Source organism: Schistocerca gregaria, chromosome 3 (assembly GCF_023897955.1).
Source record: "Schistocerca gregaria isolate iqSchGreg1 chromosome 3, iqSchGreg1.2, whole genome shotgun sequence".
Lineage (NCBI taxonomy): Eukaryota > Metazoa > Arthropoda > Insecta > Orthoptera > Acrididae > Schistocerca > Schistocerca gregaria.
The window spans coordinates 633,734,716-633,806,804 of record NC_064922.1 but is presented as its reverse complement, the minus strand read 5'-3'; positions in this window follow the sequence as shown (position 1 = coordinate 633,806,804).

Below are 72,089 nucleotides of genomic sequence, written 5' to 3'. Positions count from 1 at the left end.
TTTCCAAGTGTTCTTTTTTAAGAATGTGGATCATACAACTATTATTTAATGGATCTGTTGACAGAAAGTGTTCACATCAGCAAAGGTACCGAATTTTATCTTATAAAAGCAATGCTGCAGCGCAGCTAGAAACCAGATATGAAATAAAGAAAGTAAATATGTACAAAGTAAAGCATAAAATCATTATTCAACAGTCTTTTGGCATTTCATAAGTCATAGAGAGAAACGTGTCATAATCAGGTGCGTGAATACAAAAATATTTCTCATTCATTAATAAGCATTTCAGTAAGTAGCACAACGTTCAAACTCCAAAGTTTAATCATATGCTTACAAGCAATTGTGTATGTCGTGTTTGTGGTGTGTTCTGCTAAGAAATGTCACTAGCAAGGTCAACGGCCTCTATTTTCTACAGCTATGTGAGCGAGCTTCAAAGCGGCTTAAGCGCTACCAGTAAAGTAGAAACGAGACATAAGAAAAGGTATAATTCAAGAAGGCTAGTGCACAGCACAGCACAGCACAGCAGAATATTTCATCAAGGTCACATACAATATACATTACTCAAAGCTCTCACAGTCACAATGGTTCCTAAAGTATATGTGAGCAGTTCACATAATGCAGATAAACTAAATTTCATAAATGTGAAGAAACCAAACTGTGTAATTACCTAGGCATATGTCAGAGACGTAGTAACAATGTTTACTGCTTCCTGTTAATGGCCAGATAGCTGTGTAATTCTGTGTTAGGGGAATACGGTACCAAGACTACTGGGTGAAACCAATAAGGGTGAAACTACTGTCTCTTTACTTGGTGACACTACTGAGTGTCAAATTACTGGTATCCTTAAACCAATGAGTATGAAACTAATGAGTGTGAAATTACTGGTCTCCTTAATTATTTTTATCATTTGAACACTGACCTACGGAATGTTACCTGACTAAGACAACTCAATATTAACCTGTTCGTTAATTACCCACAATATACAAGTCCAACGCAATTTGACTGCTATTCAGTGACAACATAGCTTCAAATAATCAACAAAAAATACGGCCCTGAATTGCAAGAAGTTCTAACAACAACCCATACATTTTCATAAGTCACATACCTCTCAGGAAATTTTCATAACACAAACTATAGCAATTACAGGAAGCAGCAACGACATCCAGCTAAACAAAAAGATTCCAGCTGGTATAGACTCTAACTACTAGGAGGCATATGCTTAGAAAGATTTTGTTGAAGAGCAAAGAATGTATTTCGAAAATTTATTTAACATCCAATTCCAAAATTTATACAGTTGTCAATAATTCCACTACTCATACCTTACCAATTACATCCTTCCTGATTTTACAATGCATGTCCTACTAACACTGAGTCTCCACTAAGAAAATCATATTCAAACCCTTCTCTGTCTACTCGCTAACTGCTAGTCCGCCCAACCACAGAATGTCTTGCTAAGGACGCAGAACTCTGTGAGCGATATTCGTACAGTCAACAGCGCTGCCAATATGCATTCACGCTACTTACAATCTACTTACACAACAGTATTGACATTGAACTTCGGACATAGTTTACAGATTTATTAACATGAAAAACAGAAGGTAATTTAAACTTGATTCTTACTAACATTTTAATGTGTTCTTGTTACACTTTCATATCACACCTTCTAATGTGGAATTTCCCCTTACATTGGAATGATTACCTCAAGGGCTACAATGTGCACGACGTTACACTTGATCTTTAATGTTTCGGCGATTATTAAACGTTACGTCCGGTTAGTAACTCAGTATACTTCTTCAACCCAAAATTATCTCTCATCAATAAATTTTCAGTTTTCTTTCAGATCTTCCGCACGTAATTTTTATCAACAGTTTCTTTGTGACATGTTGGACAGATATTCTAATATTAACGTTTAGTATCGTGTGATTAATTTTAGAAACGTAATACCAAGCCCATTGCGCTGTGTTCTTCAGACTAGATTAAATAGTAACTGGTGTGAACTTTTCACTGGCTTCAATATCTTATGAGATACGCTGTCGACTTCTTCTGAGTTCGTTGAACTCGGATATATATTGCATTACCTAATCCTGAAAAAAATACTGGGTTTCACCTTCTTTCATATCAATCTCCGTATTCATGATTCAGCACAGCAGTGGGCTTGAGTCTGACAAATGCTTGGAGAATGCTACCTGCCAACAAGTGCCATGTCAACAGTGAAGTATGGCAGCAGCGGTGGTTCGGTGTGGAGCTTTTGTACGTGGTTAAGGTGTAGCCCCTCATTATGCTTTAGAAAACACTAAATGCAGAAGAATAGGGAGACATTTTACAGTATTGTGTACTGTAGAGGAACAATTCGTTGTCAGTTACTGTTTTTATCAGCATGACGATTTACCCTGTCATAAAGCAGACACTGTGAGGCAACAGTTGATGGACCATAAAATTCCTAAAATGGAATGGTCTGCCCAGAGTCCCGACGTGAACCAAATTTAACAGCTGTGAGAGGAGTGACAAAGTGAACTTTGCTACAGAACCCAACATCACTACCTCCTCTGCTTTAAGCTCTTGAGGAAGTCACAGACATTCAGGCAACTCGTTGAAAGTGTCCTCAGCGAAGTTCAAGGCATCACAAAGGCGAAAGCTAGACAACCGCGGATTTAAAAGTTCTGCCCCCTATTCACACCATAATATGTGCCCACCCCCCGAAAAAAATTTAAATAATATCTAATACCCGATCACATCACAATTGCCGTTTGGGTGGGATCGCTGTGAGTTGTTCCCGTACTCTGCTATTCGTTGTTCTGAGGGACGCGTCAGCGGTCTAGTCACGATCAATCAGAATGTACTTGGTGTATGGCGGCGAATAAAAACAAACTTAGAACGGCATTGCGCTAACACACCCTTCTGTCAAAAGACGACATTAACGAACACAAGGAAGATAACATACGTTCTTTTCCACGAAACCATTGATAATGAAAATAAAAAAGTTGTTTTATGCTCTAAACCTTGAAGCGAAAGTGTCATAAGTTAGTAATTAATACGTACGTTTACAGAGATGTGTTCAAAATTACAATTAAACGTCGTTTTATGATCTAATAACTTGAATATATAGCAGATAAAAAAACAATCCGTGAATCTATAGGAAAGCGTATGAAATGAAAATGACAGAGATTTCGGTGCAAGAACTCATAACTGAATACGGACGAAGAAACACATATTTTTACAGATTAGTGTGGAAAAATTATTTTTGTTTTATTATCTAAAAGTTAAAGTGTAAAGCATTAGGGTCTGTGTAGCTAGATGCTGCATAATAAGTGTACACAATACCATTAACTCATGTAAGGGTTGAACAGTTTTGTACTGCAGCTACTGCTCTCAGCATTCCTCTTTCTAACAGAATTACTAAGCCCTTTACGTATTTTTAGACAAAACTGAACTACGTTATTTATTAACACCTTTTCATCCGAGCGCACTCTCCGATAACGTATGTTTCCGCGATAACTATACATTTCAGCAGAAGCCAAGAATACCCATCAGTAGTCGTGTATTACAGTATCAGTATGACTTGACTGTACAACGCTGAGCAGCCTGGGTAATTCGGCGTACAAGATGTCGAGTCCTGGGAGACATATTTCGACTCTAAATTTTTCCCTTCCAGTCAGAAAATATTCTTCAGAGTCCGCTTTTTCGTCATCATGAAGTTTGCGTTTTCGTGATCGTTTATAGGTGCATTCATTGTCTATATCATTCACAATCTCCATGGATTTATTTTCATAATAGTCATACATGCCATGAATAGTTGCAATAAATCCTGCAAGTGATTCATATAATTCATGCACCATTTTAGTATCAATATTTGCACTTTGCAATTTCAGATTGACACTATTAAATCTCCGGAGTATGTCCTCCCCAATTGTCATCTTGAATACCGTTTCTAGTCGGCTGAATTCATTCAAAAAAGCTGAAGCCCAATTTCGCACAAGTGGTTTTTCAAACGTATTATTGACGATATGTGTAAGAGCATTGATAACGCCCTCCCAGTTTTTGTATAGACTTACACACGTTTCCTCTCTTGTTCATCAATGTGTTTTTGATAAACTTTTTACCGCTTTCCTTCCTGGTTTCATGAAAGAAAGAAGTTTATCTTATTAGTAGGTAGAGGCAGAGAAAAAGTTATAAAAGTTTTGCATTACACTGAAAAATGAACATGCTTCCTGACAAGAGGTTGCAGCACAAGTGGCCGAATAAATTTAAAACAATGTGCTGCATAAGGAACATAATACGCTTTCAGATTTCGTTCTTTAATGCATGCTTGCAAATCCGTGTAGGTTCCTGACACATTGCGTATGTTGTCATATCACTTGCCTCTATAGTCAGAAATGTCAATGGAATTTGTAGCCAGGACTTTTAGTACGGCCTCAGCTATTTTTTCGGCCTTGTGTCACAGGTTTGGTGAAAATAAAGCAAACGTTTAACAGGTGCTCCATTCTCATGCACATACCTTAATATGAAATATAATCGGATCAATATGTGAAATTGACCGCAGTAGAGTCTACTATTATTGAGAAATGTTTGGCCTGTTTTATTTAACTTATGATAATTCTTTTTATTAGTTCAGAAAGATGTTCTATTATTCCATCACAGATTGTTGAAGAAAGATAACTTGTATGTCCCAGCCCTGGATTTCCATATCGTTTAATGTGCTCATTCGAAAAAAAAAATCAAACTCGGCTATAGGTTCAAGAGACATCATAAATTGACCACTATGCAATGAATTAAATCTTTCAATACGTCCACGCAGGGGAATCCACGACTTGTTAGCTTCTTCACTTCTGCAAACACCCTTTTCAACACACTGTGCCAGTACATTTTTTCTGTCTGAGAATATGACGCGAAATGGTTATCTATTGTTCCAAGTGACTCTTTTCTTGTTAAGAGTTATAGTACAGAATTTATCTCCTGATAAGATAAAATATTAGAAATATTTTTCCAATCTGCTATAGCATTAGTAGCAGTCGTGGCTATACTTCCAAACAATTTACATGGTGCACAAAAAACAGCACCCGTGCTACAGAAGTATACTAGAAAATCACGCAAAGTTGATTCACCATTTAAAAGGTTACGGTAAAATTCAGTTATGTTCAGATATGTGGTTTTATCACCTATTGATGTTCTTGAATTAGAAAAATCACCGTTACAATTTGATTAATCCCACGTTCTAAGAGAATGACGGCTGTTGATTCACCGACACGCCTTTCTGCGCGATCATCACTAACGAGTTTATTTCTTTTAGCAATGTCTGACTCGACACTTCGTTCTTTGTAAAACTCGAAATCAGGAACAATTTGCTTTTCTTCATTTTTAACTTTTGTTTCGTCTGCATTTACTTCTTTTACAACAGCTGCAGTGCCAGAAAAAGTCGAACCAGTAACATTTTTTGCAAAACATTTATCTACTCTGGCAAGCGTTTTTAGAACATTGGTTTCTCGTTCTCGCCTTTCCTTCGCTAATTTCCGAAATGCCTCCTAACATAACTATGCACATTTGTTTGTTTCCCTTTTATTCGCGTTAAGGCATTTACAAAATTGTCAACCAACAGTGAAAACAAAAGAAAAAAAATCGTAAAAGGAAAGAATGAAAGACTGTATCCAGTTCAAATCGTACTACACCGCGAGTGACCACAAAGCGTTTTCCTTTAAACGTGGCACACAAGCACACGTAGCGATGAACTGACCAACTCAGATTTTTCGACGTAACTGTGCTACGGAAGAATAACAATGAAGAACAATTTAATCTCAATGTCACTTGTTTCTTTCTTGTCAGTGAACAGTAGACGTACACCTGGCGGCTGGAAATCGTCTCGTAAAGAAAAGGGGAAGGTCCTTTTTTGGCTCCTGTGTCCCGCGTCGCCGGAATTTTAGCTGGGACGCAAATATGTTCTGAATATTCTTGACACTGTCTTTCTAATTTAAAAAGCACATAGTTTTAGCAACAGCTTTGTGTGTGGTCTGCTGGATCGACTCTTATCACACTTATTCTTATTACATTTTAGTGGTTTCTGTGAGCAGAGAAGACAGACTACAAAGTTTAAGTAATCTTGTTCGCAGTTGATGTGGTGTGTTGTCAGTTGTGTGAACACTGCTGTTATGTATACACGCAAATGCCCCTTTTTTCCAACATGAAATGAAAATGACCTCTCCTCCAAGATATGAAGCTTAGTTAAGACGTTTAATATAAAATTTGCAATTCCAGTTCCTGCTCGATTGCACCGAGTGGAATGTCTGATATCTTGTATAGTGCAGCACATTAAATGAGACAAACGAAAGTTGGTTACTTATTTTTTTTCAAAAAAAGTAACTAAGTAAGTAAATAAACAAAATTTTCAAACAGTTGTGAAGTGTATTTCATACATTATTAGGTATTCTGCTTATATTCTTTTCGTATAAACATGCATTAGAAAATGTAAAACATACCCAGTATCATAACGTTTTCTTAAACGGGTGGCATTAAATCAAAGCGTAGATACTGCAGTCCCCAGAGCTTTCACATTAATTACAGAAATGGAGCACTGACTTCATACTTCCCCGTAATCTCTACAAGGCATTTAACTAGAGTAAGGTTTTACATATTGAGACTCACACATGTTACGGTATTTAAGAAACTGCTGAATAATTCATCACAGCTTTTCAGGGGTCTCGATATTTTCCCCGGGGGAAAATATAGTAGGGTTAAGCAGAAGCCGACAACATTCTTGGAATAATACCATTTCAAACACTGTATTGTAGATGGACGTACTGACAGCTTACTACAAAATATTTTGAACAATCCTAAAGTGGTACCAGACAGAAACCCAAAGTTAAATTTCCATAATATTATCTCGGAACTCTTCCATTTGGTCCCTGTTTGCAAAGAAAAACCGTAATATCACAAACTGAGTCCGCCTTGATGCAAAACACCTTATTATTCCTTTATTTCTGTATTACCCCAAACTAGTTTCGGCGACAAATATCACCATCATCAGTGGGTATTTAGTTGAACTGACAAGTTTCCAATTTGTGTTATTTAGAGTGTATCCGAAATTTAACGGATTTCTATTCGTACTCATGTGCTTCTGATGATTTTACTAACAATTTAAGAGGGCTGATCAGATTGGCTCCTGCATCGTTTAAGTAAATTAAGGAAAGCAGAGGGCCTATAACACTTCCTTGGGGAACTTGTGATATCGCTTCTGTTTGAGTCAAAGATTTTCCTTCGATAACTGCGTACTATGGCCTTTCTGATAGAAAATCACTAACCCAATCACACAACGGAGGAGGTACTCCAAAGACACGCAGTTCGACTGGAACTCTCTTGTGAGGTGTCAAAAGCCTTCTGGAAATCTAGGAATGTGGAATCAATTTGACATCCAGCGTCAATCGCATTCGATACTTCGTACCTACAAAGAACTAGTTGTGTTTCACAAGAACGTTCTTTTCTGAATACGTGTACGTGTCAACAGCAGTTTTCTTCAAGGTAATTCATAATTAACTTAAAACCTTTTATTATTAACAAATGTTTGTTTGTTTGTGTGTGTGTGCCTGTGCGTGTGCGTGTGTGTGTGTGGAGATGCCTCATGCACTGTAATGAATGATCCGTGTGGTATTGCACAGACAGTTAGTGTGAATTCACGTAGCAACAAAGTAATTTTTGCACTCTTTTAGCACACGATGTGGAATGTTCCCAAGTCAGTAGTGCATACTCTGCGGGCAGCAAACCGGGCGATGGCTGCCCTCAGGATGGTGTGGGTTGTGGTAGCGGATATCGTGACACAGCGAAGGAAACCGATTGCCTCCGCGCTGCCTTGCGCTCTGAGGAATGAAAATATTCTTAGGGGCACGTGGGTAAACACACTGGCGCCAGTGCAAACACTGACTTGCGACCCAATCTGCGGCTGCCGAGACGACGCCGGAAAGTGGAACGGGAAGAGCGCTCCTGGATCAGACTGCTGGAAAAACGTGTTACCGCTTTCATGTCAAACCGCCATTTGTCGTACAATGCGACGCTTTAATCTATAACGGCGAATCAGTAAAATCGTCTATCCTTGAACAGCTATAGCTGCCACCTACTCAGCCGTAAACAGCCTTGTTTATTATTATTATGGATCTTCTAATGCCAATTAAATAATATCACAAATTGCAATAGTTCAAAAGGAAAACTGCGTTTTCATGCTGCCCAATGAGTTTTTTTATTTTTCTTGTGCACCCAGAAGCGTTTAACCTTAATTACAAGGCCTATTCAGTGGTTGTCAGATCTGCGTCTAATTCATTATTTCGAAGTCTAACAGCTTTCTTTCTCTGGCAGGAAACTGTTGAAAGTTTTTACTTTTCCTTTTTAGTCACTGTTTCCAAAGTGCACAAATTTAACTGCCATTTTTGTGTTCTGATACACACAAAGATGACAGTTAAATTGTTATACGTTGAAAACAGTTACAAAAAGGAAAAGTACAGACTTTCAACCAGTTTGCGACCAGACAGACTTTGTCTTAGAAATCATGAATTACATGCTGATCTGACATCTGTTACCCACTGTAGATGATTTGTAATTAATTGAAACGCGTCTGAGACCCTGAGAGAAAAAATCCTTAATGTGTAGCAGGAAACAGACGTTTTGCTTTTAATCTGGTGTAATTTATATACAGCTGTTGTGAGAAAGATCAGATCAAACTTGTTAAATAAAGTCAATTCATATTACATATCCAACTTTACTAGGATCTTAGAACACAAAATTGTTGTTAAGGAAAGAAAGTTATGGAAGGTAATCAGTTTTATTAGCTCACACTGCATGTATTCGTGCTACGACAATAACACAAAAAAACAAAGTAAACAAGTTTAATATTCTGATCGTGGCTGTAGTTCAACAACAGTTAGAGATAATGAATGAATGTAAAGCAGCCAACCAGTTGCAACAAAAGGTGATGTTATTCGAACTTTGGCCATGGTATCGACGGATGTAAACCCTGCCTTCTTCCGAAATACTTGAAGATAATGTGTACCCGCAAATCCTGGAATATTTAATTAAAAATTACGCGTCATATAGAAACTAGATCCCCATAATGGGGTAGGAATATCACATATATTATAAATTTTTTTCTTACAGGATTGAGCGTCTTCTAGTGACAAATGTTCCCTGCTCTACAGACAATAGTGTAAAGAAAAAGCTTGTGCACACAATGAGAATCACTACTGATCAGTTTACCAGTTCAGGCGTCTATAAATTGAACTCTAAGGATTCCTCATGCTATTACATCGGTCAGACAGGCAGAGATGTGAAGGCACGTTGCAAAGTGCATCTGTTAGGTCGGTATTACACAATCATATTTCTTTTTAAGAATTTGATGAAAGAGATGATCAAGAATTCGTCAAAGGTTTATGACATAGATATTTGACTTGGTCCTAAAAAGTGGTATTACACTGTCATCATATTTTTCGTCCAAGTTCAAGATAGCTGACAACAACTACCTTTTTGTATGCACAGCAGTTTCATTACCACAATTCCACTGTGTGCGCATTTCGAAGAGAAGCCGGGGGACGGGCTGGGGGATGAAACGTACCTGGGTGAAGCTGCAAGTTGCACGACAAGACGATAAAAGCATTCAACAAAAATGTGTTGTGTGACCTTCTAGTGGAGAACGTCAAGTTTAGGGAAGCAGACTACTCACGCCGTATAAAATTCACAGCAGGCTTTCCATTGTGTGCCAGCCTAGTATGTTGTAACTAGCTCTGACGTCATAAATGTTGCGCAATACTTTAAAAGTCAAGTAAATAACCTGAAACGTTTCTAGCATGTCAGGAGTTATACTAAATCAGTATGTGTTGAATATCAGTTCAATAACTTCAACCATTTTCGAAATTTGGACGTTCTTCTGTAAAAGTCATTGGCGCACAGAAAAGAGCTATAAACTTAAAAACTTATATTTAGATTCCTTTTGCATAATAATTTAGTGGAAACAGTATTCTGGATCTCATAAATAAAAATTTAAGTTGAAATTTATGGTTTTCTGGTTTTTTATTTAAATGAAGGAAGCAAGATAGATTAAGTAGGTGAATAAATAAAGCTAGGATGTTTACGTAGAAGGGAGATTCGCTATAATCATAAAGATGTGAAAAGTTTCAACTGAATAACTATAAAACTATAGCGATAGCGTATCTCCAAAGGGCAAGTTCATAGCTCGTCTATCGCGTGTAGTGTAATTAACTTAATTCTCTCGCCCAAAATATTGGACTTAGCCACGTCAGACTTTTATTATGGTTACTAACCTGTGTGCGGATTGCACATTTAAATTGAGAGCTTCATTGGCCATCCGCAAAGGAAGCAAAGATTTATTTGATATCTTAAAGTGGTGCAGTACTAGCCCAGCGGCTAGTCGGGACAGCGGATTTAATCAGGCGTCCACACTGTGACTTTATATATAAGAACGCTGTGCGAGAAAAAAGGCCCCATTTCTCTCCAGACGCTGATCAGCGCACCATCTGTGCCAGGAGTCGCGTCGCGTCGGTATCATTGCTACAAACAGCCTCGGATGCCGTAATAAGTTACTCGGAATACATGTAACCATGAAATGATTTTCGAGTGAAGTATTAATTCTAGGATGACTTTAATGCTCAATCTTCAGTTTGCGTATGTCGTATTTTCACCTGCCGCTGCGGGACAGACATTCCTCTATTATTTAGCGTGGCGTTTGATGAACATTATCATCAAATTATAGCGAGCATTCACTTGAACAATTAATTTGAACAGTTGTAGTGGTATCAGCCCATTAGACTCTGAACTGCGGTGGTAGTTGGATTACGTGGATTCTTTTTGGTCTGAAACTTTCAGAATATAGTGAATTTTTCAGAGTGAATCGTTTTTGATTATGAATCCCAGACAACCTCCTAATTCGTCAGAGCTATAAGCTGTAGCTATAAGTGTATTTTTCAAATGAAGTGGGCAATAGAAATTCTAATTACAGGCTTCACGATTTGTTAATCACTTTCTGATTGCCAATATTGTAGTTAGAGAGCCAGTGTTGAGAACGGCAACAACATTAAATAAATCATAGGAACATATTAATAACAACAAAATTCCACCCGCCGCCCCACATATGTTGCTAATGGTCCGGGAAATCCATATATTCCACATTTATTATTCAACAACAAAATTTCCACCCGCCGCCCCACATTTGGTGCATCGGCCGGAAAAAAAACGGAAACAGACTGAGTAAAAGTGAAAGTTATTTTTAAATATTCGGGTTCGAGAGTGAAATGCGACACGCAACTGAGTAATAGAACAGTGATAGTGTTACGTGTGCATGTGGACGACGCAACTGAATTAACAACGCATCTGGATTGACGGAGCTGGCACTGAGTCTAGCGGCGCTGCCGGCATCGCGAGAAGCCAGTTTCGCCACACCGCAGCAACCGTAGCCGCGCCTGGAGTTGCGGGCCACGCAAACACACAGCAGCCGTCGAAGTGCCGTCTGCAGTTCAACGCGCCGCGTCGCATCAGTAATCCTGGTACGCCGCGCCGGCAACGCCATACGTCGTGTAGAAGGAACTCATGTAAGTGAAAGGTGTTAAAACTTTTACTAACCTGCACTAAAAGACTGTCGGCGATGGAACTGCCAGAAGAAACCGAGGTAAAAATTAAATCAGAACCTATGAATGTTGAGGGAACTGTAAGTCCAGACAACGTTTCAAGTGTAAATATGCCTGAAAATAGTAATGTTATAGTGAAATATGAAGTATTGTCACCTGAAAGTAGTGTGAAAAGGGGCAATGATTCAATAATAGAGACCCCTGTAGTAAAGCAAAAACAGAAATTGTTATTTTATTGGATGATAGTTTCTCTGATGAATTAAAAATGAAACAGTTATCAGAGGTGGTAGAGTTTCAACAGGAAAAGTTAGATATGACTGATCAATCAGAAGTTTCATTTAGTTTTGATTATTCTGGTGTTGGGGCTACTTTTTCGTCACCTGAGTGTGATAAAAAGCCAGCTGGTGACCAACACAATGCTGAATTAAAGTACGAGATTGTGACCAGCCAAACTAATTTTAATAAACAATTTGAGGCAATGGACAATAAATTAGAATCCAATAAAACTGAATTACAAACTTTCTCAAGGCTGGTTTCAATAAGTTGAATGAGGATCTGGACAGTTTGAATTATAAAATTGATTAAAATCATGAGGATATTAAGAAAAAGGTTGCTCAACAATTTTCTGAAATGTGTAAAACGGTAAAATCCGAAGTTACTGAGGTTCGCAAAGACTTCCAAGTGGAAGATGCGAAGCTGGAGCACAAGTTAACAGTAAAGATCGAGGCGGAGTCTGAACTGTGCTCAGATAGGTTTAAAGATGTTAATGTAAAGTTAAACATATGTCAAGCAGAAGTAGATGCAATCAAAACTGATACTACTTGTATTGTGCAAAGAGTAGATAGTTTTAAATGGGAGTAGAAAATATTAGTACTAACATTGCTAACATTGAGAGTAAAGTAGCTTCAGTAACTTCTGGTAATGTTAGTATACAAGAAGTAGTAGCTGCAAACGCCGCTTTCATCGGGTGTCGGCAGTTCTTGCGGTTCGATCCCGATAAAAATATCCACCCGCTAGATTTTTGGAACGATTTTGAAGATGTGATTCCACAAACTTGGTCAGAACGAGAGAAAATCTCATGTATTAGAAGCTATTTAGCAGGTGACGCCATGCGTTTGTCAGCTGATGTGATGTTGAAGTGTAAAACATTAGCGGAATTTAAAACAGCTTTCATTAGTGAGTATTGGTGCAATAATAAGCAAAATAAAGTGTTGAGAGAATTTTGGACTGGAAATCGCTTCAATGCAGGCAAGGAATCTATTAAAGAGTTTGCCAGGTCATTGATCTCACGTTTGTCACATTTGGCCGAAAAGCTAAAACCTGAACTGATAATACTAGGTCTTTCAGCCAAACTGCCATGGTGTTGGCAAACTAGAATTATATCTGCCCCTAGAGACAATCTAGATCTTTTCATTGAATATTTGGGAAGTGTAGAGCGTGTGGCTGCCAATGAGTAGCAAGCACGTAGTAACAGAAATGGTAATAACACTAGTAGTAATTTTAAGAACGAGCAGAATGGCAATGTAAACATCAGAACAGTAGGTTTTCGCCATCCTAAGAGAGGTAGGAATTGGAGAAATAATTATCAGAACCAACAATATTATTCAAATGATAGTTATTTTGTTCCGAACAAAATTATGCAAGTAAGCAATAGTGCGGAAAGCAATGCTGTGCCAGTTAACTATAATGGAAATAAAGGAAACAGTTGTAGGCCGAGGCAGGAAAACTAGTTCCCGTCTATGAGGACATGGGCGCTCACCAGGCGGTTACTTTTCCTAAGCCAGTAATTACAGTAATTGGTAAGACAGATCAGAATACTCAGACTGAACATGTGGATGAGGGGTCAGTAGCATCTAAGGATACAGCAGAAACATTAGATCACTCACAGTATTTGATAGATACCGCGTTAGAGACCCTTTCTAAGTGAGAAGAGAAAGAGAAGGTGCAGCAGTGTAACGGTAGGGAAGTACTACAAAATATTGAATTTTCATGTGATGAAGCAGAAGAAATTCATGCTTATATTTACGATGAGATGATGTGATCTTATCTAAAGTGCCTGTGCAGGGTGTTGATACTGTGCTAATAGATTGAGGACAGGAGGTAAGTGAGAATGTAGAGGATAGCCTATTGAGGGTCGATGAACCCAGTAGCTGTGACCAGTTGTCACTTGAGAAGGAACCCGACGATAATGGTGAAAGTGGTTTAGCTGCAACTAGGGTTATGCCAGTTCTGGAGACGCAGAATCGCTCATACTACAGCAATTTGGTTCATGTTCAGCAAACTAAAGGTAATGAAGTCGTGCGGTGTTTCGATTTGAAGTTAATAGACCGACTGGAAAAGGCAGCTGAAAATGTAATTCAGGAAACCCCTACACACTTTGATCTAAATGTAATGAAGACAGATGTCGATCACGTTAGTTGGAGAGAGATCCAAAAGGAACTATTGGATGAATTTGAGGAACCACCTGTACAAACTAGAATAAGCCACCCTATAATAATAGTGAATATGTTGGGTATCAATGTACTTTGTCTCTTAGACAGTGGAAGTGAGGTGAGTGCGAAATCTCAGTCCTTCTTTGATGCATTACCTGGTAAAGACAAGCTTACAGTAATGAGGGTAAAAGGACTAAGAATAATTGGTGCTACTGGCAAGGTGTCAAAAACGGTAAAACAAGAGGTTTTGCAGCCCTTTAACATTACTGGTAATTTAATTGATCATCCATGCTTAATTGTAAACAATCTCAGTATTGAGGGTTTTATTTGTCATAGATTTCTTGTAGAAATATCAGAGTGTTGTTGACTTTGAAAGAAGCCAGTTAAAAATGGTCTTACCAATAACCGGAGTAATTACGGTACCTTTTATTGATAAACATGTGGTAACTAATGCTGAAACTTGGGAGCTGCCTATACGAGTTCTGTAAAACAGGAGATATTGGGACGAAGGTGTTAATCTTAGTAAATACCATTTACCTTTCAGGATCATAGGAAAACCACATGACCATGCATATAATGTAGAGTACCCTAAGACTAAAAAGCTATTTGGTCTCAGGAACGTGATAGACCTAAAGAATTTCATAGGTAGTGAATGAATTCTGTTAGGAGGAGGTTGTTCTGTAACGTCTACACAGTGTGGCTGCTGTGCAGTCCCAGCTGTGTCAGATCTTCTTTCCTTTTCAGGTATCACTCACTCTTCACCTTACCTATCAAAAAAAAAATTTTGACCCCTTCTTTCCAATATGAAAATTTTCTGAAACTAATGATTTCTGTAGGTTGAGGTTGTTCTGTAACCTCTACACAATGTGGCAGCTGTGCAGTCCCAGCTGTGTGAGATCTTCTTTCCTTTTCAGGTCTCACTCTTCGTCATCTTTCCTATCTACAAAAATTTTGACCCCTTCTTTCCAACATGAAAATTTTCTGAAGCCAATTAATTCTGTAGGGAGGAGGTTGTTCTGTAACCTCTACATCTTGTGGCAGCTGTGCAGTCCCAGCTGTGTGAGATCTTCTTTCCTTTCAGGTCTCACTCACTCTTCATTTTTCCTATCCACAAAAATTTTGGCTCTTACTCTCAAATACAAAAATTTTCTGTCATGGCTATCAAGCCATGAGTTCTGTAACCATTCTATCCACCGATTAGTGAAGAAAATACCTAATGTGACAAATCTCACAGTGACATAAACATAGAGAAGTATGACGTAATTAAGATACAAATGTATTTGAGTAACACGTATATAAAGAACCCCGGTAATATTGTAAGTACAAAGTGTTGATTTATTGGAAATGGCCCACCAACAGTAATTTAAAAAGATATAAAAATTCGTGTACAAGCAGGATCTGAAGTGCCAGTGAATCCTATTGTATGCTGTAGTGCTAACCAATAAGTAGTAAAAGAGAGCGCTTAGAGATACGAAAAATATGCAGATACGTTGTAAGAATGAACTCGCCTTGTGTAGCAAGGTTTTTTTGTGGTTGAGACGTGAAGGACACATCCCTGAAGTGTTTATAAAGTTGGAGCTGGCCATTATTTTGGTGTAGTGTGTGACAGGACACACCTACACGTATTGAGGTTATGAATTGGAGGCGTGAATGCGACCATAGGTACCCTTATGATAGATGAGACAGAGCAGCTCATGGTGTCCTATAGGTTTAAGGAATTTAGCATTACGCTCGTCCATAATTACTTAATGCACTTTAGTGGTAGGTCGAGAGAGACTACCTGTGGTTTCAGCGTCCAATCGAGTGGAAATGGATTGCCACGTGAGCAAACTGATCAGCTGCAATACACTATAGATATGAAATAAATGTGCTATCCTATGCTTTAAATTTTAATGGAGTGAATATTATTTAAGTTCATACACTATCAAAGAAAGAGGTACATAATTGCTGATGTGGAACTGACACAGCAGCAGAGGATCAATAAGTGGATTTAGTAGTCAACTAAACATAGTGTGTTTTGATCACTCAGAACTGTACTATTAACACAAGTCACTCACATGTACAAAGAAGCTGAAAAGACATCTACTAATCAAATATACTCATACTATCTCTAAGAATAATGTAATCGAAGATGAATCAGCTAAATAAATAAATACAGATTTGTCAGGAATGTACCGAGCATTGGTTCAGTGTTCCGGCCCAGAAATAATAAATTGAGATTAAATAGGATTTATGATTGTATGTCTTCAGTATAAATTTTCTCTAGTACGTGACTAACGGCGTTTTGAGCCATTTGATTACCGATTTAATGACAAATAACGAAGACAGTAAAACTGAAAAAGTTCTGTTAACTCACTTCCAATAACATATTGAAAGATAAAAAGCATATATATACCCATTTCATTCTTACCCACCCTTAGATATTAAGTGAACAGAGTCTCAGGCACTATTTTTGTTTGTTCTACTGGACAAACCAGATAATGGCAGCCTGGTAGCTGCGTGAAAGCATGGAGTGACTTGGACACACCATAGCAACTTCCCCTCCTTTACCCTTGTGAATGGAAGTGTAGAACGCCAGCCAAAGCGGCTACAACCACATGTGTAAAAATGAAATTGTTATGATTTGTGAAATTTTCTTTCAGGTTTAGAAAAGACTGCTAAGAGATAATTATCTGTTTATGTATCATGAATAAAGGTGTTATTTTCTTTGAATTTGTGTATGTAAAAATGTATAAGATTTTCATAGTTTTACATATTTTATGTGTTTTTATGTCTAAGGCAATATGTATGCCAAAGTGTTTCATTGATTTTGCTTAAATTTTGAGTGATCATGTTGCTTAAGATGCAGTGAATATACCAGCACTTTAAATAATTGAAGTAGGTAATAAATTTTCCTTTAATATTTCTACATTTTTAGATTTCAATTTTAATTTTCATAGGGAGTTAAGCTGTACTCTTGCTTTCCTTATTATAATTATTTTTTTCATTTAAATTAAAAAAATTAAGTAGAGAGCGATGTAGGGAAGCAGCCTACTCACGCCGTATAAAATTCACAACAGACTTTCCATTGTGTACCAGCCTAGTCTGCTGTAACTAGCTCTGACGTCATAAAAGTTGCGCAAACTTTAAAAGTCAAGTAAATAACCTGAAACGTTTCTAGCATGTCAGGAGTTATACTAAATCGGTATGAGTTGTATATCAGTTCAATAACTTTAACCATTTTTGAAATTTGGACTTTTTCTGCAAAAATCATTGGCCAAAAGAAAAGAGCTATAAACTTAAAAATTTATATTTAGATTCCTTTTGCATAATAATTTAGTAGTAACAGTATTCTGAATCTTATAAATTAAAATTTTAGTTGAAATTCACAAATTTCTGGTTTTTGTCTTAAAAATTAAGGAAGCAAGATAGATTAAGTAGGTGAATAAATAAAGCTAGGATGTTTAAGTAGAAGGGAGATTCGCTATAATCATAAAGATGTGAGAAGTTTCAACTGAATAACAATAAAACTATAGCGATATCGTATCTCCAAAGGGCAAGTTCAGAGCTCGTCTACTGCGTGTAGTGTAATTAAATTAATTCTCTCGCCCAAAATGTTGGACTTAGCCACGTCAGACTTTTATTATGGTTACTTACCTGTCTGCGGATTGCACATTTAAATTGAGAGCTTCATTGGCCATCAGCAAAGGAAGCAAAGATTTATTTGATAACTTAAAGTGGTGCATTACTAGCCCGGCGGCTAGTCGGGACAGCGGATTTAATCAGGCGTCCCCTTAGCCGTCCACACCGTGGCTTTATATATAACAACACTGTGCGAGGAAAAAAGCCCCAGTTCTCTCCAGATGATGATCAGCGCAGCATCTGTGCTGGGAGTCGCGTCGCGTCGTTATCATTGCTACAAACAGCCTCGGATGCCGTAATAAGTTACTCGGGATACATGTAACCATGAAATGATTTTCGAGTGAAGTATTAATTCTAGGATGACTTTAATGCTCTATCTTCAGTTTGCGTATGTCGTATTTTCACCTGCCGCTGAGGGACAGACATTCCTCTATTATTTAGCGTGGCGTTTGATGAACATTATCATCAAATTATAGCGAGCATTCACTTGAACAATTAATTTTAACAGCTATAGTGGTATCAGCCCATTAGACTCTGAACTGCTCTGGTAGTAGGATTGTGTGGATTCTTTTTGGTCTGAAACTTACAGAATATAATGAATTTTTCAGAGTGAATCGTTTTTGATTATGAATCCCAGACAATCTCCTAATTCCTCATAGCTATAGGCTGTAGCTATAAGAGTATTTTTCAAATGAAGTGGGCAATAGGAATTCTAATTACAGGCTTCACGTTTTGTTAATCACTTTCTGGTTGCCAATATTGTAGTTAGAGAGCCAGTGTTGAGAACGGCAAACAACCGCATTAAATAAATCATAGGAACATATTAATAACAACAAAATTCCACCCGCCGCCCAACATATGTTGCATCAGCCGGGAAATGCGTCTTTTCTACATGACATTCCATCAATTTAATAATAACAAATTTCCATACACCGCCCCACAAAGTCGTACATCAATTACCTAAGAATGGATGAGCATACATTTCATTATTTGCTCAGTGAGGTGTCTCGTCACATCACAAAGCACAATACTCACTTAAAAACTGCTACATCCTGCAGGAGACAGACTCACAGTAACACTATTTCTTGCTACAGGAGAGTGTTACTCTAGCTTACACTACAGCACTCGAATACCTCAGTGCACGTTAATTGGAATAATACTGAAACGCGTTAAACAATGTATAAAGCACCAAAGACCAATATCTGAAAATAAATAAATGTTCAATGCACTTTATGTTCGTTAACAACTATTTTATTGTAAATCGAAGTAATAATTACATTTTGTGTGTTACAAGTGCAAAATTAATAGGAATGTATGAAGCTGATGAGGTGCTCTACAGTGTGATTCATCTTGAGTACAAAAATAGATAAAGAAGACTCGAAAGCTCAGAATATGTATATGCTTTCTCGTGAGAGTAGCTTGAGCGGAGGCCCTTCATTTTGTTTTTAAGTCGTCAGCCGAGTACCTGGACTGTAGCTCACGACTAGGTGCTTGTGATATATTTTTAAAGCTCTCCAGTCCTCTTAATTTATTTTTGTACCCAGGGTTCCTCACTTTTAAAAGCCCTTCTTCAGCTTAATATATTTCTATTAATTTTATAGTGGACTGCACACACGAATTAAACTTCGCAGCTGTGTTTACAAACACACTACTGGCGACAGAACGCTGCAGTGATGCTAGGGCTCCAAGTGGTAACATTTCACATTGCAGTGCACAGACGACAAGCGTCTTTTATGATCAAATCTACACCGAGGACCTAAATTTGATCATGTTGCTTGACGACAGGCGGCATTTTACAAAGTTCTCTATTACATCATCAAATTTTTTCGACATAAATATTTGAGAAATCACGTTTGACAAAGAAATATGATAATGCGATACTGGCCCTAGGAAAGGAAGGAATGAATGTATACAAAATCCTTCAAGCGGTTGCCAGTAGCCTTTGCGAGTTGCTCATTTCCTCAAAACTCCAGTATACATTATTTGTGCATACGTGTTCGTTTCCCCCGTTTCATGTTTTTTTAGACATTGATTTTATCCTTTCTTGTTACTGTATGTTCTTCCCCATACGGTGACCCATGAACTAATATTCATCGTCACGTACTCTTATCACAGGGTGTTCACTTATTAGCTTTATTACTGCTCGAACGATAATGTGCTTATGGCCTTACAAGCGTTTTAATGCGAGTTACCATATTCCAATTTAAAACATCATGCCGCTTATGGTGCCGCAAGTGTCCGTCGATCCCGGCACATGCACCACCTGCCTTGTTTTCCTGGCATTCACGGTCTCTTTTGCCTGGAAATCGGTTTACAGCTCATAGCATAACCTGGCATTATATTTGATTGGTTTCATTTCCTAATTTTGAACTATTCTTACTTGACAAACTCTGATAATAGCGGCCGACTTAATAACTATGCATACAACTATGTGCGCTGACACCGTATTTTCATTACACAAATGTCTGTACGCTACATTATTATTCTTTTTGTTCTTTTTCCCAATGTGAAATTGGTACTAGTTTCTCTTCTTTTGGCTATGTTGTATGATTTATGTGACCTTACCATCGTTTGGAGGCCAACTTGCCTCTGTGCGACGCATATTTCATGACATGCATGTATCCAAGTTTCTAGTTTCTACTGTTGCACTGTCGTTTCACATATACGAGTACTTCTGACGGTGTTCGAAACCATTGTCAAAAGTTGAATGAAGCCACATTTTGTTGCTGCTCGTTGGCTGCAGTGCATTCATTTACTAAATAAGTTTAGCGTGGTATGTGGAAACCCAAGACGCATGTAACTGAAGTATATAATTTCCAAAACCTACATGAAATATTATGGCTGCTGCAACATGGGAGTCAGTCATAACAACTTAACACGAAACATCCAATAACGAGACATGCAATTGTTGAGCATACTAATGAAAGAAATCTTGGAATAAGGAGTGAGAACATTTGGGAAGAACTTTCGATAGATATGTAGAGGAAAATCTAGAAGTGAATGGATAGAAATTGAATGTTGACTTGAACAGAATATATACAGAGTCATATGTATCTACATCTGTACTGAACAAGAGTATATGTTGGGTACGTTAGCTTTATTCACTTTCCTGTACCATTTGAGAATGTCGCGTGGAAAGAACGATTATGGGGAGGCCGCTTTTTGAGTTGAAATCTCTGAGTATTCGTAGTCTTTTCGCAAGAAATGTGTAGAATGAAGATATATATTGTATAGGTGGTATCTATTCTGCAGCACATGCACGAAAGAACAGACACCATATACACTCCTGGAAATTGAAATAAGAACACCGTGAATTCATTGTCCCAGGAAGGGGAAACTTTATTGACACATTCCTGGGGTCAGATACATCAGATGATCACACTGACAGAACCACAGGCACATAGACACAGGCAACAGAGCATGCACAATGTCGGCACTAGCACAGTGTATATCCACCTTTCGCAGCATTGCAGGCTGCTATTCTCCCATGGAGACGATCGTAGAGATGCTGGATGTAGTCCTGTGGAACGGCTTGCCATGCCATTTCCACCTGGCGCCTCAGTTGGTCCAGCGTTCGTGCTGGACGTGCAGACTGCGTGAGACGACACTTCATCCAGTCCCACATGCTCAATGGGGGACAGATCCGGAGATCTTGCTGGCCTGGGTAGTTGACTTACAGCTTCTAGAGCACGTTGGGTGGCACGGGATACATGCGGACGTGCATTGTCCTGTTGGAACAGCAAGTTCCCTCGCCGGTCTAGGAATGGTAGAACGATGGGTTCGATGACGGTTTGGATGTCCCTCCATTCACACCTGTCGCGACACCACTGGAGGCGGGCTGCACGATGTTGGGGCGTGAGCGGAAGACGGCCTAACGGTGTGCGGGACCGTAGCCCAGCTTCATGGAGACGATTGCGAATGGTCCTCGCCGATACCCCAGGAGCAACAGTGTCCCTAATTTGCTGGGAAGTGGCGGTGCGGTCCCCTACGGCACTGCGTAGGATCCTACGGTCTTGGCGTGCATCCGTGCGTCGCTGCGGTCCGGTCCCAGGTCGACGGGCACGTGCACCTTCCGCCGACCACTGGCGACAACATCGATGTACTGTGGACTCCTCACGCCCCACGTGTTGAGCAATTCGGCGGTACGTCCACCCGGCCTCCCGCATGCCCACTATACGCCCTCGCTCAAAGTCCGTCAACTGCACATACGGTTCACGTCCACGCTGTCGCGGCATGCTACCATTGTTAAAGACTGCGATGGAGCTCCGTATGCCACGGCAAACTGGCTGACACTGACGGCGGCGGTGCACAAATGCTGCGCAGCTAGCGCCATTCGACGGCCAACACCGCGGTTCCTGGTGTGTCCGCTGTGCCGTGCGTGTGATCATTGCTTGTACAGCCGTCTCGCAGTGTCCGGAGCAAGTATGATGGGTCTGACACACCGGTGTCAATGTGTTCTTTTTTCCATTTACAGGAGTGTACATAATTAAGGCGTGGATGGCCAATGATTCCTTCAGCACAGGTGCACACTGATTTCGAACTTTCTCGAGAATCGGTGAAATGCCGCTAGTAAGGAAAATGATGAGCATGTAGTTGTATGTCAGTACTGTGTGGATAGCTTGCAAATTTGGGCCTGGCCGGAGGAGCGCTTGGATAGTTCGTGCAGTTGCGATGATCACTTTTTCCGTATAACGGGATGGTTTAGTAATACAGAGACACATCATGGAAAAAGCGGGTTTATTCATTTTTTCAATAAATAAAAGAGTATTCTCATGTGACCATTTAAGCCTTCCATTTATTCCTGTATGGCGACGGAGACATTGTGGCCAGGCATAATAAAACGACCCCCGTTCACTTTGCCTCCTGGGACCATTCTCTCTTCAAAGAGGATCAAAGAAAATGGGAAGCCGAAGACTCGGGTTCGAATCCCGGTACGATTAAAATTTTCAGCTTTCCCCATTAATTCAATGCCCACTGGCAGCTAATCTCTTTCATTCCTTTGTTTTCCCTGTGCTTTGGGAAATGTATTGGTTGACTATGTGGAACTCATGCTGTTCGAATTTTAACAGTAATACATTTCATGACGCAGAAAATTCTCTTATAGCACCCTCCACTGGAGTTCAATAACTGCCTTCGTGACGCTTTTATACTTACCTGTGGCGAAAGGTGCCATTCTTTTCACTTCTGACCATCAATTCTTTCTGGTGAGGGTCCCAGACTGACTAGCAACAATCAGTTATAAGTTCAAGGAGGATTTTAAAGTTATCTCCTCCTTGGGAGGATTACACTGTCTGAGCAGTCTTATAATGAATATGTTAAAGTAGCAGTTCCCCTTAAGATAAGATTTTGAGGGTAGAACCAGAAATAGGTGTTGGCACACCAACGAAATAATGTGGCCGCGTAATGCTGCAGATAGACGATGTAATACGGAAAGTGAGGGAGAAAACGGATGCGTGTTCCAATGTGACATAAAAAAATTAATAAAATTCGATTTACTCAATCGTAATGAACGAGTACTTCCTACAGACCACATAGGGAAATTTATTAACATCCAAAGAAGTAAATAAAGACATTTTGAGCTCTCATTGGTGGTACGCTGAAGATGGTATATCTTCTTCAAAAGTCTTAATTGACCACGACCGCCACGACTTCCACTCCTACGCCAAACTCTTCATGTAACAAGTACAAGAAACAACTTCCCAACGTACTCCGCTTTTTGTTGGATGGATGAGGTCTGCTCAGAAAGTAACGGAACTTAGTCCACAAAGTGTTTCCACATGTACCTTTTACTTATTGTGCGTGATCTCCTTCAAACTATTCTCATCTACAATTAACACACCGACCAAAACGCCGTTTCCTCTTCTGGAAATAGTCTTTGTACGCCTCTTCCTGGATCGTTCGAAGCCCCACCTGCCAGTTTTCTTTTATCTCGTCTATAGTTGCAAATCTTCGTCCTTTCAACAGGGTTTTCAAATTAAGAAATAAAAAATAAGTCTGAAGGGGGCAGGTCTGGAAGGCAAGGAGGATGAGGCAGCGCAGTGATTACGTTTTTTTGTGGGATAGTCACACACCAACGGTAATGAATGTTCGACTCCGTTATCGTGAAGCATTAGCCAGGAATTGTCTCTCCAAACTCAGGCCATTTCCTTCTCACTTTTTCTGGCAGGTGTCGCAACACGTCTCGACAGTACCATTGATTAACAGTTTGTCCCTGTGGCAGGAATTCAGGATGAACTAATCCTTCAAAGAGACTATCAGCCTGGATTTGATATTTGATCTGACTTGACGACCTAGTTTTGGTCTTGGAGAAGCTATCCCGACCGATTGCGAAAATGGAACCTTGGTCTCAACATCATAACCATAGACCCACGTGTCATCACCAATTATTATTGTTTTAATGAATATCTCGTTCTCGTTTGCGAGGTGAAGGTCTATCTGGTCTTGAGTCATAAGACGTGGGATGAACTTAGCGGAAACAAGATGTATTCAAAGATGCTGCGTCAGGATTTTATGGCGTGAGCCAACTGAAATCATACATTTTTCTTCAATCTCTTGGACAGTCTGCCTTCGTTTGGCACCCACAATGTCGTTGACGTTCCTGACAGGAAGACGATGAGCTTCCTGAACGAGGGCCACCATTAACTTCCCTCCGGCCACTTTTAAACCATGTGAACCACGCGTAACGCCGAGAACGGCTTACGCACTCATCGCCATACGCTTCCTGCGTCATTTGATCAATCTCTGTAAAGGTTTTATTGAGATTCACTGAAAATTTATTGCAAACGCGTTGCTCCTCTAACTCTGTCATCCCAGAATTCACAAACTGGGTGACACAACGTTCTGCTCAATACAGCACTGATCAATAACTAACTGTTATGCAACGATGAATCTTCCCAGCAGTTACACATCAAACACAGGCGCGTAAGGGGACGCCAACCGTATTTCAATTCAATGCACTATTAGCGCGAAATTACGAATGCTCGGGAATTTTTGGAACCTCGAATCCCGATCTCTGTCTAGCCCTACAATGCTCCCTAACACCACAAAAGCTATTTCCTCGCCTATTATCACTTGTCCTGTAACCTGCAACCTCCCAAGTCTTACGGCCTCGCGGGTTTAGCCGAGTGGTCAAAGGCGCTGCAGTCATGGACTGGGCTGATGGTTCCGGCGGAGGTTCGAGTCCTCCCACGGGCATGGGTGCGTGTGTTTGTCCTTAGGATAATTTAGGTTAAGTAGTGTGTAAGCTTAGGGACTGATGACTTTAGCAGTCAAGTCCCATAAGATTTCACACACATTTGAACAACCACCTTTACGATCACGGTCGCAATAGATGAACACGTTTTATATAGTCGGTACATTGCAAGTCGGAAAGGGACCTTTTCACCAGGTAAGAAGACAGTTAGCAGTCACAAACGGGTATAGTCATCAGTGATAGCGATCAGTATGTTAAGTCGCAAATATGCTGATCTATTAATAAAAGCCATTTAAAAATAAAAACTGTCACATTCCAAAATTTAACACAACGCACCATCAGTATTGAGGCCTCTGTCATTTGGCTTCTTAACGCAACTGATACACGTAACGAGCTCATAGGTGCACAGACATTTTAGTGGAAAGCAAGCTTGAAAGTCAATGTTGTCTGGGCTAAAGCGTTGCGTATTGTTAGGTCACACTATAAAAACCCATACATATCCTCAAAAAAAAAAAAAGTAACCGATTTGCTGAGAGTAACTAGCTCTAAACCTTTCAGCGGCTACTTCGTTAATAATAGGATGTTATTTCAGACTAAATTCATTTTTTGGGTACTGATGCGCTATCTTTCAGATGACCCATCGCATCTTCGTTCGTCACAATTCGGCCGACATTGTTCATCATATTGTCGACGCTGTTCATTCACATATTGATTATATAAATCCCTACGATTTTCATCTTCCCGTCACATGTAATTATTCTCCTGTTTATATGTATTGTGATTATTATTATTATTATTATTATTATTATTATTGTAGTGCTTGTCGTTGCTACGTAACCGAATTTTGATTGCTTCGATTATTCCTTTTCCTTTCTATTTGACAATGGGCGATGATACTTAATGAGTTCCAGCGATCTAGCTTCTGCCATACTTCTACAAAATGCCGGCGTGTCTTTCACGCAAGCCTATGACAGTCTGTGAATTGTCAGTGGAATTAAACCTCGATCCTTTACCGGATTGTCCACATATACATTTTTATCCCAATGATACTAACAGGAGTTCCTCATTTTGCCTTTACTACGATCATATATCGATAACAAAATGAAATCAGCGCTAATTTTCTGTTGCAAAACTTAAGACCAATATTTAGGAAATAATTGCTTCTCAAATTCTTGAAGACTCTTACATGTTTTGGAGGCTTTTCTTCTCCAAACATGGGCTGCATATTTACAATATTTTACACGTATTCGTGTATTCAATCCCTTGGAATATCGTCTGGAACCGCGCAACCGCTACGGTCGCAGGTTCTAATCTTGCCTCGGGCATGGATGTGTGTGATGTCCTTAGATTGGTTAGGCTGAAGTAGTTCTAAGTTCTAGGGGACTGATGACCTCAGAAGATAAGTTCCATAGTGCTCAAAGCCATTTTGAACCTTGGATTAACTGGTTGGGAAATTATTACGAAATTGTTCCATGAAAGTAACCGGAAATCATCCATCACCAGGTTGGTAATCTTGAAATTTTGCTAATTGAAGCAACTGTTAACTCCTTGCTGTGATGTGGTACTATAAAATGTTTCGCTTTCGGACCCACGGACACTGCTGTCGCAAATGCCGATGGTATCTTTAATTCTGTTAAATTTAGTTTCGAGTGCGATGAATTACGTCTGAACGCCCTCAAACGATTTAAAAATTTCGTCATGTTTTGCTATAAAGCCGCTTATCACTTTAGCAATATCCGTGTTTAGTTGAATAACGAGTCTAGTTGTTTTGTTAGCTGAGTGCTTACAATGTGGCTTTGTGTACAGGTGATTTTTTCCTTACAGTCACTATTTCAATTTATGCAGCTTAGCATCCCTATTCTAATGAAAATTGCAGTTCACAATACACTTAAATAATTCATTTAAGTGGCCTTATACGTAATGTTTCGAAGGCCTTCTTATACTGATTAATATAAAGGAGAAGATTTCTGCGATAACAAAATACATATCGACTTATAAAAATGAGGGCGTGCTGAAAACTAAGTCGTGTGTGTGTGTGTGTCAACATAATAATCCTACCGATGAACTCATTTATCCCAACGAGAGGTCAGTTTTTTGATACCGTCATTGAAGAACAGAGGCGCATCCTCACCTCTGGTTTCACCGTATCATCACAAACAAACCTTAAGTCCTCGAAGGTGTTCTGTAAGTTTTGGAAACAACTGAAAATTCTGATGGGGATAAGTCGAGACTGTATGAAGGATGACTGATGACAGTGAACCCAAGATGTCGGATTACTGAAGATGTCTCAGCCCTCCTATGTGCTCTGGCACTGAAATGCTGAAGGGGAGGGTGTTCGATGTGTTAGCGACACACATAAAATTCGAAACTCGATTACAGATTTCCGTTTCTCGCTCACCGTGACAGATACGTTACACATCGCCATGTCAAATTCTCCAGTTCCGAACCTTTCTAGAGACAGAGGGTTGCAAACCTTTAGACATAAAGGATAAAGATATGAAATAATAATAACGTTCGTTTTGTTGAAAAATCTGTAAGGGTTCTCGCGTAAAAAATGCGGAGGGTCTGCTATTCAACGCTCCCTCGCATTTGTTATTTGTATACTCATCCTAGCGTCCATCTCTTCTGTATATTTTACTTCGATGGACAAGCCTTAACAATACTCTATAACGCCAGTCATTCATTTCCAAATCTTAAACGTTAGTAGTCTGTATGAAGGACATTAGTTAATTTGGTTCAAAATCTGAATCTCCATTGATTTGAGATCTTCAGTTTTTATGACATTTTCTGCTACTGAATCATCAAATTATACTCTTTCTACTGTTTCCATTTTATCGGTGCTAAAAGCTGCCTTAGTTACTTTTATAATTTAAGTCGTTACGCAGTTGAGAGTGCCAACAGTCACTATAAAAATTCATTACCTATATAATTTACACACATATATCCAACGTAGGGATTGTTGAAGTTTTAACCGCTGCTTAGCATTTGCTTGCTCACTCTCCATGTTGTTTTGTTTTGCTGTTGGAGTGAATAGGGTAGATACGAAGACGGCGTGGTGTTCGGTGTCCCATTGTACAAGAGAGCTCCAACACTTTACGAGAGCCTCATTCCATCATCAACGCCGCAGTAGGTAAACACATTTAATTTTGTTAACATATTCAAGGTCGGAAACGGATCTTGTCGTTACATGAGAGAGTGGGTAACAGTCGCAACCGCGTATTTATGTCACTGATAGCAATCTATGTGTGAAGTCGTAAAGCACAAATTGTCACAATCTAATACTGAACAAAATATATAATTAATATAGTAGTCTCTGCCAGTCGACTTTAAACGCATGTGATATATGTGTAGAGCTCATAAGCGTGAATGTCCCACATAGCCACCGCTATGTGAAACTTTAACAGTACTACAAGCAACTCATACTGCGCTGCGTACTTTTACGTCACACCATAACAGACGTTTCACATCTTGTCCCTTCTCGTTGCGTTTCCCACGTATTTCTTTCCACATAGATTCTCACTATGCAATACTGTGCTCCTGACGTATATTATCAGAAACTTCGTCCACAAGCTGAGGTCAGTGTTCAATATTTGTGAACTTCTTTTGACCACGAATGCCCTTTTTGCCTGTTTAGATAGGTTTTATGTCCGCCTTCCCCCTTCCGTCATAATTTATGTTGCGTCGAAGGCCGCAGAATTCCTTCAATTCGTGTACGTCATGGTTATCAATTATGCAGGTTAATGTTGTCATTAATCTCATTTTTACTACTCGTTACTTTCGTCTTTCTTCGGCTAACTCCCAGTCACCCCGTTGGTCAGTGTACCGTTCATTCTGTTTATATGTCCTGTAATTCTTCCTCACCGTCACTGAGAATACCACATACAATGGAACACATTTATATTATATTAAATTTTATAATGTATGCTTCAATGTATTCCTTGACAGTCCTCTGCATAATATATCTGGTGGAACGCCAAAATATGTCTCTGAGAAACTGTAAGTGCAGTGGACCCCAATTAGCTGATTTTGTAAAAACTTGTCAACACTTAAGCAAAAACCTTGGAGTAGTTCCATACAACACAACGTGCAATAAAAATCAAACATTTTCGTCTCTTTTGTGTAGAAGTATGTCTGTTCTCAGTTTTTAGCATAATACGAGCGCTAATGACGATACAGTAGGGGTCTTTGATGTGAAGTGGAAGGAATGATTTCTGGTCGTATAAGTACGGGGTAATATCAACAGCAGCAGAAAACAGTATACAGGGAGGATTCGTTGTGAATAGGAAGGTATGGCAAAGAGTGCGTTATTGTGAACAGTTCAGTGACAGGGATGTTCTTAACAGAATCGACAGAAAACTATCACCGACAACGATAGTTCAGGTATACATGCAGACGTCGCAAGCTGAAGATGAAAAGATAAAATTTATGTGAATACTGAAATAGGAAATACAGTACGTAAAGGGAAATGAAAATCTAATAGTCGTGGGAGACTGGCGTGCAGTTGTAGGGGAAGGAGTAGAAGAAAAGGTAACAGGAGAATATTGGTGTGGGACAAGGAATGAGACAGTAGAAAGACTAATTGAGATCTGTAACAAGTTTCAGGTAGTAATAGCGAATACTCTTTTCAAGAATCACAGGAGGAGGGTATACTTGGAAACGGTCGGGTGATACGGGAAGATTTCAGTTAAAGTACATCATGGGCTGACAGAGATTCCGAAATCTGATAGTGGATTGTAAGGGGTACCCAGGAGCACACAAAGACTCAGATCGTAATATAGTAGTGATGAAGACTAGGCTAAAGTTTAAGACATTAGTCAGGAAGAATCAATACGCAAAGAAGTGGGATCCGGAAGTGTTCAGGAATGACGAGATACGGTTGAAGTCCTATAAAGCTACAGATACAGCAGAAAGGAGTAGCTCAGTAAGCAGAGCAGTTGAAGAGGAATGGACATGTCTAAAATAGGCCATCGCAGAAGTTGGGAAGAAAAACATAGGTACAAAGAAGGTAACTGCGAAGAAACCATGGATAACAGAAAAATTACGTTAATTCCTCGATGAAAGGAGGAAGTACAAAAACTCAGGAATAGAAAAATGCAAGCCACTGAGGAATGAAATACATAGGAAGTGCAGAGAAGCCAAGACAAAATGTCTGCAGGAAAAATGTGAAGACATCGAAGAAGAAATGATTGTCGGAACGACTGATTGAGCATACAGAAAAGTCAAAACCACCTTCGGTGACATTAAAAGCCAGGATGATAACATTAAGAGTGCTACAGAAATTCCACTGTTCAACGAAGAGGAGAGAGCGGATAGACGGAAAGAGTACTTTCAACGCCTCTATGAGGGTGAAGATTTGTCTGATTTGATAGAAGGAGAAACATAAGTCGATTTAGACGCGGTAGGAGATCCAGTATTAGAATAAGAATTTAAAAGAGCTGTAGAGGACTTAAGATCAATGGGATGGATAACAGTCCATCAGAATTTCTAAGATCATTGAAGTTAGTGGTAACAAAACGACTATTCACCTTAGTGTGTAGAGTGTTTGATTCTGGCGACATACCATCTAACTTTAGGAAAAGTATCATACACACAATTCCGAAGACGGAAAGAGCTAACATGGGCGAGAATTATCGCATAATCACCTTAACAGCTCATGCATCCAAGTAGCTTACAAGAATAACATACAGAAGAATGGAAAAGAAAATTGAGGATGCGCTAGATGACGATCAGTTTGGCTTCAGGAAAGGTAAAGGCACGAGAAAGGCAATTCTGGCGAGGAGTTTAATAATGGAAGCAAGACTAAAGAAAAATGAAAACATGTTCATAGGATTTGTCGACCTGGGAAAAGCGTTTGACAATGAAAATGGTGGAAAATTTTTAAAATTCAGAAAAAAGTAGGGGTAAATTATAGAGAGAGACGGGTCATATGCAATATGTGCAACAGTCCAGAGGCAATAATATGAGTGTGCGATGAAGAACGAAATGCTTGTATTAAGAAGGGTGTAAGACACGGATGTAGCCTTTCACCCCTAATGTTCAATCTGTAGATCGAGGAAGCAATGATGGAAATAAAAGAAAAGTTCAGAAGTGTAATTAAAATTCAAGGTGAAAGGATATAAATGATACGATTCGCTGATGACATTGCTATCCTGAGTGAAAGTGAAGAAGAATTAAATGATCTGCTGAACGGATTAAACAGTCTAATAAACACAGAGCATGGATTGAGAGTAAATCGAAGCCGCGCGGGATTGGCCGAACGGTATTAGGCGCTGCAGTCATAGACTGTGCGGCTGGTCCCGGCGGAGGTTCGTGTCCTCCCTCTGGCATGGATGTGTGTGTTTGTCCTTAGGATAATTTAGGTTAAGTAGTGCGTAAGGTTAGGGACTGATGACCTTAGCAGTGAAGTCCAATAATATTTCACACACATTTAAACATTTTTGAGTAAATCGAAGAAAGACGAAGGTAATGAGAAGTAGTAGAAATGAGTACAGCGAGAAATTTAACATAAGGATGAATGGCCACGAAGTAGATGAAGTTGAAGAATTCTGGTACCTAGGCAGTAAAACAAGCAATGACGGACGAAGCAAGGAGGACATAAAAAGCAGGCTAGCTATGGCAAAAAGGGCATTCCTGGCCAAGAGAAGTCTACTAATATCAAATATCGTCCGTGATGTGAGGAAGAAATTTCTGAGAACGTCCGTCTGAAGTACAGCATTGCATGGTAGTGAAACATTGACTGGGAAAACTGGAACAGAAGAGAATCTAAGCATTTGAGATGTGGTGCTACGGACGAATGTTGAAAATTAGGTGAACTGATAAAGTAAGAAATGAAATGGTTCTGCGCAGAATTGGAGAGGAAAGGAATATGTGGAATACACTCATAAGGGGAAGGGACAGGACGATAGGACATGTGTTAAAAAGTGAGGGAATGACTTCCTTTGTACTAGAGGGAGCTGTAGAGGGCAAAAATTGTAGAGGAAGACAAAGATTAGAATACATATAGGAAATAACTGAGGACGTAGTTTGCAAGTGATACTCTGAGGTGAATGGTTTTACAGAGGAGAGGAATTCGTGTCGGGCCACATCATACCACTCAAAAGACATGACCAAAAAGAAGAAAACGAGCACTGTTCCATAAGTAATGCAACACAGTTTTTTCACGGCCAATGCTGTTGAAAAAACGCGGAATTGACAGTGTGACAGGAATATTCCCTCTTCATGCCCTATAGTTCCATTAAGTTGTTATAGGTGGCGGCGCTATACTTAACCTTCAAAATGCCGTTTATGACGAATTTACGTTTCTAGTAGAGAGTTGTCATTTCCTTTTGGCGGAAACCAAGAGATGGTAGATATTCAAACATTCAGGCAGAATGTTTACGAGGGCTAGCAGTGAACCAAAGCACGGTCAGTCGTTGGGCCAGGCGGCTGTCATCATCGTAACAAGGTCGCACAAACCTCCGCCGGCTTGGCCGCCCGTACAGAGCTGTGACACCCGCAACGTTGTAAAGTGCGCACTGTTGTGGGTGGCAGGAGAGCCAACCCGTATAACTAAAGGAGGCCGAAATGCACGCGTTTTATCTCACGCAGTCTGGCGTGAGGTCTGGAACATAACAAGGGAATTAGAATTGAGAAAAACGACCGTAGCTGGTGGAATACGTAACTTTAATCCATTTCATGATAAACGTCGCTCTTGACGGTACATGATTTACAATATCAATAGAACGGATACTGGCGCCTTGTTAGGTCGTATCAAATAACGTAGCTGAAGGCTATGCTAACTATCGTCTCGGTAAATGAGAGCGTAGAAGTCAGTGAACCATCGCTAGCAAAGTCGGCTGTACAACTGGGGCGAGTGCTAGGAAGTCTCTCTAGACCTGCCGTGTGGCGGCGCTCGGTCTGCAATCACTGATAGTGGCGACACGCGGGTCCGACGTATACCACCGGACCGCGGCCGATTTAAAGGCTATCACCTGGCAAGTGTGGTGTCTGGCGGTGACACCACATTCCTCCCCCGCAAATCGGCGGACGGTTGTGGCATAAGGATTTCGCCCGCCGTGGGGAGGACCGCATGTTGACGTATGCGACGAGCTGGGGAGCCTAACAACAGGTGAGGCTGTGCCACCAGCACCCTGCCATTCGGACCGCGGGGAGCTAGGAAACGCCTGAAAACCTGCTCCAGGGTGCACGACAACATGCGGTGTATACGCCCATAGAGAGACAGGAGGGTCCGAAGGGTCGACCTCCATCGGGCCGGGACACCCGACGGGCGAAGACGAGCGGGCAAGATTTCCATGGCGGAGGACAACTATTCACGGGAAGCGATCGGCAGCTCGTCACCCAGGGAGGCGCCCGGCGGCTGCAACGAAGCGTCCACTGCGGGCGTCGTAGACGGGAGAATAGGCGGCGGCGCGTCGCCATGGGGCAAAATGGAAGGCAGCGTCGGTAACACCTGGGGCTGAGGCGAGCCAGTAGATGGGTTCGCAGGGTGCTGACCGGACGGCACCGTCGCTGAAAGCAGACGGCGAGCGGCAGATCCCGTGCGACGACAGAGGCGCAAGTGTTTGAGATGCCGACGCACCTCACCAGAGTATCCAAAAACCATCTCTGAGCTGAGAGCGATACGAGGACAAAAAGAGCAATAATGCGTCCTCCCGAGAATGCAACTCTTTCAACCTCAACATCTGTGACTTGAAAGTCCTGACCAATCGTTCAGCGGCACAGTTTGACTGTGGCGGAAACGGCACGGACGTCAGATGTTGAATACCATTGGCCTTCCAGAATGACTGAAATTCTGCGGACATGAATTGTGGGCCAGTGTCGGGAACAATAGTCTGTGGAAGACCTTCAATGCAAAAGATAGCGGATAACGCTTGGATGGTGGCAGATGGCGTCGTGGAAGACATCCGAACAACAAAAGGAAAATTACTTAATGAATCTACCACTACTAACCATCGAGCATTCCATAATGGACCACCAAAATCGACGTGTAAGCGTTGCCAAGGGGAAGTGACTTTGGCCAGGGAAAGAATTTCCGCGGTGGTGCTGATTGTTGTTCGCTACACACCATGCAAGAAGAGCACCTATTCGTAATCGCGGCATCGATTCCGAACCAAGTACAGTGCTGACGAGCAAGTTCTTTCGTTCTAACTATACCCCAATGTCCTGGGTGGAGAAGCTGTAAGACAGAGGACTGTAACGAACGTGGTACCACGACCCTGGACTGATCATTATCAGAACGCAACAGCAAAACACCATGTCGTACAAAAAGTCTCTCCTTGTGAGCAAAAAATCGGCGAACCAACGGGTCTCCGATCCGTGACTTTGACAAGGGCCATTGCGTAGCAACAAAACGCAGAACGGGAGCAAGGACAGGGTCGGAAGCTGTGGCTGTAGCTACACGACGAAAATCAATCGGAAACGATTCGACCACGTCATCGGTTTCCGCATCAATGAAGAAGGAAGCAAGTTCGGAGGAATCGAATGCCCTCTCCTCAGCAACAGGCAAGCGGGACAACGCATCGGCGTTTCCGTGCTTAGCAGTGGACCGATACAAGATCTCGTAGCGGTACTGCGAGAGGTAAATAGACCAGCGAATGAATTTCTGCCCTGTACGCGGAGGTACAGGCTTGGTCGGATGATAAAGCCTATGGCAAAGGTTTGTGGTCTGTGATTATGGTAAAGTGACGACCATACAAGAAATCATGAAACTTTGTAACACCAAATACGAGAGCCAATGCTTCTTTCTCGATCTGTGAATAATTTCTTTGCGCAGACGAGAGCAATTTGGACGCAAAGGCAATAGGGCAATCGTGCGACCCATCTTTGTGCTCAAGCACAGCACCGATCCCGAAATCAGATGCATCCACCATCAACAAAAGGGGTTTCAGGGGATAGAATGGCGTAAGGCAAGTATTGGAAAGCAACTGGCGAAAGGCGTGTTCGCATTCCGTCGTCCAGACGAACGGAACACCCTTACGGCGTAAGCGATGAAGCGGAGCTGAAATGGCACATAGCGATGGTAATAATTTATTTTTCCCAGCACACTCTGTAGCTGCTTCAAATTCTGCGGCCACGGCAAGTGTTGTATGGCACGGAGGTGCGTAGGAATGGGATGTGTGCCTTGGGCATTGAGTACATGTCCCAAGTATGGCAAGTCCCGAGCAAAAAACACACATTTGTCCTTCCGCAAGGGAAGACCATTTTGTCGCAAGACCTGAAATAATGTTATGAGATTGGCCCAATGTTCTTCTTCCGTCTATCCGGAGATCACAATATCATCCAGATAATTTTCTGCAGTAGGGACCGACGCACAAAAGTTTGTAGATATTGCTGAAACAATGCAGGGGCGGATTCACACCCGAATGGCAGTCGTTTGAATTGATACAACCCAAGATGCGTGTTAACCACCAAAACGCGATGGGATTCTTCGTCCACCGGTATTTGCAAGTACGCATCTGCGAGGTCCAACTTCGAAATATATTTACCCGGGCAAAGTTTGTGAAACAGCTCTTCTGGGCGGGGTAAAGGAAAAGTTGCAATCAGTAGTTGTGGATTCACTGTTGCCTTGAAGTTCACACAAAGTCTCAACTTTCCGAAGGTTTTGGCAAAATTACTAAGGGTGACGCCCAGAGAGAAGCCTGCACACGTTCAATTACACCTTGTGATTCCAAATCTTGTAATGTTTTTGCGACATCATCACGCATTGCGTGGGGAACATTGCGCAATCTGAAAAATTTCGGTTGCGCGTTTACGTTCAGTTCCAAATGTGCTTTATAGTTCTTAGCGCAACCGAGGCCTGGTGCAAAAATGTCTGCAAATTCTTCACATAGATGATTAACACTGTCTAAAGGCACAGTCTGGTTCACTGATAGGACCTGATTTACGATAGACAAGTTAAACAAATGAAATAAATTGAAACCAGACAAGTTCACTGCAGAAGATGAACGAAGGACGTAATATGACACAAGTTCTGTTTGTCCTTTGTATGTTGCAAGAAGGCTGCACTGTCCTAACACAGGGATATCTTGACCGGAATAGCTAGATAATTTAACATTGGCGGCACGCAACGGAGGTGTGCCCAGCAGTTTGTAAGTGTCTTGATTTATCACTGAAACTGCAGCTCCGGTATCGAGCTGGTATGGTATCACTTTGCCGTTAATGTCCAAGTCCACAAAAAGTTTATTGTCCTGCTGACGACAAGAGCGCCTGTCTCGTGCAACGTGAACTGACATTGGTACTTAATCACTTCCGACTTCACGGGAGTTCCGGCGATGTCGACGCACACTATTTTTGGGACGATCACAGTCACTGTTAGAGAGAGTGGCACTGGGCGGAGTGGAATGAACTACATGAATTTCCATGGGAGAAGTTTCGCGAGCCTGAGTATCCTTGGTTCGATTCCCATTCCGGCGCGAAGAAAATGGCCTGGAACGGTTTTGAGCTTCAGATGTGAGCTTTTTCTGGCAAACACTCTGAACATGTCCTTTTTTATTATAATAAAAGCAAACAGATTGGCGTGACGGGCAGTTCTCACGCGAATGTTTAGTAGCACACCGCGGGCATGATTTGATCACTGCATTTGCTTGCCGGTGCGGGTACACGTGGCTGAGAGCCTGGCGGCAGCGGCGCGGCCGGGCGCGAGGGTTGTTTACTGCTCCGTGCAGCTCGCCCGGTGGGCCGGTTAACCTGACACACAGCTGGCGAAGTTTCAAATGATTCCTGAGCAAAGTCAAGTGTGTCCTGCCGATCCAATATGTCCATCACTTGTTGAAGGGAGGGATTGACTACTTTCAAAATCTGTTCCCTTAGACGAACATCAGAAACGTTCTGTGCAATTGCATCACGTACCATAGTATCTGAATAAGGGAGTCCACATTGACACTCAAAAGCACAATCCCTAGTAAGGCCTTGCAAGGTCTCAACCCACTCCCGATTAGTCTGACTTGCCGTACGTTTTGTTCGAAAGAAGGTATACCTTTTCGCAACTACATTGACTGATTCTTTGAAATATGCATCTAATGCAGATAAAATTTCTTCGTTGGACAGAGTTGTTGCGACGCGTCGGAGAAATAATTTGACTACTACACGGTAAGTTGTTACGCCGATCGACGATAGTAAAAAATGCTGCCGCTCGTTACCTTGAATTCTGTAGGTGGCGAGATGGAATCCAAATTGGCGTGACCACTCCGTCCAGATTTCCAGTGCATCATCAAAAGGTCGAAAAGTGGGTGCAATAGCGTGTTGTAACTGCGTTAATGGTGAAGCGGCTGCTGCCGCATCGTTTTGCATCGCACGTTGACCCCGGACGAGCTGTCCAAGGGCATCCAGTAAGGCCTGCATCTGCTGAATCTGTAAGCGATAAAATTCGGACAGCAAATCTGGAGATTGTGGCGAAGCCATTACACAAGTAAATCAGGGCAATTTAGATAAGAACACTTTTACTCTCGTCGCCAATGTTGTGGTTGGCAGGAGAGCCAACCCGTATAACTAAGGGAGGCCGAAATGCACGCGTTTTATCTCACGCAGTCTAACGTGAGGTCTGGAACATTACAAGGGAATTAGAATTGAGAAAAACGGACGTAGCTGGTGGAATACTTAACTTTAATCCATTTCATGACGAACGTCGCTCTTCACGGTACATGGTTTACATTATCAATAGAAGGGATACCGGCGCCTTGCTAGGTCGTAGCAAATAACGTAGCTGAAGGCTATGCTAACTATCGTCTCGGCAAATGAGAGCGTAGAAGTCAGTGAACCAGCTCTAGCAAAGTCGGCTATACAACTGGGGCGAGTGCTAGGAAGTCTCTCTAGACCTGCCGTATAGCGGTGCTCGGTCTGAAATCACTGATAGTGGCGACACGCGGGACCGACGTATACTAACGGACCGCGGCCGATTGAAAGGCTACCACCTGGCACGTGTGGTGTCTGGCGGTGACTCCACACGGACACCCTCATTCAAGGTGATAGCCATTGCGCAACTCTGTTGGTAGTGACGACACACCAGTTGGGGCACTCAAATATGTATGCCCACCGGGTTCCTCACCACCAAACAGAAGACCATAAAGAGGAACGTAGGACCATCTATGCGCATTTGCTTGTGTGTTGCGAGGATGATCGTGACAATTTTCTGTATAACATCGTCACAGGCAATGAAATATTGGTTCAACAATATGAACTAGAAAGGAAATGGCAGTCCACGGATTGGCGCCTTACCACTTCTCCTCCGAGGGAAAAGTTCTAAACCGTACCCTCAGCTGGAAAGTCATGGCGACGACCTTTGCGACTCTCAAGGGGTTATTCAGTTCTCTGTCCTCCCTCTTGATGTAACGATCAACTCTCGACCAATGAAAGATGCATTACGCAGGAAGCAGTGCTTGAATGACGGGAAGGTGATTGATGCTGGAAGATGTTGGCTCCAGCATCGACCAATGGAGTGGCACACGGCGGGCATACAGGCGCTAGCAATAAGGTGACGTAAGGTCGTCACTCTAAACGGAAATTATTTCGAAGAACCGGGTTTTGTAGTCATAACAGTGGGGAATAATATGATGTAATAGAATCCTGAATGAAACCAACTCCATTGTGAATCAAAATGTGTTGCATAACTTAATGAACGTCCCTAGTGTGAATGTCACATTACGGAGGCGACATACGCTATCCCTTCTATTATAAGAATAACTGCGATAACTGTTAATTGCGGTAAGTGTAAAACGGGATCGCAAGTTCGAATCCTACCTCTGGCACGGATGTGTGTGAGGTCCTTAGGTTAGTTAGGTTTAAGTACTTCTAAGTTCTAGGGGACTGATGACCTCAGAAGTTAAATCCCATGTTGCTCAGAGCCATTTTTTTTTTTTTTTTGGTGTAAAACGGGGAACGTTGGCTAAGCATGTACGAAAGAAATGTTGTGTGATATACACTGTAAAATGGACCTAAATTCGGTAAACATAGAAACAGACGTACAGCGACAAGTGCAGAAATCTTCTATCCAAGGACCTATACAGAACATTACGACAGAAATATTCCCTTCACAATAAGTTGTATTGACACACAAAATTGGCCTAGAGCGGTAATTCTGAGAGTAGAAGTTGGTTGATCCGCGCCATAGCATGTTAAGTACGAGTAATGGAGAACGGGGAAAGCAGAACTGAAAGTTTCGAATGATACACTCCAGATAGTAATATGAACAGAGGAATGTAGGTATTGCAGACAGAATAAAAGACAAAACGAGCCCACTCACCAGCCATACGAAAAGAAAGACGAGATGCAGGGATGCGAGTAGGAACACTCTACCGAATAATATGAAAGCTCTCACCTCGTATCACTGGTAATGAGTTTCTTTTTCAAGTATATTTTTTTCGTGACAAATCTACGTTTGTGCTTTCTTCAGATTTAAAGTATAAAAACTCTTCTTAGAATATTGGGAAAGAAACGACAGAAACTCAAAATCGTCAATGAAAGCCAAAGTGATGTCGAGTTGTATAGTATGGGACAGCATGTGTCAGCGGCAGTTAACGGACGGGGAGCCTCGATGTGATTGACGCCCTCGTCACCAACCTTGATATGGGCCCACGAAGTGAACGCCACAAACATCATGATCCCACCTGTTCCATCCCGCCGATAGGACTCCGTTTCTTTAGAGAAAACTCGCACACTTCCGTGTGAGGCGTGTATTTTTGTAGCCCTCACCACATCGGCACATCAACGATAGCTATCGTCGCCTTATGTGCGTAGGTTGAATCTCGTCAGCAGTATCAAATTGTCACGCAAAAGAGATGAATGTTTTTGTTTCTGGGCGAACGCCCTTATTAAATTTTCACTGAAATTTACAACGAACTGAAAAATCACTTCTACACATAACGTTTTCGTTTATGGTGATTGGTGTTCTCCCATTGGCAGCACCTACTGCTGTCGGTGAGACGAATTGCAGTTCCTAATAAATATTGCACCAGTTTCCTCTTTGTATCAGATTCCTCTCTGTGCCTGAACGTGTTTTAACAAAATTTCTGACACTGAGCCGTGAAAATGCTATATGCAACTGCCTAGGTTTAAAGTACAGTAAACTACATTATCTGTTTTCATTAACAAATATGTGGTTTCATGTTACTTACATGTGTGCATAATTTCTGGACCTAAATATCATTCATCAGAAAGGCACCAGCATTCATTATTAAACCATTCCTCGCTTATATCTGCTCAGAGACTATTCAGTGACCAAGTGTAGCAAGTGTAGATAAGTAATTGTTCTTACCTTACAAAATAATTTAAATTACGATAACTAGTTTTACCTTTTTTTCTAGTGTATGTCATTTGTGTGCTTATTGTCTGGCTTTGTAAAATGTATGTTGTAGTATGTCGAACTCGCTGCGTACAAGAATTAACAGTTCTGCGTGAAGGTACTCAACATTACTGACCACTTTCTCCAATTCAAATCATCAGTCTTTTCATAGGTCTCATGCACCACGAATTCCCCTCCTGTGCCAACTCGTTGTCTCTGAGTAGCAGTTGCATCCCACATCCTCAATTATTTGTCGAACGTGTTCCAGTCTCTGACTTCCCTTACGGTTTTTACACTCTGTAGCTCACTCTAATGCCATGGGAGTTATTAGCTATGTGTTAATACTTATGGTATTGAAAGGGTGTCTTTAGGTTGGAAATTGTGAACGGATGTAACAAGTGGGTACGACGTGTTATTGACGTGAAGCATGTCTCAGTAAACGGAGGATCCGACTGAATGCAAACAAAAGTCAACTTTGTCTACTCCGACATAGAAATCTTAGTAACTGCCGAGTACAGGATCATAAGAAATTCTGCATCCGACTTTGGGGAAAAATAATTACTTCACAACCAAAAGTTAAACATCTTGGAATGTATGAAGGTAAATTTCTAAGCTGTCTGAGAAACACTGCTGAAAAGATGCTGAAAGCCGACTTAATTTAGTAAGTGTCATGATAGACATAACAAGTGGAGTAGATCAATCACTACCTTTTCCTACATTTGAAGTTTTCGTGATCCTGTTTCTCGAATATGGTCCTCATGCATCGATTATGTCATCTAACAAAACGAAAAGAATACTATCTGCTGACTGGATACTGCTTCGAATTGCTGAAGATCTACGCTGTCTTTTACCAACAAATCATCTTTACGAAGCACTTAAAACCAAAAACATGCTAGATAGGTTAAAGGAACAACTCACAAGATACGGATTCAACAGACTATTTTACGACGTACTTACAAAATCACTGTTCTAGCGCAATCCTACAATCACAGATAATTTTCGTAAATTCAGATATGCATTCACTCCCTACATTTTTCTCCTCGTATTATCAAATTCATTCCAACAGTGTGCTCTGGACAACGAAGAAATCAGTGAGACTGTCCACACCTTAGAAACATCTACAACGATTAGGGATGGCGCAGCTTGATATAGAAAGAACAATTAAATGATTATAAGTACTTCAGTCTTTTCCTACAGAAGAAGACTAAATTCTGTATATCGACTAGGTTTTCCAATGTTCACCCTATACAGAATTAGATGAAAATTCTCTACATAAAAAAAATTTCAAGATCGTAATACCTCAGTGTGATGACCACTGATATTGTACGATGATATGTAAGCCATCAAAAGAAGCAACCAACGCCAGATGAGGTTTTTTCGACCAGAAGATTTCCCTGATCCGTAACGCGAATGACAAGATTTGAAATGAAGAAACCGTAAAGAACAGCATCTCCCTCCAACTTATCCATTTCTCTACTGTAAAAATACCTATAAAAATAAATTAGCACAAACATACCCTAAATAAATTGTGTCACAATAACATAAATTACAACTATTAGCTGAAAAGGACTATGATCTCCTACAGCTAACCGCCTCTCTCAGAGGAAAAAAAGAAAACAACTCACACAAACTTGGTAAATCTTATCTGACACGTTTAATGTCGCGGGTATAGAAATATTTTATGGTCAAAGGCTCGAGGTGTTTCTGATGAAAGAGATTACTGACCAAAGATCTCATATCGGTTACCATATTGTAGCCAGTACAAAACACAGAATTGACAAGAAACTTCCAAATTTTTGTTAAAAAGTGTAACACATCACATTCGAATTATAAGATTAAATTAATTGAAGACAAAGGAAAGAAAACAGTTCCAAGGGGAACTAAGAACTACTAAAAGCGCCCCTTAAATCCCTATTTACCAAAACAAAACAAAAGAGGAAAATTAATTCAGCAAGTCAGTTTGACATCTGGAATATGGTACAGTTAAGTCATTTTTCTCAATGAAGACTCAATTTACTTGGCAACTTTTAAAGGACTAAGGGGAAGACTGAATGCAAAACTAGTCACCGATAGCGTACTGCAACAATATGGGTACTTACAACATAAGAACAATTCCTGAGCACATGAGTCTAAGTTCCATACAAAACTGTCAGTATTCGCACACAGATATTAATGAAAAATCGTAGTCGATCACCATTTCATCATATAGATGCACATACTTTCAAGTCTAACAACGGCCTAACTCACAGAACGCTGCCTGACTTCTTCTAAATCCAAGTTCCAGAGAAACAACCACACCCACTAAAGTTTCAGAGGAAAAAGTAGGTCCATGTTCGTCAGTACTACGATAAATCAGCAGATTCCGGTTCAAAGTTCAGTGCTATTTAGGATGACAATCAAATCTGTGGGACCGAGCGAGGTGGCGCAGTGGTTAGCACACTAGACTCGCATTCGGGAGGACGACGGTTCAATCCCGTCTCCAGCCATCCTAATTTAGGTTTTCTGTGATTTCCCTAAATCGTTTTAGACAAATGCCGGAATGGTTCCTTTGAAAGGGCAAGGCCGATTTCCTTCTCAATCCTTCCCCAACTCCGAGCTTGCGCTCCGTCTCTAATGACTTCGTTGTCGACGGGACGTTAAACACTAACCACCACCACCACCAAGTCTATTGAGAATAATTAGGTTTGCGACATGTGGATCAAAATATTAGCGAAGGTTGCTCGCATTTACAGTGGACACAATCTAGGGAAACAACAAGTTTATCCCTCTGCTCGCAGTATTTACCTTAGCTGCGATGAGCTGTCGTCTGCATTGCTACTCCCGTCCTCTGAAATTCCTATAAAAAACAATTAAGACTTTACTGATTTTTCCAGCAGAAACTCTCCCTACATTTCTCGTTATGTGACAAAACATGTACTCATCCCTAGTCTTGGAATATGGCGATATGCACATGCATGGCTGGAGCAGCTTGCATATTAAAATGCCCTCTCAGTCCTTGCAACAAAATTAACTAACTGCCTGGTGGAATTCTCCACAGTTGGAGATCAACGATGCTACAGCTAATAACTTGCTGAATGTCAGCTGCAGTGAATGCAGTGTTGACACAAATTTCTCCTCTGTGCCGTACAGAGCGTGATGCACCCTGTTCTGCACTTGACGCCAGTTCAGAGAAAATTACCTGAAAATTTTACTCTTGTCTTTCTCGTAGCCGAACTGTCTCTCTACCTGGGTTCTTACGTTCTCCATGTTAAGGCCTTTTTCGGCCAATAGGAGCGTTCCTCTTATTTTGTGGGAACTCTCTCTCCCCATCGCAAGGGCCCTACCATTAAACTGCATCGAAATCTCGGCACCTTATTCCTTCCTAGTTCGTTTCCGACAATCGGACGTTTTGTGTCTGCTCCAGACTCCTAAATGTTACATGTGTACATCACATGTGTAATATTCACTGTTCACGTGACCAACTGCGGCACTGGTTTGTTCGTACCCATTTGGAATTCTGAAACACAGTTTTCTAAAGCTTTTTTCTGTCCTACCTCTGGCGGCCCATTACTTGCTCTCCATTATGCGTCCGGTTGCTGACTTTCACCACGGGACGCCCCCTAAGAGCTTTTCGTGGTGTCTCACACGGTGCAGCCTCTGCTTCTGCCTGCACCTGCTTCCACATAAAACGTTTCCTCTCGATCCTTGTTTCATGACATGCATTATATAGGAGCAGTGTGTTAATACCATCGATTAAGTGTTATCCCTTCTGCATTACATACTTATAGGCAAATCTGCTCATTACCGGCAAAGGAAGTTAGGTGACATATTCACCTACCTGTAACGATGTAGAAAACTCTTATGTAAGGTTCGAAAATGACCTTAATTTATTCTGCCACCTTACAAAATGTACTGGAACTATCCGAAATATTCTGCATTGTATCTTATTTGTCCAATCGGAAGATATAATTCTTTAAAAAATATGGGCAATTCATCTCAAGCCTCCAACGCACGTTTGGAAGAGTTAAGGAATTGTCTCAAGCTACTACACGGGGAGGAAAGAAGGAAAACTGCTCTTGAAGTGAAGGTATATAGTCATACCATGTAACCTCATTTTACACAGACTTTGTACTCCCTCTCCCCCAAACAGACTATGCTACTGGTCTTAATAAAGAAAAAAAAAAAAAAAAAAAAACAAATTATCCCACTGAATTCTTTCCCCAAGCATCGGCATGTATTACAAAGATGCTACTGTAAGTAGGCTGTTTAGGTTTTCTTATTGGAAACGCCACGTAGCGCTCTGTATAGAAATCACTGGGTGTGCTGTGTGCAGTCTGTGGCTAGTTTGGATTGTTATCTGCCATTGTAGTGTTGGGCTGTTTTCTGTTAACAGCGCGTAGCGTTGCGCAGTTGGAGGTGAGCGCCAGCAATGGTGGATGTGGGCAGAGAGATGGCGGAGTTTTGAAATTTGTAAGACGGGATGTCATGAACTGCTATATATATTATGACTTTTGATGATATTAAGGTAAATACATTGTTTGTTCTCTATTAAAATCTTTCATTTGCTAACTATCCTTATCAGTAGTTAGTGCCTTCGGTAGTTTGAATCTTTTATTTAGCTGGCAGTAGTGGCGCTCGCTGTATTGCAGTAGTTCGAGTAATGAAGATTTCTGTGAGGCAAGTGATTTGTGAAACGTATTGGTTAATTTAGTCAGGGCCATTCTCTTGTAGGGATTATTGAAAGTCGGATTGCGTTGCGCTAAAGAATATTGTGTGTCAGTTTAAGCACAGTCATGTAAAATTGTTCAAAGGGGACGTTTCACTACTGACAATGAAATAATTGTTTCATATGCGAGTGTTGAAGCCACTAGGTTATGAAAGTGTACGAAAGAGACGTACATATTACATTATCATCTCACCCCTTCTTTATCGCTGTTTTCTGCATTTTTCTTTCTTTTCCGATGCTGACAACGACCTCCTCATTATATAGCAGTCTGCCTTATTTTCAGCATCTTCCTGTAGCACCTTACTGAAATGCTTCGATCCCCTTCCTTTCAGGTTGTTCCACTTACCATAATGGACCATCATACAATGTGCTGCTTTAGACGTACATTCTCAGATAAGGCCTCCTCGGATTAAGGTCGATGATTCTGTCTACAAGAAATGTCCTGTTTGGCAGACGTGGCCTGCTTTTTATTATCTCCCTGCATCGTCAGTCATTGGTTACTTTGCGTCCTAAGCATCAGAATTCCTTAATTTCGTCTACTTCGTCGTCACCAATTTTGATGTTGAATTTATTGCGAAAATTAGGTCTACTACTCCTCATTACTTCCCTCTATTTTCGGTTTACACTCAGTCCATATACTTTATTCATTAGACTGTTAATTATTTTCAACATGTCCTGTAATCGTGCATCACTTTCAGTCAGTATAGCAATGTCATCAACGAATCTTATCATTGATACCCTTTTACTATGAATTTTAAGTTCCTTTTCTTTCCATCATTATTTCCTGGTGGCATAGATTGAACTGTCTTACAACGTATTAAAACCGAGCACTTCGTTCTTGGTCTTCCATTCTTATCGTTCCCTCTTAGTTCCTACACATTCTGCAGATAATCTGTCTTTCCATATAGCTACTCCTATTTTTCTCTTAATTTCGAAGGTCTTGCACCATTTTACACTATCGGACGCTTTTTCGATATCAACAAATTCTACGAAAGCGTCTTGAAATTTCGGATGTCTTACTTTGATTATCAAGCATGAGTTCAGAACTGTCCCTCTGGTGTCATTAACTTTCCGAAAGCAAAGTAACATTCCTCTAATAAATCTTCACTTTCCTTTCTATTCTAATCTTTCTTCTTCCTCTGCTTCTTCTTTTTCACCTTAACTTCAAGGAAAATGGTTCAGACCCGTTCCGTCTTCACAAAAGCCCCGTTTTCTTTCCTGTATATCTCTTTCTTTACGTCTACAGTTCTCTTTCCTTTACTTCTATAGTCTCTTACATGTCTGATTATCCATTCTACCCCCATTATTTCAAAATTCCTCTTCCATTTTGTTATTCCGTGTCCTATTCTCTCATTTATACGAAAGATATTTCTTTCCTTATTTCAGATCTCTTTGTTTGTTCTCTCAGAGTACATATTTTCACTTGTCTTAATAACTCCATTTCAGCTTGCTGCACCCTTCATTGATCTTTCTTAGTTATTGGGCAGATGTCCCTTTCGTTTGAAGTATAGGTGTCGCTGGCACTTCCTAGAACTTTGCGTCTTTCCTGGATTTAATGCCTAACATTTTTGTATAGTACCACATAACATTTCAGTCAAGTTTAATCTACTGGAGATGTCAATATAATATCTACAACTTATTTCTCATCCTAATGGCTGTAAATAGGTTACCTGTTCAACTAATGTTCCATTTATCACTGTTTTAGAACTGGGAATTTACTTTAGAATACGTAATTTTCATTTTATTTTCTAATATTTGAAGTTAAACAGTTAATCTTTAAAGTCCAAGAGAAAATGGTAGCTCAGGCATCATTCTTCTGTTTACAGCTGTTGTCAGAAGCGTGGATGAGCGTGCTGCTAAGCTGGCTGTGCTGGAGTTACCGCACGTATTGGCCCTTGCTGTCTTTGGAATTGCATGGGCGATATTTTTCCGAAAATCTGATGCTACATCGTCAGTCTCATAGATTCTACACACCAATTTGAGTAGAATTTGGTTGCATCTAACTAAATGATTTTAGGAACTCCGTTGGAATGTTACCCATCTCCTCTGCCTTCTTTGATCACAAGTTTTCAACAGCTCTTTTCAGTTCTTACTCTGTTAGTGGACCCACTACGTCTTCGGTGTCGACTCCTGTTTCTAATTTTGTCACGTCATCTCACAAGTGCTCCCCTCATAGAGCCCTTCAGTGTACGCTTTTCATCTATCCGCTCTCTTTTTCGCGTTCAACATTCAAATTTCCGTTACATTTTCAATAATACCACCTTTGCTTATATTCTGAACGAATGTTGTTTTCGCTGATCTATATGCTAGGTCAGTCGTTCTGTCGATAATTTATTTTTCGAATTCTTCGCCTTTTTTCTCCACACATTTAGCCCTGGCTTCCCTGCACATCCTGTTTATTACATTTCCTTTACTTTGAACATTTCCTCATTACAGAGGATTATGTCCAACATAACAATTTACTCGGAAATTACAATACGAAGAATAAACATTCTTAAACTATGTTTTCAAAATATTCCCCCAGATGTTTCGATCTTGTGTGTCCTCTTCCTCTGCTACCATTCTCCTCATTGTATGCTGCACATTTTAGAGCCAGGTGCACATATGTCGTCCTCTTCTTCTTCCCTCCCCGCCTCCGGTTCCCACTCCAGTATCAATTTTGGTATTCTGGCTTTCTCCATTCGTCGTATATGCCCGTACCACTATAATTACCTCCTACCCACTACGTCATATATTCTTTCTTTTATTTCCTTTCTCCTCATTATTTCGGTGTTCCTTACCTTTTCTTTCCTGGGGATTCTTGTCCATCTTCTCCAGATGACCACCTGTAGAGCTTGTAATTTCTTAATGTGCTTCAAGTTAATTGTCCAGGTCTCCGTTCCATACATAACCACACACTCTAATATGGATTTGTAGATTAATTTTTTAGCTCTGCTCATTACATTCCTGCTCCATAATATAGTTCCACATCCCAATGACCTTCCGTCCGCTACTTATTCTTTCATTAATATCTGACTCTGATTTTCCCTCGATCTGTAAAATGGATCCCAACTAACAGAAAGTGTTTATCTTTTTGATTTTCATTCCTTCAATCTACAGCTCATTTGTATCATTAGTAAAGTATTCTGTTTTTTGGGAATTTATCTTAAGACCCCAAGTTTTGTATGCTACTGCTAGTTCATTGCACATATAGTTAGCATCCTCTCCATCTTGTGCTACGACTACTTGATCATCGTCGCATTTATAAGTGACATATATTTCCACGTTCCTGAATTTGTCGGAAAATTTTTGTGCTCTATTCTTACTCCTGGATTCTTCGCAGTTACCTTCCTTGTAACTATGTGTTAGTTTTAAACTTCAGTGATTGCCGTTTTTATAGATGTCCTCTCCTCTTCAAATGAATTGCTTACTGTGCTGTTTATCATCGCAGTACCTACAGCCTAGCAGAACTTGAAGCAAAACGCACCATTCATTAGTACTTCAACACCCCACTTCTTTGCACATTGGGTCTTCTGTACTTTTCTCTTAAATAGCATCACCTTCTGTGATTTCTGAGTAGAGTATTTGCTGTTACTGAAGTTGCACAAATCAGTACGTCTACCTTCTCTCTCTCGTTCCTACTACCGAGACCTCGATATCTCTAACTCTTTCTTCTATTCCTTTCCCTAAAACCGAATTCCAATTCCTCATGGTTATTAGTTTATCAACCTCGGCATAGACTTTCTCTATATGCAGATTTTCCTCTTCTGTCGTCACCACTTACACCCTGAGCTATAGTGTCTGGTTTTGGTTTCCTAACGATTATGATGAGAACAAACCTATCACTGCAGTATTCGCAGCAGATCACTTTCTGCCACTCTTTCTCATTCTTAATGAATCCGAATAACTTCACACAGATTTCTGCAGCTGTTGACATTACCACTGGTTCGTTGTACGAAATATCCGTATCTTATTACCATTTCACGTTACTGGCATCACTACATCTATACTGAGCCTTTGCATTTCTCTTTCGAGATCTTGTAGCCTCCCTACCCTCCCTACCATGTTCAAAATTCAGACATTTTGGATCCGTTTCGTTAGCCTTGCAGTGGTTAGTGAATTTCTTTATCATGTTTACCTCTCCTTTGGTAGACCTCTCCCGGAGATGTGTATGAGGCGCTAATCTGGGACCTATGGCCAATGGTGAGATCATCCAGTCTTTTTGTCTTTTACAGGTCTCATGCCGTGTTAATACACATGGTCTCTGGCCTTTTGTATCCTCATGCCGTTGATGAGTGCTGAGTCTTTCGCCTTTTTGGGATAGTTTCCAACCCCAAGTGCAAGAGATTTCCTTGAAACTCTACCCTCTTTGACAAATCACTAGGTAGAGTGTGAGTCCTTATGGGAGACGTTTCAGGCAGACAATGCTGGTGATTCTTATTCAGAATTGAAGTAGTGCCTGGGTTCGAGCCCCAGACCCGTGAAATTTTGATTACTCGTAGAATGGTCTACCTCTTTTTCAATCACAGAACACCGACTTTAACAGTGGTGCTACTGAGCAGTACAGCTGGTACCAATGACATAGGAAGAGTGCTAGACTGTTGACTACACCGTCAGGCATTGCTAAGAAATCCTAAAGACAATTTTCCAACAGGCTTTATCCGGGAATTTCAGGCGTGAACTATTCTCCGAAAATCAACCAAGTACTTCGGAGTGAAGTTTCCACAAGTACCTTTACGTGTGCAACACAAAATAACAAATAAAGAACTTGTCGAAATGTAGTTCCAATACGAATATAGTTCTTTACTGTGTTTCCTAGGACAATTTATCAGTGATTGCAATTATTTTGCGTTTAGTGTATGCGGTAACTGCCAGTCTTTGTAAACACCTTTCACAACCTTAATTACTTCATTTTAAGTAGCATGCATCTTGACCGTGTTGTAATTACTGGCCGGCCGCGGTGGTCTCGCGGTTCTAGGCGCGCAGTCCGGAACCGTGCGACTGCTACGGTCGCAGGTTCGAATCCTGCCTCGGGCATGGATGTGTGTGATGTCCTTAGGTTAGTTAGGTTTAAGTAGTTCTAAGTTCTAGGGGACTTATGACCACAGCAGTTGAGTCCCATAGTGCTCAGAGCCATTTTTTTTGTAATTACTGCTTTTTTAAAAGTCAAATACCATTTTCAATTACGTTATTATTCCACCCTTCAGAAGTTAAATACTTACATTTTGCTAGTAGTCTGCTGCGGTCTACTTGTTATCTATATATTCTGGCGACAGTATTTGCCTTCTGACGTACTGTCCTAACAAGTTATGACCTTTTTCCATACGGTATATTCAAATTAATTCTCTATTTTACATGCAGTTTAGAAGCGTCGATTGGGATGTATATGAGTGCTTGTATGCAGTGCTGTGGTTGAATGCTGTGCTCTGACTGCCCACGCGTTTCCAGGTTAATTAATAAGCACATTATAACCGCTGAAAAGCGTTTTCATCGCAGTAGCACGACTGTATTTTTTAAATTGTATAAAGGGACAGGGGTGGTGGCGGCGTTGACTCTGCGGGACCACAATATACTCCACGAATCACGTCTCCAAATTGCTGACAAAAATAATTTACAAAGAAATGGAAAAGAAAACTGAGGATCTGTCAGATGATGATCAATTTGGCTTTCGGAAAGGTGAGGACATCACGACAGAAGCACCTCTATTGTTTCGATTGGTATGGAGGCTAGACGTCTAATGTAGACACGTTCAAAGGATTTGCCTTTCTCGAAAACGCGTTAGACAGTGTAAAATGTTGCCAGATGTTTGAAATTCTGAGAAAAATATGGGTAAGGTTTATGGAAAGTTTAGTAATATGCAAAATGTGCGGGAAAGAAGTGTGAACGGTACGAATGGACGACCAAGGACGAAGTGCTGTGATTGAAGAGGGTGTGAGATAGGCAGGGCCGGATCCTGGATTTTGGTCTCAAAGGGGCTTGACCCAATTGAGGGAAGGCTTCGTCTACGTCAAGAATAAAATTCTATAAAGGCAGATAACATTTTATTTCGCTCATCTGAAGCATACCGAGTCTCCCTGACAAATAGTTTGCAAATTCTTCAGTAATGTCGAAAGGTTGTAGGCTAAGAGATCTCGGCAAACATACATCGTAGCTAAAACCATTCAACCAGTTTTAGTTATTCTCTTACGAAGGTATGATTTTATTACTTCAAGCGAAGAGACTAAATTTCACACTTAAAGTGGATACCGGTAATGCAGCGAGAATTTGCTAGAATTTCTATATCTAAGAAAAACTCATTTGTCGCTTGATGCGCATCTGTAGCTGTGTCAAGGCGAACGTATTCTCTGTCTCTCCAAAGGTCCGTGCTACGACGTATTTCTCCTTTAAATAAGTGCCATTGACGATTTAGGATTTTCTGTTTCTACGATGGCACTTATAAGAGTGAACAGGTCAACAACTGAAGAGTGTTCTGCTCCTGAAAAGCGACTCCTGAACTGTCCAAATACAAAATAGATAAAAGGAAGGAATGCATTCAGTCTGAAACAGAACGCCACACAACATTATTCTGGAGCTCGAAAGAACATAACAGAGAAGAAAGAAAAGCTGCATCAAGCAAGAAGCGTGCGTATTTTACCTGTAGTACTTCTTAACCAAACTGCTCCTATATTTGAGAGATGCACTGAACGTTTGGTGTTTCTGGGTGCGTGCACTGTAATTTCCAAAGTTTCTCGAATACGACACGCGTTTGGAATACGTTCTTGTATTCAGTTTCTGTGCATCTTTTCACTGTTCTTATTACACTGTGTTTCGTCTCACAGCAACGATTAAGATCGAACGCAACAGCTAGAAGTTACTGTGAAAGCGAAAAATTAATTTCAAATACATCGGCGGTTACTGTAAAATTGGATAAGACAAATAAGAATGATTTCCATATTAATCTCAGGGGGATTCTATCTTCGACTGATTTAGAGAAGCAACTGAAAGAGTTCAAAACAGAAATGTCACCACGTCCAGATGGAATCCCAAACCGGTTTTACACAGAGTAATCTACCGCACTGGCTCCTTACTTTACTTGTATTTATCCGTAATCTCTTGCCCAGCGCAGAGCACCAGTGGCTCGTAAAAAGTGTCGATTTTCTTGTACATAAAAATGAATATAAGGACAGGCATGCAAAATTACCAAGAATATTAACAATGTTGTGTTGCAGAATTCTTGAACATAATCTCACTTCAGGTGTAATACATTTTCTTGAGACGGAAAAGCTTCTGTTCACAAATTTCTTTCCACAAACCAGCGCAGTCTGAGGAACCATCGCTCGTGCAATACTCAGCTACCCCTTTTCCACTGCGTTGTTCTGCGAACTGTGGATGAGGACAACATGCAGATTCCATAATCTTAGATTTCTGGAAAGTGTTTCACACAGCGACTCACTATATAACCGAAAGTAATAGCATACAAAATAGTTTCCCAGATGTGTGACTGGCTCGAAAATTTCTTACGTGATACGATGCAGTATGTTGTCCATGATGTCGAGGATTTAACAGACGGAAGGGTATCCTCAGGAGTGTTCCAGGGAACTGTGATACGATTGCAGTTATTCTCTATATTCACTGTCAGAAAGGAGAAAAGAAGACGTGCCACGAAAGAATTACTCGAATGGGGCGAAATTTGGCGGATGTAATGTACATGTACAGACAAAGAATTATTACAGTTTCAGAAAATTTGAATGATGTATTCAAGAGAAAGAACTTGACGAATATTGAGCAATTCAGTAAATCGTTGACCCACATCTGGCCCTTATGGAAGCACATATTCGGCTTATAATTGATTGACAGGGTCGTTGGATGCCGTCGTGAAGAATATCCTCTCAAATTCTGTTCAATTGGCGAGTTAGATCATCAAAACCCAGAACTGCTGGAGGACCCTGAAGAAAAAGCTCCAAACATACTCAGTTGGTGAGAGACCCGGTGACCTAGCTGTAGATCGTAGCGTAGTGCGAGGACAAGCAGTAGAAACTCTCGCCGTGTGCCGGAGGGAATTATCTTGCTAAAATGCAGGTGCAAAATGGCTTGCCATGAAGGGCAACATAACGGAGCGTAGGATATCGTTGAATTTCCACTGGCTGTATAGGAGTACCACCGATGAAAACTAAAAAAAGATAAGGCACCCCATGGAATCACTGATGGGTGTCTGACCATATGGCGGGCAACAGTCAGGTTGATATCCCGTTGCTGTGAGAGGTGTGTCCAGACACATTGACTGGAACAGAATTGTCTTCGGCCGGACATGGCTGCTTGTCTTGTTCCAGAGGTTGCCCCTCAGTCTGCAAGATCCAGGCGGTCGCAGAGGGTGGGCTTACTGGCAGTTGGGAACTCCAACGTCAGGCGCATAATGGGGCCCCTTAGGGATATGGCAGCTAGAGAGGGGACGAAAACCAATGTGCACTCCGTGTGCATACCGGGGGGAGTCATTACAGATGTGGAAAGGGTCCTTCCGGGTGCCATGAAGGGTACAGGGAGCACCCATCTGCAGGTGGTCGCTCACGTCGGCACCAATGATGTGTGTTGCAATGGATCGGAGGAAATCCTTTCTGGCTTCCGGCGGCTATCTGATTCGGTGAAGACTGCCAGCCTTGCTAGCGGGATGAAAGCAGAGCTCACCATCTGCAGCATCGTCGACAAGGCTGACTGCGGACCATTGGTACAGAGCCGAGTGGAGGGTCTGAATCAGAGGCTGAAACGGTTCTGCGACCGTGTGGGCTGCAGATTCCTCGGTGGTGGGGTTTCGGGTTCCGCTGGATAGGTCAGGAGTCCACTACACGCAGCAAGCGGCTACACGGGTAGCAGGGGTTGTATGGCGTGGACTGGTCGGTTTTTTAGGTTAGCTGGCTTCGTGCAAGGGCAACAGCCTCAAAGGGTGCGGGGCAAAGTCAGGACATGCGGGGACCAAGCACAATCGGTATTGTAATTGCAAACTGTCGAAGCTGCATTGGTAAAGTACTGGAACTTCAAGCGCTGATAGAAAGCACCGAAGCTGAAATCGTGATAGGTACGGAAAGCTGGCTGAAGTCAGAGATAAATTCTGCCGAAATTTTTACAAAGGCACAAACGGTGTATAGAAAGGAATGATTGCATGCAACCCGTGGTGGCGTGTTTGTCGATGTTAGTAGTAGTTTATCCTGTAGTGAAGTAGAAGTGGATAGTTCCTGTGAATTATTATGGGTGGAGGTTACATTCAACAACCGAGCTAGGTTAATAATTGGCTCCTTTTACCGACCTCCGGACTCAGCAGCATTAGTGGCAGAACAACTGAGAGAAAATTTGGAATACATTTCACATAAATTTTCTCAGCATGTTATAGTCTTAGGTGGAGATTTTAATTTACCAGATATAGACTGGGACACTCAGATGTTTAGGACGGGTGGTAGGGAAAGAGCATCGAATGACATCATACTGAGTGCACTATCCGAAAACTACCTCGAGCAATTAAACAGAGAACCGACTCGTGGAGATAACATCCTGGACCTACTGATAACAAACAGACCCGAACTTTTCGACTCTGTAAGTGCAGAACAGGGAATCAGTGATCATAAGGCCGTTGCAGCATCCCTGAATATGGAAGTTAATAGCAATATAAAAAAGGGAGGAAGGTTTATCTGTTTAGCAAGAGTAATAGAAGGCAGATTTCAGACTATCTAACAGATCAAAACGAAAATTTCTGTTCCGACACTGACAATGTTGAGTGTTTATTAAAAAAGTTCAAGGCAATCGTAAAATGCGTTTTTGACAGGTACGTGCCGAGTAAAACTGTGAGGGCCGGGAAAAACCCGCCGTGGTCCAACAACAAAGTTAGGAAATTACTGCGAAAGCAAAGGGAGCTTCACTCCAAGTTTAAACACATCCAAAACCTCTCAGACAAACAGAAGCCAAACGAAGTAAAAGGTAGCGTAAGGAGGGCTACGCGTGAATCGCTCAGTGAACTAGAAAGTAAAATTATATGTACCGACTTGACATAAAATCCTAGGAAGTTCTGGTCTTACGTTAAATCAGTAAGTGGCTCGAAACAGCAAATCCAGACACTCCCGGATGATGATGGCGCTGAAACAGAGAATGATAGGCGTAAAGTTGAAATGCTAAACACCTTTTTCCAAATCTCTTTCACAGAGGAGGACCGAAAAAATGGCTGACATCGAAATAAGTGTCCAGGGAATAGAAAAGCAACTGGAATCACTCAACAGAGGAAAGTCCACTGGCTCTGACGGGATACCAATTCGATTCTACACAGAGTACGCGAAAGAACTTGCCCCCCTTCTAATAGCCGTGTACCACAAGTCTCTAGAGGACCGGAAGGTTCCAAATGATTGGAAAAGAGCACAGGTAGTCCCAGTCTTCAAGAAGGGTCGTCGAGCAGATTCGAAAAACTATGGACCTATATCTCTGACGTCGATCTGTTATACAATTTTAGAACAAGATTTTTGCTCGAGTTTCATGTCGTTTTTGGAAACCCACAATCTACTCTGTAGAAGTCAACATGGATTCCGAAAAAAAGCGATCGTGTGAGACCCAACTCGCTTTATTTGTTCATGAGACCCAGAAAATATTAGATACAGTCTCCCAAGTAGACACTGTTTTCCTTGGCTTCCGGAAGGTGTTCGATACAGTTCCGCACTGTCGCCTGATAAACAAAGTAAGAGCCTACGGAATATCAGACCAGCTGTGTGGCTGGATTGAAGAGTTTTTAGCAAACAGAACACAGCATGTTTTTATCAATGGAGAGACGTCTACAGTCGTGAAGGTAACCTCTGGCGTGCCACAGGGGAGTGTTATGGGACCATTGCTTTTCACAATATATACATAAATGACCTAGTAGATAGTGTTGGAAGTTCCATGCGGCTTTTCGAGGATGATGCTGTAGTATACAGAGAAGTTGCAGCATTAGAAAATTGTAGCGAAATGCAGGAGTAACTGCAGTGGATAGGCACTTGGTGCTGGGAGTGGCAACTAACCCTTAACATAGACATATGTAATGTATTTCGAATACATAGAAAGAAGGATCTTTTATTGTATGATTATATGATAGCGGAACAAACACTGCTGCAGTTACTTCTGTAAAATATCTGGGAGTATGCGTGCGGAACGATTTGAAGTGGAATGATCATAGTAAATTAATTGTTGGTAAGGCGGGTACCAGGTTGAGATTCATTGGGAGAATCCTTAGAAAATTTAGTCCATCAACAAAGGAGGTGGCTCACAAAACACTCGTTCGACCTATGCTTGAGTATTGCTCAGCAGTGTGGGATCCGTACGAGGTCGGGTTGACGGAGGAGATAGAGAAGATCCAAAGAAGAGCGGCGCGTTTCGTCACTGGGTTATTTGGTAACCGTGGTAGCGTTATGGAGATGTTTAGCAAACTCATGTGGCAGACTCTGCCAGAGAGGCGCTCTGCAACGCGGTGTAGCTTGCTGTCGAGGTTTCGAGAGGGTGCGTTTCTGGATACGGTATCAAATATATTGCTTTCCCCTACTTATACCTCCCGAGGAGATCACGAATGTAAAATTAGAGAGATTCGAGCGCGCATGGAGGCTTTCAGACAGTCGTTCTTCCCGCGAACCGTACACGACTGGAACAGAAAAGGGAGGTAATGACAGTGGCACGTAAAGTGCCCTCCGCCACACATCGTTGGGTGGCTTGTGGCGTATAACTGTAGATGTAGATGAGTCTCGCATCTAAATGAGCCCCGACGATTAGTGAAGATATCTGTCTATACTCCCAGGCCAGCGCTAGGATACCAAAGTGACTGTCGGCCACCATACTGTGGAAGAACCAGAAGTTATGGTTTGGCCTGCCATTCTTTTTCCGTAGCAGGAACCCTTTGATTGTCTTCTGTGGGACGTTTACAGCACTTTGATATGGTTCAAATGACTCTGAGCTCTATGGGACTTAACTTCTGAAGTCATCAGTCCCCTAGAAATTAGAACTACTTCAAGCTAACTAAGCTAAGGACATCACACACATCCATGCCGGAGGCAGGATTCGAAAGTGCGACCGTAGCAGTCGCGCGGTTCCGGACTGTAGCTCCTAGAACCGCTCGGCCACTCTGGCCGGCCAGCACTTAGGTATGTCAAAGATATTCTACACCCCCGTTTTTCGCCCTTCATAGCAAATCATCTTGAGTGTGCGTCTGAGTATGATAATGCACACCTGTAAACGGTGAGAGATTCTACAGCATGTTTTCGTGCTGGCCACCACTTACTTTGGACAGTATGTCGTCAGATCTCTCCCCAGTTGAGAACATATGGAGAATTATGATCAGGGCCCTGCAACAAGCTCGAGATTCGGACGAACTAATCATTTATTCTTCTCTATGTATACTTCACATCTACCAATTTTTGCTCAATTCGCCTAATTTCTTCATGGGGCGTGGTTCGTTCTTTTTCCTTAGAGTGTACATTCATTATCTGATCGGTAGGATGAGCAGAAATCTCCGGCTTTTAGCTAATGATGCTGTGATATACTGGAAACTGTCATCGATGAGCGACTTTGTGAGACTACAAAATGACTTAGAAAATTGTGGTGATAAAAAGCAGCTAGTTGTAAATGCAGAAGAATGTACGTTAATGCGAACGAGTTGGCGAAGAATCCCATAAAGTTCGAATGTTGTTTTAGTTGTGTACTACTTGACGCAGTTTGGCGGTTTGCACTGTACATCTAGATGCAATATTGCAATGCGACATTATATGGAACAAATAAAACTAGGCTTGTTGTGGGGAAGGCTAATGGTCAACATCGGTTTATTCTGAAAGTTTTTGGAAAGTGTGGTTCATATGTAAAAGATACCACACACAAAACTCTAGTGCGACCCACTATTGAGTTGTGCTCGAGTATTCGGGATCCCCATGAGGTCGGACTAAGGGAAAACATCAAAGCAGTTCTAGGCGTCGTAGTAGATTTCATACCGGTATGTCCCATCAACAAGCAAGTATTGCGGAGATGCTTCGGGAACTGAAATTGGAATCGCTGGAGGGAAGATGACGTTGTTTTTGAGGAATGCTGTTGAGAAAATTTAGAGAATGGGCATTTCTAGCTGACTTTAGAACTATTCCACTACCACCAACGTACATTTCGCTTAAGGACCTCAAACAAAAGATAAGGAAAGTAGGGCTCGTAGGAAGACATTTAGGTAATCCACTTCGCTTCGCCCTATTTGCGAGCGGAACAGGAAGGGAAATGACTAATAGTGGTTCAATGTACGCACGATATGGTGACTTGCGGAGAATGTACATAGATGCGACACAGTTGGGCTATGTACATGGTTGGAAGATGGAAGATCAGGAAGTGAGTGACTATCTCTCCGATACAGAAGAGATGTGAAGTGTTTTATTTGTTCTTGATTTCAGTCACCTCAGGCACGTTGATTGTGTCGATCACACTTACACTCTGTCACGTGCAAGCGATTGACACTTCTTCAGTCGGTACAAATGGATAATCAACACAAGATTTGCTGATGACACTATGGACCTCTGTCAAAAGGGAGAGGGAACAATGGTTCTTATTTTTTATTGCTGAAGATAACATTTCACTAACTGAAATATTGATGTGCAGTAAAGCGAAAAGCAAAAATGCAGATTGTATATGGTGTCAGTGTGTGGGTGTTATGTTGCGAGATGCGCATGGGATTGATCTGACTAAAAGACTACCCTTTGGTTCCTGCAAGAAGCAATTTCCACCGCACACTACTACAGAAGACAGACATACGCTCCCAACGTACCAAAAAGAAATGCCTCAAAAACTTTCAGCAATAAATATCTTCTGGAGTCGTCCGCTGTAAGGAAAAGACACAAAAATATTCTATTTTATTACGTAAGTATTGGGTACTGGAATATTGCTAGTTAGTGTAAGAAAAACATTAAACGAATGGAAAATATTATTTATTGCAAAATAATTTTTTTTCTAAGTACGGTCGAGGCTGTCGCGTGAGAAATGTAATGGAGTAACGTTAATGAAGTATGTTATTTCTAATAGAGGAAAGATGGGACTTCCTTACGTTGTAGCGATCAACACTTTGAGCTGCGACGACTGCTGCCTGCGTCGTTCGCCGTCGAAAAATAACAAAACTATCTCTTTTATCTGGTTTGACCTTCGTCAATCGAACACTCACTTAGTCAAGGGCTCCCATCTGCATCTAGTCTAACAATTGGCGTGGTACACCGGTCAGATAACCAGTCCACCGCGGTGCCACTCAATGTTCGCTCACAGGCGCTAACTAACACTCTGTCTGGGTTCACACCGCACATTAAGTGTTGCGGCCAACACAGTGAACAAACTCTTAATCACGAGTGACGCAATATAGACTAGTATCACTCTGATTTGCTAGTGACAGGGTGCTGTCTGAGCGCAGTACTGAGTAGAGACTTTGTTCCTGGCTCTCCGAGTACACACACGAGCGCACTCGCTCCTGTACGTGTTACGCTACAAGAGTGTCACCGGAATGAATTCCCTCCACGCAAAAAGCAGAAGGGTATATCAATCGCTGTCCTTCCCTCACTCCTCCAGCTCATTGCATCAGAAATAGTCCACCAATCAGCGTTACTCTTACAAACGGGAGAATGGCTCTCCGTTTAAGCCGACCAACCTGGACATATATAGCATCTACATTAGGTGTTTACTGTCTACTTGTCAGAACTCTGAAACTTCGCACTAGGTCCGTCAAAGAAATGCGTATGCTGGGGCTCTCCCAAACAATACAGTGGGTTTTGCTTTCAAGGTGAACACGAGGGCCATTATCCCTTTACTTTGGCAGAAACTGTTTTCGTCCGTGGGCGGTCAGCCGGCCAGTGCAGCTGCATGCTAACCCACACTCCTACGGACTTTTTAGCAGCTTGATTGCCTCTGCCAAACTAAAACTCCCGTGGCCGTCGTGTCTTGAATGTTTGTGTCCGCCAACCTCGACGTTTTAATCTCGGTGGGCACTTGCGATTTATTTATTAGATTTGCATATCGATTAAAGGGAATTATGTAAAATTGACTGTACCGTATCGAGTTTGGGCTTGAATGAAAGGTCTTGATACGCAAAATTTTTGTTTGGGGTTTGTCAATACAAAGGAAAACATTGACAAAGTCAGGCAGAAATTGATCTTTCGGATTTTCCAACTAACTTTCTCAGCCATTCTTAACAATTTTTGTAATTATTTCTTTATAGCTGTTGTTTCTAGTTTCTAATTGTACAATTTGTGTTTTGTTGCTAGGCAGAAATGGACTTTACCAATTAGTTTACTTTACCATTGCCTTTACGTGTCTCTGGTTTTCTTTTTCTTTTTCAAAAGTTGTTCTACACTGCTTTCTTTATCTAAACTCGTTAATGTAAAGTGTATTATGTCTTGGTGTGGTTATCTCTTTCTGTAGTTAGAGTTTGCGTAAATGTTTGCAAAAGCTCTACTGTATTACTTTGTTTTATTTATTTAGGCATTATCGTTTTTTTTATATGTCACTGTTTCTTTTCTGTGTAAGAATGAAGAAGCATCTCCTCTTAATTCTATCCTCGGTATTTATATTATTACTACCCCAAAAATGTGTTTTGAGTGTTACTTAAGGAAGAAAAATCCAGAATAAATCGTTTTCTAATTTTACGTAAAAAAGAAATAAATAGACTTTTCATGAGTTTGTGCGATGATGTAACTATACTAACTAGGTTTCTATACAAAAGGTTTTAAGGTATCTATAATTTATGAACTTTACATATATTATAAAAATAGTTACTTTTACAAAGAAAGAGGAGGGAAATATATTACAAATGTATATAATTTTGACAAATATCCGCTTGTTTTAATATAGAGAGAACTTATTTATTTAGTTATTCATTTTGTTCGAAGTTGTCTTTTTGTTTTCTGCTGTCCGGTCAATTTCTTTGCTCAATTATCCCCACTTAAGTACTGGAAGGCGTCGACTTATTTATATGGGTGTCACAAATCATGTGAGAAACATTGTAGCATGCGATGCCGGGTCTTATTTGTTGACACTTTCATCATGAAGTTGTACTTCTAACCAATGGTTCTTGATGACTGTGATTTAATGAATATACAGTGATGTCCTTCTACTCCTTTACTGTCACACCTGGTGTGGTATGGTAGTTCAATGACTGTTTTAAGTTGACGATTGCCGACGACTATCACCCATTATATGTGCAGTGACGTCTATGTACTCCACAGCTGGTTTGGTATGGCAGTTTGGTGATGTGGCATGGAGAATGATATTCATTTAGATTAATCTATTTCTTGATAATGTTTGTTGCTACAACATTAATACTCTTGATAAAATAGCAGATGCTATGACGCATTCCAGCCAATCAGAAGCCGTCCTTTGCATATAAAAGTGGGAACCTCGGTAGTTCACGACAGTCAGTTTTAGCCCAGATGACGACCATGGAGGTAGTGGCCGAAAGCTTGGAGTTTAATCCATAACTGACGCGACATGTACCCCGAGAGATTTTTATTCAAGAAATACGTCGCGAATGACTTCGTAGCCAGATTAGTATTCTGTTTGACTTTTGTTCGCATTCTTTTGACTATGCAAGATTTATATTTTGAGAGATGGATGCTGTGATTACCATGCCTCAAAGTTGATGGAAATATGTTTGAAATTATTTTTAGGTTAGGAGAGAAAGGTATCTTGCTCTCTTCTGCCCTTCTTTGTCTTGCATATTCTGGTATTCTCATCTTTCTTGCATTTTTCTGTTCTTCTTAGACTAGGAATGTGAGAATTTTAATGTAGGAGAGATATAGAATTTGTAGGATCTGACTTATTTTCCCAAATATCATTTGATGAGTCTGTATGTCTTAGTATTTCTTGTACCTTCTTTATAGTGTCATCGCATCATGGTTCTGCCCGTGCTCGTCCGTTGAGTAGCAGTGTCATGACATACGATGTGTCTCAGCTGTGCTCTGTCCTCCTGACGTCCTACCTGGTTGAACTGCATTTCCAGTATCGTGTCGGCCATCACGTTATTATAATTGCCCTAAGTGCTTTCTCAACATGTCCATACACTCTTCATAGCTATCTCAAAGCATCTGGTGTTGCGGGAGCTTGCGCTTGATGTTGGTAGTGATGTACCTCTGACACCTATCATTTTTTTGTTGTTCTACAGGGGTTTATTATTGATATTTGCTACACCTTATGACTCAACATAATGCAAAAATTTTTGTCAGTTGCAAAAAGATAATGTAATTAAAGCAGTAGTCAGAAAATGTCTGAAACGCTTGTAGTGATGATGCAGGGCAGGTAGTTCTGAGATATGAATGTTACGAAAACAGTTCGATACATTGCACCATTTCCGGGTTATTTGGTATTGACGTTAGCCAATCAGATCTTCGCGCGTATAAATTCAAGATTCAGCTAACGAGACAGAGCACTCATTGGGCAGCACAGAACCTGGTAAGCCACTTGAGTGTGACGACGGTTCAGTCCCGTCTCCGGCCATCCTGATTTAGGTTTTCCGTGATTTCCCTAAATCGTTTCAGGCAAATGCCGGGAGGGTTCCTTTGAAAGGGCACGGCCGACTTCCTTCCAAATCCTTCCCTAACCAGAGCTTGCGCTCCGTCTCTAAGGACCTCGTTGTCGACGGGACGTTAAACACTACCCACCACCACCACCAACACTTGAGTGTGAGAGCGTGACGCCCCGACTGGCTCAATTCTATGCTAAATAACTCTGAAATGGAGCAACATATATAATTTTTTTCTTAACATTTATGCCTCAGTACAACCTGCCCTGTAACATCCCTATAAGCATTTCACACATATTCTGCTGTATATATATATATATATATATATATATATATATATATATATATATATATATATATATAGTTTACCACTCTTTATTTCTTTTATGTAGTGATTAGTATGAGATACGAGATTTTATTTGCTCCTATGTTGTCTTTTCTTTTTCTGTGCTTTTCATCTGCGTGCTTTTAAAATACTCACATGGAAGGCGCCAGTACACTTACCTGTTTTTGGGTTCATTAATTCTACGGCATTTACGTGTGCGATTCTAAAAATTACGTCGTCCACTTATAGACTGCAAGAAATTAATGGCATTTACTTTATCTTTTGTGTGGAAGGTAATGAGTCTTTACGAATACTTTCTGGCGCAAAGGGATCTTTTCTTTGTCGCAGACTTGTCTAGGGTGATTTTACTCCTCATTGCTGCTGAGTGAACGTTCCGTAAGGCAAAAGCAATGATTGGTCTGTGTTGCCTTCTAGGAATCATTGGAAATTTTATTGATTTCTTTTATTTTTTTCTGGTGGATCTACATTTTTTTAATACGGTAATTCGTGAATAAGTTGTGGTACTATGTGGTGTCTCACTAATTACATCTTCAAAGTCTCGTAGATATAGGTCCCAAGTACAATGGTTCTTTCCACAAAATAGTCTACAAAGTGTTCCCAAATCTGTCATGGTACATGCAGCAGGATTCCGACTTGGTTTGTATTTAGAAATAAACGTAGGCTTCATTTTTAATTTGTCCAATGCACTTATCTGTATTGAGGTCCATTATCTGAAATGATTCTTTTCACTCTCCCAACCTATTGTATGAAATCGTTTTGAAATGCTTTACTAATTGTAAATCCAGTTGGTTTCTTAAGCTGTTTAAGTTTAGTGTACTTTGATGTTAGTTTAATTACAACAAATTTTGTCCAGGCCAAATGTCTCTCGAAATAAACATCAAACAAAAAAACTACAAAGAACGAAACGTGTCTAGTTTGACGGGGGAAACTAGTAGGCGCTATGGTTTTCCCGCTACATTGCAGTGCTATAGGTCAAACGGATATCAACTGTTTTGATAAAATAGGAACGCCCGTTTTATTACATTTTCGTGTAGTACATAAAGAAATATGAACGTTTTATTTGCACTACTTATTTTGCTTTGTGATCGATGGTGCTGTAACAATCACAAACATATGGCTCACAATTTTAGACGAACCGATGGTAACAGGCAGGTTTTTTAAATTAAAATACAAATTGGAAATTTTATGATTTCTTTTTTTAATACGGTAATTGGTGAATAAGCAGTAGTCCTATGTGGGGTCCCATTACTTACGTCTTCATCGTATGTACGTTTTAACGTTTTATTTCGGTTGTTCCAATGTGATACATGTACTTTTGTGAACCTATCATTTCTGAGAATGCATGCTGTTACAGCGTGGTTACCTGTAAATACCACATGAATGCAGTAAATGCTCAAAATGAAGTCTGTCAACCTCAATGCATTTGACAATGCGCTGACGCATGTTGCCAGGTGTTGGCAGTGGATCGCGATACAAATATCCTTCAACTTTCCCCACAGAAAAAACACCGGGGACATCAGATCCATTGAACATGCCGGCCATGGTATGGTGCTTCAACCTGTCATGAAATATGCTATTCAATAACGCTTCAACCGCACATGTGCAGGACATCCATTATGTTGGAAGTACATCGCCATTCTGTCATGCAGTGAGACTTCTTGTACTAACAGCGGTAGAATATTACATAGGATGTCTGCCTACATTGTACCATTTAGATTGCCCTCGATAAAATGGGGGCCTGTTATCCTTTGTCCCATAATGACAAACCATACATTAACCCAACAAGGTCGCTGATGTCCCACTTCTCACAGCCATCGTGGATTTTATGTTGCCCAATATTGTATAGTATGCCTGTTTACGTTAACGCTATTGATGAATGACGCTTCCTCGCTAAATAGAACACGTGCAAAAAATCTGTTATCGTCCCGAAATTTCCATTGTGGCCAATGGCAGAACTATACACGACATTCAGATTCGTCGCCATGCAATTCCTGGTGCATATAAATGTGGTACAGGTGGAATAGAGGTTGATGTTGCAGTCATAACACCGACGTTTTTGAGATTTCTGATTCTCGCGCAGTTTGTGTGCTACTGATGTACGGATTAGCCGTGACAGCAGCTAAAACACCTACTTGGGCATCATCATTTGTTGCAGGTTGTGTTGGACGACTCACATGTGGCTGAACACTTCCTATGTTCTTAAATAACGTAAATATCCGGCAAACGGTCCGGACACTTGGATGATGTCGTCCAGGATACCGAGCAGTATACATAGCACACGCCCGTTGGGCATTTTGATCACAATAGCCATACATCAACACGATATCGACATTTGCCGCAACTGATAAACGGTCCATTTTAACAAGGGTAATGTATGACGAAGCAAATACCGTCTCCACTGGCGGAATGTTACGTGATACCACGTACTTACACGTTTGTGACTATTACAGCGCTATCTATCACAATGCGAAGAAAGTGGTCCAAGTAAAACATTCATATTTCTTTACGTACAAATGGGCGTTACTATTTTTAAAAAATCGTAGTTGATATCCGTTTCACCTATGGAAGCGCCATCTAGCGGGTAAACCATAGCGTCATCTGGTTTCCCCTTCAAGCTAGGCGAGTTTCGTTGTTTGTAGATTTTTCGTATGATGCTTATTTCGTGAGATATTTAACCAGTCACTATCAATGAACCACCCTGTATAGGCTTAGCCTTTCCTTGTTCGTTTAATTGGACCATAGATATTGGTTGCTTAATTCTGTCTCAATTTACCAGGAATATTTGGATACATTAGTGATCTGGTATCATATGTTACATGTTTTGACTGTATGCATTTTTTACAACTGTTAAGAATGCATCATATATGTTGCTCCATATTTGGGAAGTGTACTGTTTGTTTCATTTTTAGATAAAATTTCTTGGGACCAAAATGACCACTGCTGAAGTGAGTATTTCAAATGTATTTATTAGCAAATTCGTCTGGGATGCATGCTAACAATTGTGCAGTATCACCATAACGTTTAAAAATAGAGTATTATCTTCACTATGTAATTTCATCTAATTTCTGTGTTTCTTCTGTCAGCAGGTTTGTTTTTAATCTTTAGGAAAGCTTGATCTTTGTTTTGCTCGACATATAAATGTTTTGAGGCATTTATGATAACATTTTGGAACGGTACGTTTTTTAGATAATGAATAGTTCGTTCTTCTTCTTCAATGTTGATTTTCTGATCCTCTGCGATTCCCTTAGGTAAATGAGACAATGCACTGGCCAGAATATTTCCAGGTCCTTGTATGTAAGTGACTGAAAAGTCATACTCCTTCCATACTGGCATCCATCTCGCCAAACGTCTGTGTGTTAGTTCAGAAGTGATTAAAGACTCTAATGCTTTATGGTCTGTGTATACTCGTGTCTTTTTGCCAAATAGAAATTGTCGGGATTATTGAAATGCCAATACTATGACTAGGGCTTCTAACTCTGTTACAGAATAATTCTTTTCTGTTTTCGATAGTACTCTACTTGCTAAAGCTATTGTGTTAATAAACGTTCTTACCACTGTCTTCAATTTGTTGGAATAGTACCGCACCTATCTGTAACCAGACCGAACTCGTGAGTGAAATCTGGATGTGACAAAATCGGAGCATTACTCAATGCCTGTTTCAACTTAAAATTCCCCCTGCTTATCCCATATCCAATGTGTGATTTTTCCTGTCACTGCATATAGTCTGCATGCTGCAAAAGTGTCTATCCATATAAATCATTTCTAAAAATTAATTAAACCCAAAAATTGCCTTGAACGTTTCTTGTTGTAGGGAGTAGGAATATTACAAATAGTGTCCATCTTTTTCTTATCTGCCGTAATACCCTCTGCAGATATGTTATATCCTAAATATTTAATTTTTGACTTTACAAAATGCGATTTGGTAATGTTAACAGTGACCCAACTTTTTTCATAATTTGTAGAGAATTATCCAGTACATAATTATGTTTTGTCAAAATTGTTTCCACTATAAGAGTATTGTCCATATAGGAAGCAATTTTTTTAACTATGTCGAGATACAGTATAGAGTTCAGACCGCAAATAAAGGCAGATGACGAAAGTTTCAAACCAAATGGTAAACGTTTGAATTGGTAGCAACGACCAAAAGGCAATAAAGGCTGTATATTTTCGACATGAGGGCTCCAATTGTATTTGCTGAAAACATGAACACAAATCTATGGATTAAAAGATCTGTGCTCCACGAAACTTCTGAATCAACTCCTCCGATTTCACTGGTCTATCTCTTTCTGAAAATATATGTATATTTCTTTGTCTCAAATAGATTACCAAACGTATGCTCCTGTCTTTCTTACTCACAATGTGTAAGGTTGAATTATATTGTAACTTGGCTGGTTCAATTATGTCATCATCCAACATCCTTCTGATCTCAAGAAATACTAGCTCTCGATAACTATATGCTATGGAAAAAGGTAGAACACAAAAGGGTTTATGATCCTTGACCTCAAATCTGTACTGAAAATCTTTAATGCTACCCATCTTTGGTGCAAACACCTCAGCATGTGATCTCAATATACCTTCCCACTTTTTCCTCTCCTGGAGTGACATATCATCGATTTTCTGTATCTTATTACTGATCTCTTGAATTTCTTCTATCATTTCTAGTGGGAGTGGGTCAGGTTTTTCCGCAAACTTACATCTAGCGTGTCTCTCCTCTTCTACTTCATCCCCTTCTTAGCTTAGATGCAGTTATTTTACTTTTTCCTGTTCCTTATCATCACTCAAAGTTTGAATAAAGTATAGAACTACATCATTATTGTTATAAAGCCTTGGGGTATGCAAATCGAGCCTTACGCTCATTAATGAAATCTACACCGATTATCATATTAGCTGTAAGTTTTTGGATGATTACGAAATTGTTTTCGAACACGTGACCTTGGCAATTGAATGAAAGACGTGATTCGTACTTCATTTCAGTTACATTTTTTTCTAAGGCTTAAAAAACTCTTATCTTTTTTATCCTCAAAATCGCTAACTCTTTCTCTCTATTGCACCCCTCAAATAGGCTTTCTGAAATGCCAGTTACTTCACTCCTGCTATCTATAATTGCTTTTGTCGTAATTTCACCAATATTTACCTTTCATATGGATTGTATAATCGTGGCCGTTACGACTTCCTTTTCTTGCATCAAGTCCTCTGCTATAGATTCATAGCTTAACTTGTGAATACTTGTACCTTCCTTGTGTCTGAACGTTTGCTTTTGTGTTAACTCAGTGAGCAAAACAGTTTGTGACTCATCTACCTCCTTACATCCTGTCTCTCTTTTTTCTTTATTTCCAAACATTCCCGGATGTGTTCTCTCTTTACCTCCTAAAAGTCACATTAAGCGTCCTTTGTGTTCGTGGTGTCTATGTTTTGTTTTCATTTGGGATACTATGCTCTGTTCCATCACGTTCTTTTACTTGATTCTCCTCAAATATATCGCCGAGTCGTGTAAACAAATCTTCATTGCGTAATTCTTTAGCACACGGAAGTGGTGGCAACACATCCTCACTTTCAAAATTCTCCCATTCTATGCTGCTTTCCCAGGCTACGTAGCGTAAATCAAGTGTATCAGGTGCTGACTCTTTATCGGAAATTTTGGTAAGTCCCGAGTTGTGGCTATGGTCAGTTTTTTCTAATTTTTGTTTATTTACTTCCAAGAAACGAATGTTCTGTTTAGATTGAGTTAATGGGTGGACGTTAGTTTGCCTAACCTCTTCCGAATTTTTCCGTGAATCTTTACGTTCTTCAGGATTCGGTGGCCTAACTTCTACTTCTGGTTTCCCTTTGCTGTGTTGTTCTTGTCTCTGTGGACCATGATTTCCTCTGTACTTATTCGCACCCTGATCTTGCCAGTTGCTGTTTCTCATATCGTGACCTCTTTCGAAGTACCCTTGACCGTTTGTATTTTGATTCCTAAGCCCATATCGACCACTGTGTGAATGTCCATTACCATTCCTATTTCGGTACCATTTATTTTGGTTCGCGTTCCTATGCCAATTACCTCAATTATGCCACTGTCCTGAGCTGTTTAATTGCCTGAAATTATTATTATTAGGATTACGATTATTATTGTTAGAATAATCGTTCCTGGTCTTCTCCTTTTGTTGTTCCCTTTCCTTTCCTTTTTCTTTCGCCTCGTTTCCTTTAAATATTAATTCGAGCTCCCTTAAAACCTCTTTGAATTCTTTGGTATTTTAATTTTTTTTCTACGGTCGCCTGTTAATACTTTACCGGTAACTTCAACCTGCATAGGCGTATCAGATCTCCGTTACCATATGTTTTATGTAAGCATTGATTCTTTTTGTCCATTGCGCCAAAGAATTTTACGGCGCTCTTCTCCCTTGCGTTTTCATTTGGTGTCATCTGAAGCAACTCGTATTTAATTTTGTTTTGCGCCTCCTTAGACCAATATCTTTCGAGAAATGTTGCTCTTATCTTTAGGTAAGACGTACAGGTAGCAGCGATCTTTTGCATCGCCTCCGCTACCGTCCCTGACATGTGTGCACAAATAAAGTCAAGTTTGTGAGCGAAGCTCCAGTGACTTGGCAATCCCACCTGGAACTGACCGATGAATGTGCGTGCATACGAGCTACCGCCTTATTCCTTGAAATGTTGGAATTTTCTAACTGTCAAAATGTGATCTGTGTCGTATCTGCCCATAAATCCGGGCTGTGGCTGATTCATAAACTCGAATATTCTGCCACTGCTTGTATTATGTTGCCTGTTTTCTGGGAATTCACAGCCTGTCTGCATGTTCTCAATTTCCTGACCCATATTCGCATCATATCGTAACAATGGTGAACAAAAGTGTTGTTCGTTTGTCTCTACTCTCGTCCTTCGCGGTACTGTACCTATGTTACTGTTATATTGTGTCATCGGGTTTAATCGTTCAGTCACCTGTCTTTCCATTGGTTTCGGCTGGCTGTATGTCTACCGTTTTTTTAGACACTGTGCCCAGTTCTGTGGCGTGTATTGTGTCACTTTATTCGGGGCCTTCTGTTTCGACTTTTGCGCGAGTGTTACTTCTGGTCTTTGTTCTATGTGAACTTTCTTAGACGGGGCATGTTCATGTACCGAATTAATGCTTGACGTATCAGTTGTTTCGCTACAGGTGTAATCGGTTTCGATCTTTTCTTCAGTAGTTTGTGTGAATCCCGATCGCAACTTTTTAAGCTGATTTCGTTTTTAAGTTGAGTTTTATTGATCCGCTGATCATATTTTTTGAGTGCAAACTTTGCGACCTTGCTTTGAATCGCTTGTTCTTCTGAAATTTGTATTGCTGTTCGAGTGAACTTTTCCGTAAAACGTTCCACTGTTCTGTCAACGTTTACGATGTCACATTGGACCTTTTCCACATCAGTGCGTAATTGCTGCTGACCTTGTGTTAGTACCTGAATTCTCTCCCTAGATTCTTTCGCTTATTTATTTATTTGTGTGATCTGCCTACCAATTCTGACGATCCTTTCTTCCATCTGGATTTTAACCTCTTGAATCTATATTTTAATCTCTTGTCTCAATTCCCAAATATCGTGTTTCAGTTCCTGATACTGTTTCGTCATCTGTGTATTAATAACCTGAACCTGTTTCGCTATTGATACTGCGTCACTCTGTCTTTCTGTCACTTTGCCTCTGTGCCTATCACTGAAAATCCTACGCCCTTACAGCTACTCAAAACTCGTAAAAATCCAAAAAATTTGCAACACAATAACACAAGACATTTTCACTACAATTCTGCTTTTTTTCGCTACTTGTATCTATTCTAATTCTAAATCTTTGAAAATAACTCTTTAAGACAAGGAAGAAAATTTTTCAAAGTGATAATGCACCCAAATATAATTTTTTTTGCTCCAGTTAGCTAAATTTCGTCTTTTTTCAACAAAATTACAATTATTTGCTTCTCGCTTAACTTAACATTGCATAAATAACAACAAACTTCCTGTAACACTATTTTTTATACTAAGATTGCGACGTGCTGTACCTAACAATCATCTATCACCCATTCTGACACTGTCCTATCTTGGTAACCTACCTTCTTACCTATCCTGGCATGGTCGCCATTTTCTGCCAGTGCCTGGGTGTTATGTGGACGAGTTGTGCTCCTGCAAGAAATAATTTCCATCCCCACACTACTACAGAAGGAGAAAGACGCTCCTAACAGATACCAAATTGAAATGCCTGAAAAACAATCAGCAATAAATACCTCCTGGAGTTGCCTGCTGTAAGGAAAATACACAGAAATATTCTATTTTATTATGTAACTAGTGGGATACTTTGGTACTCTAGTATGGCTAGTAAGTGTAAGAAAAACATTAAACGAATGGAAATTATTATTTATTGCAAAATTTAAGAAAAATTACATGAAATTTTTATTTATAAACCTATACACAAATTTCTGTGTTCTTTTTGTAATAGTAGGTACATCTTATGGATAGGATTCCTGTTAATGGCATTATATACAAAGTGTGGGTAAGCTCTTTTATCCCTTTTCTTTAAGAATGTTATTTGCTCGGCAGAATTGCTGAGAGCTGTTCCTACTCCTCTTGAATAATTATATAACTGAATTTTTCTAAGTATGGTCGAGGCTGTCATGTGAGAAATGTAATGGAGTGACGGGAATGAAGTATGTTATTTCTAATGGAGGAAAAATGGTGCTCGCCTACAGTGTAGCGCACAATACCGTAAGATGTGAGGACACCTGCCTGCATCGTTTGTCGCCGAAAAAAAAACTACCTCTTTCTGTCAGGACTGACCTCCGCCAATCCAACTCTCACTAAGCCTTGAGGAAGTCAAGGACTCACATCAGCCCCTAGTCTACTTATTGGCGTCGAACACCGGCCAGATAACCAGTCCACCGCGATGCTACTCGAAGTTCCTTGGAAGGCGCTAACTAATACTCTGTCTGTGTTCACACCCCACATTAAGTGTCGCGGCCAACATGGTGATCAAATGCTTAATCGCGAGCGACTTAGTATAGAGTATATCTCTCATTCGCTAGCGATAATGGAGCTCTCTCAGTGTAGTAATAAGTAGAGACTTTTTTTTTCGCTCTCTGCGTACACTTATCAGTACACTCACTCCCACTACGTGTTCCCGCTACAAGAATGTCACCGGCATGACTTCCCTCCACGCAAAAAGCGAAAGGGTATATCATCTGCTGTCTTTCCTCACTCTTCCGGCTCATTGCGTCAGAAATACTCCACCAATCAGCATTACCCTTACAACCGGGAGAATGACGCTCCGTTTAAGGAGAACAATCTGGAAATATAAAGCACCTGTGTAAAGCGTTTACCATCCGCTTGTGAGAACCCTGAAACTGCGCACTAGGTCAGTCAAAAAATGTACATGCTGGGGCTCTCTGAAACAATACAGTGGATTTTGCTTTTAAGGAGAACACG